This window comes from Erithacus rubecula, assembly GCF_903797595.1.
Source record: "Erithacus rubecula genome assembly, chromosome: 6".
NCBI lineage: Eukaryota > Metazoa > Chordata > Aves > Passeriformes > Muscicapidae > Erithacus > Erithacus rubecula.
In genome coordinates this window covers 16,536,290-16,608,378 of record NC_136688.1, presented here as the reverse complement: position 1 = coordinate 16,608,378, position 72,089 = coordinate 16,536,290, and the positions used below count along the sequence as shown (strand labels likewise).

Sequence of the window (72,089 nt, the reverse complement as noted above, 5' to 3'; positions counted from 1 at the left end):
AGTATATTTTGCCAAGATTAGGATTAGACATGAAACACTTAGGTTATTCAATGTGAAATTAATTTTGAGCAGTGTGAAACTGATGCTTTTTACCTGATTGTTTACCTGATGCTGTATCACAAATAATAAAAGAATGCTGGTATTTGCCAAGTTGCAGAAAGGCTAATTCTGTTTATCTTTTGGTTTTACCTTCTACATTCCCTCTCCCCTCAACTGTGTTTTTAAAGCACCAATATTTATATTGAGTTTCAGGTTTCTGTTTGGCCAGAAATTCTCTGGAGCCCTTCAAGCCTCCAGTCTTCACAAAATCATTGTCCAAAAGCAGAGGGTAAGTTGAGACAAGTTGATTTTCAGTCTGTAATAACCACCTGGCTGGCAACTTAGAAATCCATTGGCAGTTCTGCCACTTCTGCAGTATTTTTTCTGTTTTAGCTATAGTCTTAAATAACTGATGAAGGTGTCCTTGTAAACCCATTTTAAGCATCAGTTTCTTTATATAAAATTACAGATTTTTTTTTTTCAGTAATGAGTTGTGATGAGTTCTCGAGTATATGTGGAATATTACCAATTTCACTGACTTCAAAAATTGTACAAGATCAGTAGGAACCTGAAATGGTCCAGACTGGAATTCCTTCACACTAGCTCAGATTTTTGGAATAGTGTTAACTCACGCCAAACATTGTAGGTTATGTTACTCAACAGAATAGCAGAAACCCTTTTCTCTGGTGGCCTTTAGACCTTCTGCTTACATTTTCTCCTATTATACACATGTATAATATACATCCCCTACACATATGAAGGGTGTTTCCCCCTTACATTGCACCGCTGAGGAATAGATGTCACTTTTTTTCTTTCAGCATCAGTGGCATGCAACAATTAGCTGCAGTTAGTTGCACCTCATTTCTAAACTTCTTTTTGATACTTCAGTGAAATTTAGGCTTAGCTGAAGAGCAGTTGGATTTCCAAATGTTTGAGGTGCTTTAGTGTTGGAGTTAAATTCAGATGTCATGCTCAGGCTCAAAATGTGGGCATTATTTTCTTGGCATCATGGTGACAAGTTTTTTATATTTATAGGTTTAATTGAAGGTTTTCTAGGAGGGATAACTGCTTGAATAAACTTGAATAAACAGATAGGAGGATGAATTAAAATAATATCACAGAATCATACTTGCTTATCAACACTGTTGCATGGGTTCTTTTTCTGGCTGTGACACAACAGAATTTGTAAATCTTGTTTGGGCACTTTGATACTACCTTGTCTTTATAAAATAATAAATTTGGCTGCTTTCCCACACAGTAGTTTCTTGGGACATGTGCTTTCTGAAGCTTTTTCTACTCTTTTTGATCACTTAGTGTAATCACTGGTGTAATTCAGGTACACAGTAGTAGAAATCAGTTTGTGGTAGAGGTTTAGCACCCAATATATTAATAGACCAAGGAAGAGAAAACCCAGTTATGTAAAAATTCACTGAGTGACCTCAAAATTAGTAACAGGCAATGTCAGCTTGTCAGATTGCATTATTAGAATGAGCTCACCTTATTAAGTGCATTTGAGTTCTACAAATGGTGATTCATCTCCCAGGTGGTGCAATGCCCACTTACTGGACCTCAGGAGAAATTTTCCTTGATAGAAATGAACTGCCAATGACTATTGCAGAAGCTCCAGGTTATTCACTTCTAGTCACAGCCTCTGTGTGGAGCTTTTGGAACATGGGATTGATTTTTCTTCTCTTTCCCACCTTTTCTTCCCTCCCTTTATTGCTAAGTCTAACCTGGAGTGAATCAGAATCTAAAAAGAACTGGGTTCAACAACATCTAGGAAAAGCAATATTGCTTTTACTGCCTTCTCTCCTTACCCATTTTTCCTCAATTTTTATGTGACTGAGGCATTTAAGGTAATATATTCCCTTCTGAACATGTAATTAAGTGTCCACTGCTGCTTAGCAGATCTTCAAGTGAGAGCTCCAAGTCAGCCTTAGATGCCTTGTTGCTTGAGCACGTCCTCAAAGAACCTTCTTCAGCCTTTTAAGGTTTTATTTTTAGCTAGTTTTCATTTGATTTTAGTAGAATTAAGCAGATGGACTCCAGAACCCCACACAAAGGAATTTCATCCATTTCACCATAATTTCTGATCTCTGAAAAGTTCATTTTTCACTGGAAGATGCACCTAAGGAATTTCTTGCTGATATTTTAAATAACAATCTATATTTGTCATCAAGTATACCCATGGTGTTTGTCAGTTCTCATATTGTAATTGCAGTGTCCAGGTATTAGAAGTTGTCCTCTTTTTTTAAGAAAAGAAATTAACTTTCTGTCTTTGATAGTGTGATGAGAGATCAGTTTGAAGCTTCAGCTGCTTTCTTGAACTCATATTTTTACTAACCTTTCATGCTGGCAGCACCTCCCCAACCTGAGGATAGACAGAACTTCCTTTTCTTGGAAAATTTTTCCATTAGCTCTTTTTATTGAATTGGTGATTGATCTTTGATCACCTAAGTTATGGAGCCTGTGGAAAATATCCCTTGGTTTAACAGTGCTGTGCAAAATAGAAACAAAATAAAAGATGTACTCAGAGATGAAGGGACCCCCTCTTCCTCTAGCAGATTGTAGCATCGGGTAATTAAGGAGAGGCAGCTCTTACACACCTTCCAGGTGATCTGCTCAAAATGAGATCAAAGAAAAAGAAAGGGCTGCTGGATTATGTTCTGAAATGCTGCTGTTTTCTCCTTAATCTGACCCACAGATTTCTGCCTGTCTTTATTTAAGTGCACAATGACTCAAAGACTTTGCAGTTGCTCCTCTAATGATCTTTCTAATTGACTTTGGAATCAGACATGGGGGAATATGTGGGGTATTTTTAATATAGCAGTGATAGCATTTCTTCACTTGACTGAAATTCATCATTAAACTTGGATAAGGTTTTAGTAAATGACATGCAGTCCACTTGAAATCCTCTGTTGACTTGGAAATTGTAAAATAAAGAAAAATGCATAAAAAAACCAACAAACACACACAAAGCCCAACTAAGCAACAAAACAAAAATCATAACATCATGGGTGTATTGAAAGGAAAGGACTTTTCTCACTGTCCTGGAAGCTGAATTATTAATTCAACTTGCAATTAATTTGGGAAAAGGCACAGGGGAGGTTAAGAGTGTTATCCATTTACTTTTACAAATAACTTTTTGCTTGTGTATTACAATGCAAGAGGATAATACCTCCTTGTTATTCATGTAAGACACATTTTCACAGGAAAAAAAAGCAATGCATATTGGTGTAAGTTATCTGGTAGGCTTTAGTCTTGCATGCTTTCTTTATATAGAGGAATCAAATTGGCTTCACTTTGTTTAATTTTTCAGCATTTGCTCCATCTTTCTAACAGCAACCCTACTTTTCTTGTCATTTTAGTGTTTTGAGGTTTGCTAAGGAGAACAACCTGGAAAGGAGTGTGTACTCCTGAATTTAATAACATATTGAATTTTTGTTGGGGAAAAAAAACCTAAGGTCACATATAAATCTGTAAAAGAGATTTATGTCTTAATGTCCTGTAAGCAGCTCATGTGGATTTTAGAGTGTATCTGTTATATAGGTGACTGCTTTTCTGTGCTTGTTTCAATATTTTACATGCATATAACTTCACAGGGGAATATGAATAATGTTATTGTGTGTCTTTAATGGCTGTCAGATGAATTAGTCTTTCAATTAATAACATATCATTGAGGATGTGAAAATAAATTTAGGCAGATGTAGTCTGATTAACTTGTATACCATTATGAGGATGTGGTAGGCTGTGAAAATTAGTACTGCTATGAAAATAGGCAAAATTTGGATCAAGAAATCTGTTAGTCCTCAATATAACTGCCTGATTATCATTTAAAGAATATTGATCTTTTAGTTGCATTAAAATTAATTTCCTTTTCAGACATCTGAAAGGTCTGATGTCTCAAAGCTCTTTTTTTGAAATAAGTAAACCCTTAATTCTGATTTGTTGCTAGTTTTCAGAGAGACAGTAACAAAACTAAAAAAAATGTAAATATCTCTCCATAAGGATCCTACCCCTCCCCAAAGAAAACATCAAATAGAAAGTTTTCTTCTTCCCCTTTTCCTTGCAGTGTTTATAAACCCATCCTAATTTTATTTTGGGAAATGAAATATTTAAATCGTTCAATGCGTTTTTCATTTCAGCTTTAGAGGATGATAAATAACAATTTACCAAAAAACATTATGGAGGGAGAAATGAGGCTTAAAAAAAAAAAAGGAGTTAATCATACCAAGGCAGCTCAATATGATGAGAGAACAAACGACCAGCCTCCCTTTGGCAAACAAAACTGAATCATAGTGAGGAAATGGGGTTGCCAAGGCAGTGAAAAACAGAGCTGGAAACTTCTCTTGGAAGTGGAGTCACAAGTGGTGAGGCATTCACAGCCTATGGGAAATGGGGGTCCACTGCACATCTCCCCTGACAGGCAGGGGACAGCCCCCCACATCTCCTGGCAAAGGGATTGTCCAGGTGTCCCCCTGCACAAAGGGATTCTCCTGGTGTCCCCTGCACAAAGGGATTGTCCTGGTGTCCCCTGCACAAAGGGATTGTTCTGGTGTCCTCTGCACAAAGGGATTCTCCTGGTGTCCCCCTGCACAAAGGGATTGTCCTGGTGTCCCCTGCAAAAAGGGATTCTCCTAGTGTCCCCCTGCACAAAGGGATTGTCCTGGTATCCCCCTGCACAAAGGGATTGTCCAGGTGTCCCCTGCACAAAGGGATTGTCCTGGTATCCCCCTGCACAAAGGGATTGTCCAGGTGTCCCCTGCACAAAGGGATTCTCCTGGTGTCCCCTGCACAAAGGGATTCTCCTGGTGTCCCTGCACCAAGGGATTGTCCTGGTGTCCCCCTGCACAAAGGGATTGTCCAGGTGTTCCCTGCACAAAGGGATTGTTCTGGTGTCCCCTCTCAAAGGGATTTCTCCTGGTGTCCTCTGCACAAAGGGATTCTCCTGGTGTCCCCCTGCACAAAGGGATTGTCCTGGTATCCCCCTGCACAAAGGGATTGTCCTGGTGTCCCCTGCACAAAGGGATTCTCCTGGTGTCCCCTGCACAAAGGGATTGTCCAGGTGTCCCCTGCACAAAGGGATTGTCCAGGTGTCCCCCTGCACAAAGGGATTGTCCTGGTGTCCCCCTGCACAAAGGGATTGTCCAGGTGTTCCCTGCACAAAGGGATTCTCCTGGTGTCCCCTGCACAAAGGGATTGTCCTGGTGTCCCCTCTCAAAGGGGTTGTCCAGGTGTCCCCTGCACAAAGGGATTGTCCAGGTGTCCCCCTGCACAAAGGGATTGTCCTGGTGTCCCCCTGCAAAAAGGGATTGTCCAGGTGTCCCCTGCACAAAGGGATTCTCCTGGTGTCCCCTGCACCAAGGGATTGTCCTGGTGTCCCCCTGCACAAAGGGATTGTCCAGGTGTTCCCTGCACAAAGGGATTGTTCTGGTGTCCCCTCTCAAAGGGATTCTCCTGGTGTCCCCTGCACAAAGGGATTGTCCAGGTGTCCCCTGCACAAAGGGATTGTCCAGGTGTCCCCCTGCACAAAGGGATTGTCCTGGTGTCCCCCTGCACAAAGGGATTGTCCAGGTGTTCCCTGCACAAAGGGATTCTCCTGGTGTCCCCTGCACAAAGGGATTGTCCTGGTGTCCCCTCTCAAAGGGGTTGTCCAGGTGTCCCCCTGCACAAAGGGATTGTCCAGGTGTTCCCCTGCACCAAGGGATTGTCCTGGTGTTCCCTGCACCAAGGGATTGTCCTGGTGTCCCCCTGCACCAAGGGATTGTCCTGGTGTTCCCTGCACCAAGGGATTGTCCTGGTGTCCCCCTGCACCAAGGGATTGTCCTGGTGTTCCCTGCACAAAGGGATTGTTCTGGTGTCCCCTCACAAAGGGATTGTTCTGGTGTCCCCTCTCAAAGGGATTGTCCTGGTGTCCCCTGCACAAAGGGATTGTCCTGGTGTTCCCTGCACAAAGGGATTCTCCTGGTGTTCCCTGCACACAGGGATTGTCCTGGTGTCCCCTGTACAAAGAACAGGCTGTGCCCTCCCTCCACAGGCTCTCCCAGCAGTGGCTGAGGTGCATGGAATTTTGGCTAACAGCAGGGGCTGTTTTGTGGCTCTGGGGAGGGTTTCCATCCCTTGGGATGTTAAACCTGCCCCTGTGTAAGGGTGGCAGCTGGTTGGAGTGATGCAATGCTGTGCACACAAAATACCTGATTTGAAGATCATGAAATTAGCAGAATACACCATGTTGATGATTTGCTCTGTTGTACCTTCTGCTTTCCATCTCTCTGAGATGTAGATTCTGTTAAAAAACCTGCCCTATTTTTTATTCCACTGTATTTCAGACTCCAACTATGATCTTTTCCAGGGCTTGAGGGAGTGAATGAGGGCTCTGCTATTGACTGTACCACTGACCTTGAGGAGAGCCTGATTGTGGCAAGGTGCTCTCTCAGCTTCCCTGCTTGCAGGACAGGATTGATAAATAATAGTTTTATAAAAATTGCAAGGGCTTTAATGAATAACAGCTGCTGTGTAAATATTTGGTGGCCAGACATTTGCTTGTAAATTTTTTACAAAGTCAGAGGTAGGAGAGAAAAGATTGTTTAGTTGATATACCCAAAAGGAAACTCAAATTTCTTTCAGAACTCAGTCAAATGCCCCACCACTGCAGAAAAAAAATGCATCAATAAATGTGCCAACCTTTTTTTGAGCTGTACAAATTACTTCTGTGTTAAGCATCTCTTTAAAACTCTCAGTGAGTTCTGTAAGGAAAATAATTCCCCACACTTCTCCCTGGAGGAGTTCTGATTCTTTAACACCTCCTGTTTTTGGGATGGGGACACTGCCAAGCTCTGTGTCCTGTGGCTGGCCCTGCCTCCACTTCCCCAGGAGCTGCCAGTGCACTGGCAGAGTTCACAGAGGGGTCTGCAGCTGGCTTTAGTAGATATTTGCACTGCTTCCCCCTTCCATGCAGGGCTGCCTTTCTGAATCTTCCCTCAACAAGGGAATTTCATTCTGGAGGTAGAAGGTAATTGCTTTTTGGACACCACTGGAGTGTACCAGCCCTTATTTCCTGACTTTTCTCACTGCTGTCTCTGATGGTGACACAAGACCTGTGGTCACTGCTGCTCTGTGTTCCTTTCTCAAAGTGAGGTGAGATATTCACTCTAAAGAAAGGCAGCAGTGGTGGAAAAGGTTAAAGTTAGGGATAGACTGCCAGGAAGGGAGTGGGGAGAGAGCAATGGTTAACTAAAGCTGTTAAATGCCTCCCTGGATCTGTGTGCAGAATTGTGTCTGCTTCACTCATAATCACCTAAACTAGCAAAGCCTCAGACTGAAAGTCATTATTTGGATAAATAAAGCTGATTTTAGATGAGATGGAGCACAGAGCTGGTCCCAGGAGGAGGTGTGCTGCTGACCTGGGGGTGGGTACCTCTCACCCTGCCCTCCCCAGGGCAGGCAGGAGTGTTTAGGTGTGCTTAACCTTTCCTGCCACAGCTACTTCTGGAAAAAGGTGTTAGGAGAGGTTAGATGCTGGAGATAACACTGGCAAGCCTGGACTGCCCACTAGGACACCTGCTGATGGACCAGAGCTCAGCAGCACCAGGGTGAAACATCCCAGCCATAATCTTGCATTAATAAGGAAATGGGGCCCAAAGAGAAGGGTATCAATTTAACACAACTCTTGGAGTTAAATAGGCTTGACTGAAATAATTTTCTTAATTATTACTCAATTTCATTCTTTTAGGAGGAAAAACTAAAAACTTTAAATGCAGGAAATTCAAAACGCTTATATGGAAGACAAAGAATTTTTTTTTCTCTATTTTATGTTTCCTCTTGCTTCTGGAATGCTTTTTGCTGTAAAAATTTGTTGGTACTTTGATTTTCTTTCAACTTTCATACTTTTAAAAATTATTTTATGTGGGCTGAATATGTCTTTATTGGTTTAAATAAGTGTGTTCCTAAGCATTAAAAGACAGCATGTCCAACATGACCCTGAGTGCCTATAACTTGTTGGCAGAAACTGTGACAATATATATTGCCTGAGGAGACACTCTCATGAACAATTTGTTTTTCTTTCTTGCAAATAGATAAAATTTTTGGAAATCCAATTAGATTTGATGCTTTTTTTTTTTTCCTTCCCAATTAATTTTGTAACCGATATAAACCAAAATGAATGACGACTTCCTCAAAACCCCACAGTTTTACAAAGTTAAAATAGGCTTCAAGAACAAATTAGTGCAGGGCAAAAATTAATACATGCAAAGCAATGTAAGCACATGGCACTTTTAATTTTTCAGTGGCCTGGGGGTACTGTTATCTGGTCTTTTCTGGGAAATCACTCATCATGTTGCTATCGGGGAAGGAGAGAGCGGCAGCCCCCTTTCTGGGAGCAATCCAGTGCAGTATGGATATTAATTAAATTTATTAAACAAATAACACAGCGACTCAGGGAGGCAGGGGTCCATCTGCCAGCTCTGCAGATTGATCTCTGCAGAGACTCGAGCTGAATGGTAGTTAAAGCTAAGTTGCAGAGCTCAGCAGATGGGCTCTTGTCTCTAGTGGGGGGAGATTTGGTGGCGGTCCAACAGCTTTTTTCCCCCTCCAGGTTTTTGTTCCCTGCAACTGTGGCTGAAGAAGCACTTCTCTGCCTTTTCTCAGCCTTGCCCTCCCCCCCCCCCCCCCCCCCCCCTTTTTTGTTTATCTGAGCAATGTTTAAGTCTGAGTGATTTGTTAGAGAGGCAAGTCCCGGCTGATCTCATTTTGTGTATGTGATGTAAACCTCAAGCAGAAAATAATTAGGAAAATGTAATCCCATTGACTTTACACCCCACTTGTGTACACTGCTGCATCTCTGCCTGGTGCCTTGGAAAAAGAAAAGTCTAGTAGCAGCACTGCTCTTACTATTCAAAATCACTGCCCTTCATGCAAATATTGTTAAGAAAACCTTTGCTGGAAGGCTTTGTACAGAGTATGAAATTATTTCTGCCTGTAGGTCTAGGCTGTGGTGGTATTCTTTTGATTTCACTTTATTTTATTTCTTCCTGTTGTGTTCTCCGGTTCTTGAAAATATGCATCTTTCAAATGAATCCCTCTGCAATCTCCTGTAAACTGGCATCAAGCAAATGATGATCTAATGAATAGTTTGCTTTACGTGGGCTACCTAAAACCTATAGTGTTGTCTATTGTGGATTAAAAGCCCTTGTAATTAATTATGCAATTAAGCTCTTTATTTATTGTATATTTGCAGGTGGGTAGGTCTTTAATCAAGCCTTGAGAGTGACGGGTAATATCTGCTGTCGGGGACCAGTCATAATGCCACTTACATCCTTGGCAAAAATCCCACAGACTGTAGTGGGAGCAAGGCTGGCCTTAATGCTGCAGGGAATCCTGCTGGCTGTGGTTCAGCAAACCTTCTGAGAAGGTTTTGTAATGTCTAATCAGAGTCTGACTATTCCTCAGTGAGTGCTTGCAGTGGGAAAAGCACGGCCGGGCAGAAGTCACTGATCTCTCCCTGGCAATAACAGAGAGACCACCAGCTACAGGAGAGGGCTCTGCTGTGTGCCACTGAAAGATTGCAGTTGTCTTTCCTGGAGGAGGAAAAAACAGGCAAAATAGCTTCTGAACTTGGTGGAAACTTGGACAAAAACAAGGCCTATGGGATTTGGCTCTGTGCTTTGCAGAGTAGACAATGGAGAAATCTTCTCTGGATGATAGTTGATGCTTTTGTAGTGCTCATTTGTTCCTCCAAATTGATTCTTTCTTATTATTATTGTTTTTATTTTCTTGGACTGGTCTTGATTGAAAGAACAATATTGATGTTTAACTTCAGGCATGAATATTACACAGGCTTTATATAGAGAAAAAAATTGATTTTCCTCCTGTCAGTTTACTATGTTTTGCTATAGATATGTTTTCACTTTTAGTGAAAACTTTTAGATCATGCTGACATTATTAACATGAATGTTTCTTTTACTATGGTAAAGGCCAGAATTAGTTGACTTTTTATCAACTCTGCCAAACAGTGTTCTGAACTCTAGAAAAGACATTAGTGGTCTGTGGTGCTCATGGTATTTTAAACTGACCCCATTTGTACAGAGAGGAAAATATTATTTTCTGAGAGGTTCTCATCACTGATTTGTAATAGGTGATTCAGTAATTTATCTATCTGGCTTGTTGGAATTAAGACTCCTCAGGGTTATGCAGCCTGTATTTGAATGTATAGACTGTTGTTTTATACTGGTGCTAATTTTACACTGTAATTTGAATAGCTGTGTTAATACTTAAGAGAAGACTGCCTGTTGTTCATGAAAAAGTTCTGTGTGAGATTGTCTGGAATAAAAACTTGTGTTTAATTGGAGTTACTTTTGGAGTAAGGTAGTGATCTCAGTGCTTCATGTAGGGTAGAAATAGATGGTTGAAATAAAATTTAATGAATTTCCACACACTAGAAGGGAAGGGGCAGTTAAGGGAGCTGCACAAACTGTTTGTCATGTTTAACAACATGTTGCTTGAAATCACATGGCTTTGAAATGAGTCCTGCATGTTTTAGGACCAACACAGGGGTATATAGTAGGGGTTGTGGTAAATTAATATCATTTACCTGAAGTATTTATGTTATTTCATTTACTAGGGGTGCTTAACTGCAGTATTCTTAAATGACTGAAGCTCCACCATGTTTCTGAGCCTTCTCTGACAGAGACCAAAGTACCAGCTATATGTTTAATTTTGCTCTCAGTATATTGAGGTGCTGTTAATTTAGAAGGAGTTATAGAGGTAGAAGCAAAAGTAATCAGGGGTTTTGCTTATACCATGGGGACAATGCTTGTGGTTTTATCAAAATGTTCTTCAGGCTTAGAATGTATTTCTAGGTTCTCTCCTGCTTCCATTTCTGCATTATTTCCTTCCCACCATGAATCCTGTGTATTTACACTGAGGGAGGCAAATACCCTCTCATAGTTACTTGGCAGAAGCTTTCCTAGGAATCTCTCAGTGTTTCCTAAAAAAACCTACAATAATTTGGAAACTTATAGCACCTTAACAATAGTGCAAGAAGCTGGCATTTACAGGTGTTGTATGATTTCTGCTTTGGAAGCTTTACCTGGACACAGCTGGTTTGCAGTGGATAGCAAGTGTATGGATTTGCTACAGCTCTCTCTTTGCCCTGCTTGAAACACTGTTGATTCATGTATGTAATTACCAGTAAATCTGGGAGAAATTGAGGAGCTCCTGAGCCTGGAAGTAGCCTAGACATGCCTTGTAAAATATATTAAGAATGATGATTTTTGCACTAATGTGAATAGTCTCTAATAGCATGATGTATCTTTAAAGAGGGCTTTGGCTTTATAATGCCAAGTGAAGTACACTTAGCTCTTTAATAGCACTTTCCAGTTGCAGGCTTTTAATGTTGACAGCTATATTTAGTACATTTGATATTCCATAGGGTGTTCTTGGAATAAATGAACACATCTGATGGAACAAACCATGTTCAATTAGCAACAATACTGCTCAGTGGAGGTTAGAACAGATAGTGGTTTCTGGGAATATGTGTATCAGTGCTTGGGGACAGCTGATCATTCCACTTAACTTTGAACTATCTGACTTTTACTAGTAGCTGTCTTTTAATATTAATAGGACATTCCATTTTGGCTTTGTATATTTCAGAAAAGATAAAGAATTTCAGTCTTTAACTTGAAACTAATAAAGGTATTAGACATATAATTGTTGTAGCAGATAAATTACTGAGTATGTGGCTTAAGTCTATTCAGGTAATTAATATTTTAGTGTAGGTATTATCATTTTGGAAACGTTTGCTGCTAATATTTAAACAAGGACTTATGAAAAACATGTGGGCCACTGGCAGCCATATCCTTGGAAATCACCTGTGCTCTTAGTTGTTCCTGATTTCACAACACTAGGTTTCCACTAGATGCACTAAACTTAGCAAAATAAATGATTAATATCTATTTGGATTTGCATTGCCATTTATCAGAACTATAAACTTTTTTGTGTGTGTGGCACTGTTCATCCCTGGAATCTCAGTTTCTCTTTTCAAGCCACTTTGGTCTGTCAGAAGCACAAGGATCTAACCCCTGGGGGATTGCTCACAGCTGAACATTTGGCACCTCAGGGATTGCTCCCAGCTACTCAGAGGGTCCCTGTGTGCTCTGAGGCAGGGATGAAGTTCCCCTGGGCTCTGCAAGCTCCCTGTTTTTCCTGGCAGCTTGCAGTGCAGCTCTCCTCAGGTCCTCTGTGGACTGCCAGGCTGTGCTCTGCAGCTCTGAGGCTCCCAAAGCACAAAGGGAAGGTCACTCCCAATGCCCCCTCCCTCCCCATGGAAACATTCCATCCTGAATTTACCACTTGATCTCTGCAACAAATAGATTTAAAATAAACTTTACTCTCTCTCACTACAGCAAGGCTCACTGCAGTGATGTTGACACTTGTATTTTGAAGTTGTTTCACTCAGTTTCACTCAGCCACCTTATATTCTTTGAGCAGATCTAGAGAAGCCTTTCACTGGTTGTGCTGGGTGTGCTGAGCTTGGCTCCTGCTCAATGCAAATTAAATCCTAATAACTCATGATGCCTCATTGTTAGTTTATTATCCTCTAGCCAACTGGAAATGGCAGTGGCATCTATGGAGAATGATATCTGAGACACTGTTGGCATCCTGAATCAAAAGTGATACTGCACAGCTCAGTTTTAAAGCACTTTAACCAACAGTGTGAATGCACCTCTGGTGAAGAACACTTGAATAAAGGAGCTCTGAACTGCTCAGCACATTTTCCTTAGCCTTCTCTTGGTTCAGTTTCACCTTATCTGAGGAAGCAAAGTAGGTAAATTTTTCTGAAAAATATTTTGATTTGAGACAGGCATCAATTTTGTGAGCCAGATTCACCCTTCTCAAGTTCTGGGATCTTGCCAATCTCTGCAGTTTCATTAATCAAATATATTGTTTATTCAAGGGTGCAAAACATGTAGGCTGCTGATTTTTGGGTATAGAGTAAGAAGACCACAACCAACACTCAGGCAGCATTTCCTCACATTTGTGTGCTCTATATTCTCACACAAATTTTCTCTGTGTGTGTGTGTATACACATACAGACATTTACATGTATGTAAACATGCCACCTATGTACATATACACATATATATACATGGGGGTGTGTGGATATGTGTGTATAATTACATATTTGCAAATATATGTGTACACACACACAGAGACTTGATTTTCTGTGAGATTTGGGTGGGAGTAGAAATCAGATCTGGTTGTCTTGGTGGCCAAAACCACCTTCAAGACTGAAGATGTAGAAAGAGTGATAGCAACCAACAGATTGGTGTAGAAAAGTTCCCCACCAAATTTATTTATGTATGTGCTTCAATTAGACATTTTGCTGTTAGATATTGGGGGAGGGTTAAGAATTTTGAAAGAATATTCACACAGCCATAGTTGATAATAGTTTTATCAATTCAACAATCTGTTATCCCCAAACCCTTTAATTTTACTGCAACTTCTCCAGTGTCTCAAACAGACTGAGTAGACAACCTTAGAAAGACCAAGACTCACTTAGGCTAATAGAGATCATGATTTTGGATTATTTTAAAATCACTTTTTCTATTTCCTTTTTGTGACTTTGCACTCATTTGTATGGCACATGTTGGCTGAATGGAATCTTCCCACCTAGTGCAGGGCTGTTCCACTGCCTTTAAGTGACTGCAATGTACACTGTGAAGTTGCTAAAATCATTAGAGTTTTATTCCTGAACTGCCACTGTTCTACTTCTAGAATGAGGTCTTCAGTACCAATTCTTTTTTCTCTTATTTCCTTTATTTAACAGAGCATTACCTTTGGGGGGAAAATCCATCTGCCACAATTTTTGAGTGATTTTCATACATCATTTAGTTTAAGAAAATGGGAAATATTACAATAGTTGTTCCTGAAATGCAGACATGCAGGCCCTATTCTAACCTCAGTTTATGTGTTGCCCAAATTTTTTTGAAAAATATAAATGCTGTAAAGTGAATAATTCAAACCAGATTTGCATGTTAATCTGTTTTTAAATTAGTTTTTTTTCATGTAATAGATCTATGCATAATTCTCTAGAGGTTTCAAGCAAGACTGAACTGGGTCAGATTGGCTTGTATATTTTCTCTAAATAGGATGGAAATAAAATCTAATAGTGGATTGCTGATATTAATCATATGACTGCTGAATTGGAGCCTTTATTGGGCTCTTGAAGGCCTGTAAATTAATTTATAGATTTCCACAGGATCAGCCATGCTAGTGTACCCACTCAAAGGCATTAATGTACAGTATTTAAGTCCTTCACAGCCTCTTTTGCTTTATGCAAGGTATGTAGCACTTGTATTCATGTACTTGGAGAAAAGTGGGAAAATGCATCTTAAAAATGAAATAAGCCATGCATATGAGTACCTGGAATATCTTTATGCCTAAAATTTATTATTCTTCACACTGCCTGCAGTAGTATATTTGAGCCTATACACTTTGTATTCACTATGTTTAAGTAGAAAGGTTAAATGAAGTTAAATGGACTTGGTAGCTTCATGGGAAGTCTTGGCTGCCACTTTTGAATGTTTATTGTGGTTAACCTGGGGTTACTACTCTTTTGAAAACTGCATTTTTTTCCCACTGGGAAGACAAATGTACAGATGTGTTGGCTACTCCCCAGCCTGGCAGTGTCCTGAGTGTTTTGGACAGATCCTCCTCCTCTTTGCTTTTTCTCACCACTTTAATATTTCGACTGAGCGGAGCTGAAGGTCTGAGCCTTATCAGTTGCTAAGATGGATGTTTAACAGCACACAATTTTATCTGACTTAAAGCCTGGGATACTTGGAGGACTGCTGACAAGTTCCTGAAATTGTACACCCAGAGAAGTTTTTAAGCCTTAATATCCAACATAACTGTAAATTACTTATATTTGTCATCATGAAAATTGATCAGCTTCTATCTGGCTGTGAAACTCAATCAAAATGGATGGGGTAAAACTGAGTTGAAGGTTTATTTATGTGATTGTGAGTTGGTTCTCAGGAATACTGTATTTTCCTTGGCAAAAGGAATACTTTGTGTAAGAAACTTTGCTTTGGTTTTCTGTTTTGAATCACTGCAGTGTGATTAACACAATTCTCAGTTAAATCTACATAAGTACATCTTTCTTTTCAGTTTATGACAGAATAATGCTTAATTATCACCTATCAACAAGATGAATACTTTTTCATTAAATCAAATAAAACATTTTTTTAATGCACTAGTTCAGCATGTGAATAAATTTATCAAAACAAATAAAGATTTTCAGCTTCCTCCTTCTTTCTGTTTGTAGAAGTAGAACACAATTCTCACAGGAAGGCAGAAAGCAAAGCCATGGGTCTGTTTCCCAGCCTCTATTCTAGGTTCTTGAGGGCTGTGTTTTTTACCTCTAATGGAATGAAAAAGATCAAACTGTGCTAGCATGCAGTGCTGCTGTCCAACTGCTTCTGCCAGCTTCTTTTTTGAGCTACTTTTTATTAAGCAGCCCCATTGCCCTTGCAGCACTTGTCTGTCAAAGCTGCCTACCACTCCTCAGACACATGCAGCTTTTCTTTCTTTAGTGCAGTGATGTGTCCACATGGGTGGACATTAGTGTGTATGAAACCTGTGAGATGGATGCAAATTGCTTTAAAATGGTGATGGTAAATATGCTAATTTTTAAATATTGCCTCTTTTAAAATCCCACCTGGTGTCCTAATCTACTTTAAGTGATGAAGAATGAAGTGGAAGTTCTCTCTTGCAGATGGATTTCATTACTTGTGAATTCTGTACAGAAAAAAACCCCATGAGGAGGCACTGGAGTTACCAGGGAATGCAAGGTACTGATGTAGAGCTGAACTCCTTCAAGATTTGGGGACATTTGGTTCTAAACTTAATCTCTTCTCCCCTCAAATCTTGTAAACTCCCTTTTATCCCTCAGTTTTGTTGGATTTAGTGAATATAATAGCCTTTGCCTATCTGAAATTTCTCAGTGCAGGGGAAAACTTCAATTATATTTGCCAGAGCCCAGGTTATAATTTACATTTATACTGATGACCTGGTTTGTATGAGTTAGAGGGTTTTTGTTTGTGTTATTTGTGCGGTTTTGTTTGTTTGTTTGTTTTTAAACCTGCATCAAGTGAGCCCTGTGCTCACCTCCAAGGGCGATTCACAAAAGGTAGATGTGCCAGACAAAGGAATTTCTGCCCTGGAGCATGTCAGCCTCTGCTGAGGCAGGAGCAGTGGCACAGAACAATTGCAGCATGGCCAACAGGCATTGCATCTGCAGTGCTCCGTGGAGCAGATGTGGTTCTCAGGTTTCTTTTTTGTTTGTTTGTTTGTTTGGATGAGGCTTTCTGTTTTTAGTAGAGGAGGAGGTGGAAGTTGAGACACTGCCTTGAACAGTATGCTTAAACTCTCTGGAATCAGAGGTTGTATGGGAGATAGCAGCATGTGAAGAATACAAAAATAAAATATTAATGGCCAGAAAACACAAATAGAAAACAAAAAGGCTGGGTATGAAAGAAGAAATATAAGGTCATATCTTTTCTGTGTATATAACTGTACTTTGGATATTGTGTACAAGAGTTAGGCACATGAGGTGTGAGCAGTAATGGATGACAGAACAAATCTTGTCCCTCCTCAGCCAGAATGAGAGCAGGGGTGAACAGTGCCAGAACAAAGTCAATGAGTGTATGGAGGAGGGAGAAGAGAGCAGTGAAAAATGTTTTGCATGTGAGTCAATAGGTGTTAGAGACATTTTTGTTCAGAAAGCAAAGCCTGCTGAAGAACCTCAGTGATTCTGCATAATTAATAGTACAGTGCTGATCTTCCATCCTCAGATGCCTCTCTGCCCTGAAACTACTGCAAAGATCAGGGTCTTAGATGAGAAAATGTGAGTGATTTTTAAAATTTATTTTATTTTTAATTAATTAATGTAAAGTCCTTAACCGGAATGTCTGCTGAAAAGGTAAGCTGTGGCTGTCTTTTTCCCTTCCTCCCCACCACCTCCTCTTCTTTCTCCTGCCCTGGTCAATGTTTATCTCCCTTCACAAGGTTATTATAACTTCTCTCTGTATTTCAGCACCTTTGCTGTATCAGTCCTGAGGTTAGGGGCCTGTGGTTCTAAGTGATGAGACACAATGCTGAAATGGAATAATTCATCAGCCCTGATAACCTTTCTCTTTCCAAGCACAGAATTTCCACCTGCTGTAAGATCAGGATGAAGAGCGAGGTCACATCGTTTTTCTGAGTGAAAATTCATCAGAAAACCTGAAGGAAATTATTGTGTATCCTGCATGAGTCACTTTAGGCTAAAGATCTACCCTCTCCTTCTGTGTTCTTGCTGAGAGAAGCTAACTGTGCAAATTTTCACTTGTTGGGGAATGGCAGGTGAATTTGCACAGAGTAATAAAGTCAAGTCCTTGCTGTGTACCAGTAACATATATTCTGTTTCCTCTGTGCATAAAGTAGAATTTGGTTTTGGTTTTGATTGTCTATACTTCAGCAGACTGCTGGAGAAACTGTAACTCCAACAGCATAATTGAGTTTTGAACTCCCAGATTTAACACAACATCAAAATTCACATAATGGCAAAAAATCTGAGGCTTAGCAGAAGCAATTCATTAAAATTTATTTATAAGAGTTGTCAGTTTGTTCAGACCACATCTTTAATCCTTCTGTGGAAATGTTATCTGGAAATCACTTTTGATACATGTTGGGTTTTTTATTATTCAGTTTAATGCTCTCAAAATTCAAATCTTGGAGAGATAATAAAATAATCACTTAATATTTTTCCTCTATTAATTGCTTTCCACCACTGGAAGTGCAACTCTAGTTTCCTTCAGATTAATTTTACCTCATCAAAGCTTAAAATGTTAAAAATTTTTTCTAAAACTTTTTTTTGTACTTCTGAAAGGAGACCTTGCAAAGGAAATTTTATCATGCACTGTGTTGATGGAATAACAAGTTACAGTTCTATTGACATCACTGATGATACTGAATCCTAGACAAGGACAAAAATGAAGATTTTTTGGGGGAAGAAACACAGAAAAACTGTGTTTGTTATAGGAAAAATCTGTTCAAGTGGGTAGCACTCAATACCCTTCATTTAGCTACATCTGTGGAATGACTCATTTGTCCACAAGTGTAAAAAGAGTGATTAGAAAATAAGAGAAGAGGTGTGGAGGAAATTAAGCTCTTCATGAGTTCTCTTGAATTAATTCAATTGAAAACTATTGAATTCTTAAACTAATTTTTCCAAAGGGCTCATTATTTGGAGCACCTCATCAGTGGTAGGTGTTTGTTTTACTGCACAGACAGATGATACAGTTTTTCTCTATATCTTTATCCAGGGAAGTGTAATATGTTGCTAAAGAAGTTTGGAGCAAAGAGATCAACAGTGATTATTTTGAAGAAATCCCTTATCATTATCTGAGGCTAGCTGAAATAAAGGGCTAGATTTGTATACAAGCTTTTAAATAAAAATTGAAAGTGCTCATCAATTTCCAAAAGATGTTAATTACCTTTGTTGATCTAGTAGATAATTTTTAGACCATTTTAGTTTCACACCTCTGACTTTATTTCTTTATGAGAACCCAAGCCAATACATGTTTGACCTAATATGTACTTTAATGGGTTATGCAACATGGTTAGTGCACATTTATCAATTTTTATTACTCACATTGCATGAATCACAGAACACCCAGCCTCTCTTGTCAGCTGAGGTTTTTTATTGATCCTTTCAAATTAAGAAGTCCCAGATATCAGAAGATTTTTATTTTTAAATAGATTGGTGTTGTTCAGATCCAATCTATCTCTTTTTTGTATGGAAACACGAAAATATCCCTGCAAGGAGAGATTTAGGGCTCTTGTATATCCCTTCCCAACCCCAAATAGTTTTGTCTGGGTGCATACAGGAAATCACAGTGCTGGCCAGAAGGGAGCACAAGAGCAGGAGTGATGGAGAAAGTTAATTATTAGGGTCACTAAAGTTAATTATTAGGGTCTCTACCTTCTGGGATCAGAACTGCTGGAAGTGTTTGGTATCCCATCCAGTGACTCTTTCAAGCACTTGCATCCCACTCTTGAAGCAGGTCCTGGCAGTTTAGGAAGGAGCAGAGGCTCTGTGTTGCCCAGCTTTGATAAGATCAGAGGAATTGAGAGCATCCTTGGGAAAACTAAACAGGCACCAGGGAGCTGTAGGTGCCTCAGGCATGGGTGGCAGTTGCTGTGGAATTTTTGAGATGGTAATTTTAGGCTTAGCTGCAATTCTGCCTAAATGGAGCCAGTCTTGAATTCTGTAGTGTGCTGGCAGTTTTAACTTGTTTTTAAATTAGATTTTTTTTAAATGAATCAATAATTCACCTTTCCACTTACAGTGCTTTCTTAAAATTGGAGATTCCTAACCTTTCATACTGACTGTAGCCTGCTCTTAAACTAAAAAGATATATTTGAAGTTCCAATCATTTTGACATGTGTAAGGGGTTAAGTCATTCTTGAACAGTTTATCGCTCATCAATTGTAATTAAATATGTTTATATTAAATTATGTTCTGTAATTAATGTAAAATCTTTTAGCCTGTGCTGTTATTAGAACCAGATGCTGAAGTATCAACAATATTTCAACATGACTGTGCTGCCTTGCCAGCTGTCTAACTGTAATTACTTTAATCTCAGCTTGTTATCTAATTATCACCTTTGTAAAGGGAAAAGTACTCTCTAATGCGTACTGATTGTTTCAGATGATGGTGAAGAGCATGAAACAGCTGTCAGATATCTTAGCCCTGCTTATCTGGATTAGAAAACTTATTGGGAGGCCTACTTTGCTTCAAACCTTCCTGACAGAAAATGGGACAATGGCAAAGGGGGTTGGTTTTTTTTCACCTTGTTTACCCTAGAAATATGATTCCAGTGATCACTGGAGACAATGGAGGAAACAAGCAATACAATTGCTGTTCCTAGGAAAAAATAGCAATACCATGATAAGGCACAAAGTGTGGATGATGCATGAATTTTTTTTCGGTGTATTTATTTTTTTAAACTTTTACTTTCATTGCAATTTTGGAGAGTTGCTCTTGATTTAGTTACGTGGGCCCTGCTGAAATGTGGTAGCAAAGTTTGTTGTGGTAGTTAATGAGTTTTATACAACACATCAATATAGATAACCTCTTCCTGGAAGATGTTGAGTGTTTTAAGCACTGAACAAATTGCATTGAGAATTGTATGATTTGCAATTCTTTTTGGAGACTTCACTCATGACAATGCTGAAGTAATTTTACAGAGTATTTTAATACTGTGTAGTGCTTAAAGCCAAGATCAAAACCCTGCAATTAAATAAAATTCAGTGGGGAAAAAAGGGTAGAATACTAAAATAAAATACTTAGTAGATTACTTCATTGTAACACTTTAGTGAGTTTTGCCAACAATGTTGTTGTTTTCTTTTTCCCTTTCCCTTCTGTTTGTCCCCCACCTCCAAACAGACAGTGATGCTTCTTCAAGACTTTTCCTGAAACAGTCTGGATTTTTTTAGCTGAAGTATTTTATTTGGTGGCAGTAATAAAATGGGTAAGAAATAAACCAATCTTATCATAGTTATCTTATCTTACATAAACATAATGTCTTCATAGCAGCTGTAGCTTTTGAAAATGGAGCTCTAGCAAGGCTCCTTATAATTAAAGTGTAGCATTGTTAATGCTGGCATGGTTTCTATCTTGCTGAAATATGTGAAAGTAGATGTGCCTTCTCTTTCCTTGATACTTTCTATACTATACCATAGAAATTTGTGGCTCTAGTAATTGGTCTAAGAATAAAGGGGCTTTTATTATTATTATTTTTCTAAAGGGGAGATATTTTTTGTGTGCTCTTTCTCAGTTTGATATCAGGGCACAACTTAGTAGTTACATACACACACACACACAAAAAAAAAATAAAGGATAATTTTCTGGTATTGGTTTAACTTCAGGAGTTTAATTTAAGGGGTTTTCCTTCTTATCCTTGTAAACCTACCTTGACTAGTACATAAAACAGCTCAGTCCAGCAGAAGGCTAAGTGAATAAAACTGAGCTGTAACTTGGTGCTGTCTTATCTTTCTGGATAAATAACTGAGCATCAGGTTACCACAGAGATTCTCATTCTTGATTTCTCTTAAAAGCACAAGAAATGAAGTTCTGACAGGGTTGAAAAGATTCAGGACAGAGGCAAATTGAGGCAGCAGAGTTTTGCTGAAGGGCTCTTGTCTGGAGGAGAGGAATATCTTGCCAGGACTTTGGGGCAGTTGTTTCTGCACACAGCTGACCATAAACACAATTTCCATGTTGTGTAAATCAGCATCCAATGCTCAAATGAAATATACTCCTTAATAGTTGGAATTTTTGAAAATTAAATATTTGAAGTAGCAATGTGTCAGTAGCACCCTCTGAGATGCCAGGGTGCACAGTGAAGGAGAGTCAGTGATATTCTATCAGTGAAAACATCCAGAGTACAGATGACTCCTGAGTTGTCTTGACTTGATGGCAGATGCAGAAATGGAGCAGAATCCAGTATTGTCCTAAATACACCAATATAATAATAATGTATTTGCTCTTGATTTTTCCTTCCAAGTTTTTATGATTTAATGTAAAATCGATTTACTTTAGAAAGTATTTTCTATTTGGGGCAATCACTTGATGCAAGATTATTTGCAAATGTTGTAAAGAGTTAATTTGTTTTCATTTATTTTGACCAAGAATAATAATTTGGGAAGTTTGGAGGTACACATCTGAGGAAGATGCTAAAAAATATTATATTATATTATTTTAAAACTATTTTTGTCTGACACTTTCATTGAAAATGTATTTGAAATTAAGTTGTCATTTCTAGTATATAACTTTTTACTTCTTGTGTAAGAGCTCCATATTGGCCTGTTAAACTATAATGGGTTGTTTATTTTATAATGTCAAGGAGCCCTGAACTCAGGAGTCTCCTAAACAGGCCCTGACAAGACCATGACTTCTGCAAAACTGTATTTCAGGGCAGTGACTTTCCAACTAGAAATTCCCAACACAGTTGCAAGTTCAAGGCTTGGTGAAAAATGCAGAATACAAATTACCATTACTGAAAAATGACTATGTGAGAGCCTGAGTGAAATAAAGCTTGAAGTGGGAGCTTATTCTGGATTTATTCCCACCACCAATGAGCTTAAAATATGGATATACACACAGGTAGCTGTAATATGTAGCAGTTCATTGGGCTTTGATATTTTAAAATGACATAGGTCTTTTTAAAAGGTGCTAATTGCAGAATAATTTCTTGAAAATAATTACCCCTGTATGAACTCTATTGATTTAAGTGTTGAGGTGCACTACAGATCATATATTTTCATCTGTGCTCAAGTGCAAATGTTGAGGTTTTGTTTTCATTAAATTATGCTTTGTTACACTGAAATAGAAAAAATACTAATGTGTTTCTGTGCATATATACATGCACATACTAAACGGATGTCCACAGAGACACAAAATACATATTTGATAGATACACAGTACATATATTTGGCTCTGTGTATTGATTATTTGTGTGTAATGTAGAGCTCTTGGTGAAAATGTGATGGGTTTGAAGTTAGTGGGAACTCTAAATTCACTGCACACAGGAAGTTATTGTCTCTGGAAAAGAGACTTTCAGTCCAGGTTCTTGCTTGAACTGTTGATGTCAGTCTGGGATAAAGAAAGCTCATATAATTTATTTGCTGTCTTTAAATCAAATATTGGGACACTAAAACCAAATAATGTGACACAGCAGTGTTTTCCTCAGTTGGTAAAGCCTTTTCTATTTCTATTAGCTCTTAGGATTAAAACCTGAGCTGTTGAGGTTGAAGAGGTTTGCTAATCACAGGGAAACAATTTCAAAGGTCTGTGGGTGAGGGCATTTGGTGTTTGGGGGTATCAGAGCTGGAAAAGCCAAGGATCAGCAGAGGAATGTGCAAGCACAGGGACAGTGCTGCAGGAGGGGCTTGGTCACAGCACTGAGGCTCAGCCCACACTTCACTGAAGGAAAAAGGATTCTGCTGTTTGCTGAGAGGTGGATTGTGAGCCAGGGTGGTGCTGCACAGACCTGGGAAAGGAGTGTGTCTGTTTTCAGAGAGCAGAGACGTGGAAAGGAGTGATCTGGGACATAAATGCCAATGAAGAAATCCTTAGGAAAGTGTATTTTCTTTTTAATACTTAGGCAAGTGTAGGTGTTGATCAAGTGAATGTAGAATATATTTGATGTTGCCCTGGAAGGCACAGTCTAAAATCAAGAATTTCGATGCATGCTTTGTATGGCAGATAAATAAGAGGGCTGTATTCTCAACTGGTGAATGATGGCCCGAATTATCTTCCTGCAATTCAAATAAAAAATTACAGTTTCCCTTAATAATGGGATTTTGGGTGGAAGAGCCTCATTCAGAGTTGCTGTCTGTAGCACATACATCTGCACAAGTGGTGAGGAGCCAGTGCAGCAGGGCTTGGAAGTAAGGCTGTCAGCTTAATACATTGTGTGAAAATTGGGGCCGGAGGTCACCAATCTCCTGGTACACAAATCTCCCTCTGAGAATCTCATTTCATTCAGACTATCAGTTAGATTAGAAATACCCTAATTATCCCACTGAAATTAAATTACTTTATGTAAGGGTGATATAATGAACAACCATAAAGAAGCTATACAACCAATCATCCTATTAGTCACAGCAAGACTAGACTATACACTAAATGGCTCTGGTTTGATTATTGCAGGCTGGTCTGTGCCACATAAACTGGGGGGGAAGGGAAGGACCTAGGGGAAGATTAGTTTTGATTTCCCTTTCTAGTTTACTGGAAGGAAGAAAGTCACATTTTAATTCCCAGTGCAAGCTTTTTGGGTGGAAAAGGTGTCTGTCAGAGAAGCCACAGCACAGATTGTGGATTATGAAGAGGTGGTTGGGATCTTCCTTAGCCCATGGGGAATTTTGTTGTTACAGAGAGCAGGAGGAGATCTGTAGGAATGCAGGTAGACTGCTCCAACACCTCAGCTAGACTTTGTCACAGGGTCATCCTTTTCTAGCTACATCTGCAATCACTTGCAGCCATCACTGCAAGGTTTAGCTGGTCCTGGGCTTGAAGACTTCACTGGCTGGAGAAGATCAGCTGTTGGGAATAAGCTGAAAAAGCTGCATGTTTAATTTTTACTTAGCCTAAGATGAAAAAAACCACTCTGTTTTAGCTGGTGTTGAAGTGTCCTGGCAGACCCAGTGGGTCATTGGCCAGCCCATTGTGGGTGTGTATTTCTGTCAGAAAAGCCACTAGTGTGATGAGTTGTGATTTTCACTTAGAGGGACAAAAAGGTGCAGAGAGAAAGCAAACCAGCTGCTTGTTTCTGCTGGTTGAATTTCTCAGCCAGAGTTTCAGAGCTGTTTGCTGAGAAACCATTTTGAAGAACCAAGGGATGCTGCTGCATGAGCATCCCCAAACCAACTGGTATATTAAAGGGGGGATTTATATCTGGAATAAATTCAGGTGTAAATGTTAAATGACTATTTTAAAAGATGGACATGAAAGAAACCCAGGCCTAGAGAAGTATCCTAGAAAATGGAAGAAAAGCAGGGGTGTCTTGCTACCTTGTTCATCTTGCAGTTTGTGTTTATTGGATTTATTTTATGCAGTGCTACAGGGCAGCACTACTTTGCTCAAATTCAGTCCTGCTCAAATGCAGACTGGGCATTGAAAGCATTCTGCCTTTTTTTCTGAGTAGGGCTTTAAGTTATTTGTCATAATATATCTATAATCAAAAATATTCTTTTCTGTGAAGGAACATGATAATTTTAAATTCTGTTTTCTTCTCTTAACCTTTTGTCATCAGTCAATAGTGTAAAATATACTATGAGGCAGTGCTGGCCCAGTTGCATTTCCCTGAGTTTTTATCTTCCCTTCTGAAGAAAATTGGAAAAACTAATTAAAATACACTATGTGTTATTCAGGGTTTATTTTCTAACAGTCACACAATAGAATCATGCTTTGGAAAAGGAGAAAGCCATCTAAATACTCCAAATACCACAGAAAATATTTCTTCAAAATTCTGGGATGCTTCTTTCTTTTATTCAATTAGATGCTGTTAAATGCCTTATTTGAATGAGAACAGAAGGAAAGTATGAAATATATAATTTCTGCTGATCAGAATTGCAAAGTATAATTTGTGATGAGCCATATATCTCAACTGCTGATACAAGTCTTGGTTTTTTAACTCAATAAGTAATGTGCACTTACACATTAGAAATTAAAATCACTTTTCTCCTCTCAGACAATTCCTAAGGAGTAAAATATTTCAGTTATGAGATGGGAATGAAAGAAGAACATATTCAATGAAAAGAGTAAAATAAAAAATATCCAAGTAAATCAGTATTGATGCCAAGAGAGAGTGACTTGACTTGTGTGGAACCTCTGAGGGAATATTAAGCCTGATGTAACTGAAGATATGAGACTTCTATTCAAGTCTCTGGATAGGCAGGGACAATGGCACTTCACAAAAAAAAAAAAAAAATTAAATGAAACTTTGTTACATCAGAGTTTTCAATTTAAGAAAAATTGACTTAGCTGGAACTAATATGCAATGTGTTAATCATGGTGCCTGGAGGTAGCAGAATTTCCCCATTGCTTTGAGCAGAAATTCATGCTGTTTCCATAAATTACTCCCTGAACACCCATTGAATTCTTCCATTTTTGCTTTATTCTCTTCAGCCTATCCTCTAATTTTCATATGTGATTGGAAGAGAGGGGGATGAGAAATAAGTATTGAGCCAGCTGGTGAATGGAAATGCCTTCAAATGAAGGTGCTTTTGAAATTAAAATAGTACTGACAATAAAGAATATCAGTTGGGGTTTTCTTAAAAAATAATATTATTATGGGCTAGCACAGTCAGCAACCTGTTGTGTGAGGCTTAGTAAGATCCTATGGAATAACCATGATTTGATAGTTGAACAGCTGGAGAGAACCACCAGGATTGTGAGGGGCCTTCAGTAAATGTCATTATGGTCACTGAAATGGATCCCCTGCCCTGGAGGCAGTTTAATGCTCTGATTTATACCTCAAGGAATTTTCTTCATGCCTGGATCTCCCAGAGGCACTATTTGGATTGCCACAGAGCCTCAATATGCCTGAGCTTGTGTGGTAAACTGATATTCTGTTTACTGGACAGGGTCAGAGTTCCTTTAAGATCTCAGTATTTGTGTTTTTTCCTATTTGTGTGAAATTTCCTGTAAAAATATATTTTGTGTAGGTGCCCTGTGTGACCCTTTGGAGAGGGCAGTGCCTGGAACAGGGTGTGCAGTACACCCAAGCACAATTTATCACAGTGTGGTGAAGCCAGATCAAGCAACAGAGTACAATAATTAAATGATTGATAAGCAACAATTGAGTGGATGAGATATTTAGAAAAACAGAAGTATTTAATGGTGCAGCCTAAAATTTTTCATAAGTGTGTAAGTTTATGTAATAATCTATTTTAGCATTAAAAAAGTTTTATTCTGGACTTACGGGAGATGCATTAACCCATCAACTGTGCAAAAAAATAAGAAGAATATCTTGTAAGGAATGTGTACAGAAAAGCAGGCAGGAATGGTGAGCAGTTTTCCCAGTTCACAGTGTCAAACCTATGCTATATCAAAATTAGTTGCACTCACAGAGAGCTTGAGATGGGTGTAGAAGTTCAACCTTTCAAAGTGGCACTTTGGTTATCAAATTTAAGCAAAATTGAACTTTGTATTTGTCTTATGCCATGTTTAGGATGGCCTGTGTAAATGGCTTTTCTGTAAGATTAAATCATATCAGCTTTCCTGTGCAGACCACTCTTGAAAAGAGCAGGTTGTATTTAAACAAGGTGTAATTATTCCATGTGTCTGTGGCAATGTCTTGCTGCAGGGTGGTGGGAGCATGAATTCCTTTACACTTCAGCATCCAAGCAGAGATTCCAATTCATGTGCTACAATTTTTTGATTGTGAAGAAACCAATGACATTACTCCACATGCTTTTCAAGACTAAAATTTTCTGTTTCATTTCATGTTGCTTCTTGTTTTATATTTTGCCTATGGTTTATTTCAGAATGGTATCTAATTTTTAGGCATTGAATTTTTAAAAAGAAGTGTTTAACCTGCATTTTTGACTTGCATTTGCTGAATGAATTCTCCTCATCATAGAGGTTTTTGGCAGCCATGTGCTTTGATGTGCATTAAGTGATGTGCAACCCTTTTTCAAACAAAGTAGCAGCTAATCCTGATTTGACCCAAGGAAGGATTTTGGTTTTGGATCTCAAAGGCAACAATTCTGTGGCTAATTCTTGAAATGTCCATCTTCATCAGATCTACATTGCAGAATGTTAGAAAAGGGGATTAATCCAAATCTGAAAAATTATGCTTACAGAAATTGGACATATAAAATTCACATAGAAGTGTGTTGCAAGAAGTAGTTGTAACAAAAAAGAGAAACATTCCCAAAGGACTTTAATGTGAAGATACAACACGTGTGTATATATATATATATATAAAATATAACTAATACACCTGATTTTAATATGTGAAAGAAAATTTGTCAGTGCTAGACATTAAAAAATATCACAGAAAGGGTTCACTCTTGCATCATCTCCATTTACCTTCTACTCATAAGAACCTATCTAAACACTTTTTTTTCTCCTTGCTTTTTTTTTGAAATGTCACATCATTTTCATGTCATATAACTCAAGCTAGTTTATCATGAGTGCTAAATAAGTCTGTGGTAAACATGGGACATTTCAAATCCCTGCATGTAAGGAAATAGTATTATCTTGGATTTCAGCTAAAACTTTTTGACTGTTTGGGCAAGATGTTTGCTTCTGATGGCAAGAATTTTTCTTTTTTTCTTTTTTTTCCCTTTCTTCTTCCTCTCCTTTTGAACTTCTGTGATTTACACTGAGCTTTAGGAGCAACTATCTCTTGTTTCTACTCTTCAGTGACAGAAGAGCAGGGAAAGTGTTCTTTCCTGCATAAAGAGCAGGATATTATGCCAACAACTTGTTGGCATAATATGAGAATTTTGTTGGCATAACATGAGAATTTTAAACAAATCAGAAGACAAGCATACAGAGCATGTATTAACACTGTGGGTAGTAAAACTCAGAAATCAATTGCTACAGAAATTTGCAGAAACACAGTATCTGCAGATTCAAGGAAGGAGTAGTCAAACTGGTGGATAACAGGTTTGTAAAGAGACTCTGAGAGGATTAAGTAGAATTCTGCCTAGAAATAGGCCAAGACAATGTTTTTGGGTGCTGGGAGATGCATGGAAAACAAACCACAGAAAATGGTCAAGGTTACCCACTCTTATGAGGGACCATCCCCTATTTCCTGTGGGATGGTCCCCAGGAGGGACCAAATGTTGTCTGTGCCCAGAAAAGAAGCTGAAATGATGCTGACCTGCAGAGCTTTGTCTTTGCTCTTTGGTCCTTGGCACTGGTTGAGTCAGTGCTTTGTTCCTCTGTCCTTCTGCACCTTTGGCAGAGAGAGCATCAAGTGACTTCCTCACTTTGTGCACACGAACTTGAACTTTCCCTTCTGAAGCAGAACCTCCAGAGGACATGGAAACTGATCCCCTTGTTTTATCTGGGCTTTCTGGAGTGAACCTGAAGGGATGAACATGCCCTAGCTTTGCAAAAAGAGGAGGAATGGTAGCTACATGAAGTTTATCACGCCCCATCAAGTCTGCCAAGTTCAATCTGCCATTACAGAGAGAGAGAGCTGCCTGTGAAATGGTTAGGATTGAGTGACAACACTTAACTAACCACTGAGAATGATTTTGTCTTTGTAGTACATTCTTGTCTCTCCATCATGTCTGTGTGTGTAGTGTTTTTAAATGAGTTTAATTATGGGTGAAGAAGAGTAGCTCTATGGATGTGCTTTCCTCTGTAACACTGCTAACTGATTGCTGTTCATCTGGACTTGTCACCAGTATTCACCAGTGTCCCAGCTCTGCACTTACCTTCTCTAGTTAAACTACTGGGGCTGTGAGGGGAAGTTGGGTTATTGTTTTGTCCTGATTTGGGCTTTGATTTTTTTTTTTTGTTGCTGTTTGTTTGTTTAAGTTTTGAGTTTTGTTTTGTGATTACCCAGGAATATTTCTGGTTGACTAAATGTGAGTCAGTGCCCTTGTTTTCATTTGTGATTTCTCAAAGTAGATACACATTTAATTTCTAGTCTCTTGGGTGCTTCTCATACTGAAGGAAAATGCAAAAGGCATAATTTTGTCTGCTGAGAACTCCTTTTGCTGATATTTGTGAAGTGGTTGCTCTATGCTTGTGGTACAGAATTACATCAGGTATCTTCCTAGGACATGAGAAATTGAGATCATGAAGTTTCCTGCTTGAAGCAAAACTTGATCTCCATTTCAGGAGAAACAAACTTATTTTCCATTTACTGGTCTAATTATATTTCCCTTGACAGCTTTTAGATTGTGAAAAGCAGCATCAATAGGAAGAAGAGTAAAATATTCTGTTGCAAAAAATATAAAAAGTTAAGCAGTACAATAAGTGACTGCTATTACTGTATTACTGCACTGTCATGTGTTGTTATATTCTTTATGTGCTCAAAAGAAAGTGACGACTCCTTTTCCCTCCAGTGTGCACATGTTGGCATTTGCTTGCCTTTGATTTCATTCCTGATGCTAATTTTATACTGAAGCTGGGGTGACCTTTATGTGTACCACTTTTCCAGGTGTTGCCTGCTTTCACCCACACAGTAACCACTGTTTGCATTTCTATGAGGTAAAACTAACTTCTGGCACCTTCTCTGCTGAGCTTTACTTTGATAATTATGCTCATCTAAAAGGAAACACATTTGTTGGAAACTTTTGAAATTAGTACAATCAACTTCAGACCAATTCAACTTCTTGAACTGGCTCAAAAGTTTATTAGGAGGAGGGAGATGGATTGTGGGCTTGGAGTCCATGGCAAATGTCTGAGATTTTTCTCTCTTTATACCACTGCTGACACTGAATAATTTCTGCCATTTCAGAGTTTCTCTCCAGTTGAAGTAGTGTGTGTAGGAAAGACACCTTAATACATCTTGCAGATGTGGAGAAATTTTACTTGAGATGCAGGCCTGCTGCTCTGCTCAGCCAGGTGAGTAAGACATGATCATTGTCAATTCATGAATGTAAGATATCTGAGTTAGATTTTTTGTTGCTGGGAAGGATTTTTCTAAAACTGCTAGTCAAAAATCAGTAATTGTAGAGGAAGTTTAATTGAGTGCAGCTGGGACAAGTTGACATGCACTGACACAAGGGCACAAGTTGTAATTTTGGTATGGCCATGCCCTGCACTCCATCTAGCAAGCACTGTCCTAACAACACCTGTGGTCTTCACTGAGGGAGGAAAGGTAGGAGATGTATTAATAGCCATAATAATTCCTTTGTCTTGATCATTTTAGTGAAATGCTTAAGTCCATTTGTTACATTGGTGGTGTTGCCTGCTTCTTTTTTGTGCACAAAACTGCTCATTTTAGCTGTTCAAGATGGTGCAGGCCAAAAGGAGAATCACAGACATTTCCAGCCCAATTCTAAGTGTGGACATCTGCACAGAGTTTGTGAGGCCTTGGTGCACAGGCCAAAGTGCCAAACTCCTCTTTATGTCCTGTTCTCACAGATTTGTTTTGGCATGTGTTTCATTCCTTTAGAGTTGCTAAAAGTCTGTGTCAGATAGTTACAGGAGGCATCATAAGGGTTTGAGTCTAATTGGTGTTTGAGTTAAAAGCCAAGGCATCACACCTTTTTTATTTTAAATACAGCTGTAGTTTGCAATCCTCAATGACAGTAGATGAGCTCTAAAAAAAAAAAAAAAACAAACCAACAACAACAAACCAACCAGAAACAAGAACAACACAAAAAAGACATTTTTGTTTCTAGCCTTGTCCATTCATCAATCCTCATCCATCCTTCTGTTCCCTTCCCATATCAGCAACGTCCCCTCCCTGCCCACCTGGCACCAGATGTGCTGTGTGTCCCCAGCCCTCGGAGTGGCAGAATGCAGAATCTCAGGTGACATTCACCTGGACGCTCTCAGCCCCAGCAGCTGCAGCCCCCTGATTGCCTGCCCGCCTCGGCGCCGCCGTATCAATCGCCTGTCAATTCGGCTTAGCCCCGGCTTTGACTGACTGCAACGAGGGGAGTGGGAGTGGGCTGGAGGGGAATGGGGAAAATTAATTGCTACATAAGAAAAAATTGAAAGATAATTATTCCTGCTTTCCTGTCAGCGCTCGAGGGTAGATGACCTCATTAACTTGCAGCTTGTACACAATTCAATTACTAGGAGATGGAAAATACATTTTTAATTACCTCGGTGGCTTGTGCTCCATTCATCTCCATTTGCATGGCTTTTTTTACTGTTGTGTTCTGAAGAAGTAGCATGGTCTTACTAAAGCTGCCCTAAGACCTTGCTTCTTGCTACAATTATTCTTGTTTCAGGTAGGATATTAAATGTGTGGGATTAACCCTGTGGTGCCAAGTGAGTCGGGAGGTCCTGTGATGGCACTAAGGTGGTTTTTGTTCCTTTGGCATGTCAGGATTTTGAAACTTATCCTGTCAAATAATTACAGAGGGTAACTTTGTTCCTTTGTGCATATCGTTGCTACATAATTCAAGAAAGAATTAAATTAGTGAATAATAAGCAGATCACCTAGTTAGACAAATATCATATCGATGTATGTCATGGGAAAGGATTCTTTTGTAATTTCTAAAAGCCTATTATGGCATTTACTGAATTAATGACTTAATTGTTTAAATACATAGCTAGGCAATTATTTTAATGCGTCAGTTTTAAAAACTGTCAGTAGTGTGTTGAAGTGCACAATACATGTGGAAAGAATATTTGTTCATCACCAGTGATTTCAGTTAAAACTATTGCAGTATTGAAAGGCTTGGAGCTAAGAATTGAGGAACCTGTGACTTAGTGCACAGGGTTTTTTGGGATTTTTTCAGGAAAGACCTGTCAAGGATTGTACAGAACTGATCTGGAGTGTTTCATGGTGTGGCACAGACTAATTCCCTGCTCTGATGGTGTACACTGTGTGGATGGGGAAACAGGAAATAAAGTACAAGGCACAGAGAAGCTGTTGATTGTTAGATCACAAGAAAGTGTTGAGGGAAGTTGTGAGGTACAAGTTGTGATATTTAGTGGTGGGAACTGGATATGTTTTATATGATCTATGTTCGGTCACTACTGTTCTCCCTGAAAAAAATAATGCAGGCATTCTTGCACCATTCATGTAAACTTCATTGTGAGTGTATTAGTCCTACTTAATTCTTCTCTAATGAGCATTAAAGCAGGATAAGGTGCTTTAAAGGCTCGCTGTCAGAGAGCCTTTAATGCTGTTCTAAGAATGTAAACTCAGAGTCTATGGCATGTTCTCAGCTGTGACCTGCTAGGGAGCATCCTTGTGGGAGACCTCTGAGAAAGTGATGGTGATGATTTGGACACTCCTCCTTCCTTTCACTGGCCCAGTGGGATCCAAGAGATAATGAAATACAATCTTCTTGCTATAAAGGAACATTTGGGGTGTTTACTCTGAAAAACTGCTGTTCAACCATAGAATGGTTGGACCACTACCTAACTTCTCAGTCTAGCAAATTTATGATGATGTTTTTCTTCAAGGATATCTGCTAAAGGAACATCCACATGAGCATTCCTTCACTGAGCACTCTTTCAGAAGCCTGTATGTGAGCAATTTTAAAGTGAAAGGCTGTAAATATTTTAAATCATCTAGGTTGGATATTTTATATTTTCTTTAACATTTCCAATATTTCTTAAGCCAGGAAGACATCTAAATAACCAACCCTAACCAACGTTTCTGGGTTTGTGCTGTTTTAGTATGGGACATATGAAATGCCACATTTAAGGAATCAGATGCTTGCAGGCCTGGAGAGAAATTATGTTGTATTTTGCTTATATATTATGAAATACAGCTACAATTTCTCATGGATGTTTTTTGGTATGAGGGTTTTATTGGTAATTTTTAACGATTTACAGTTAGGTTTGGTGATTCTAGTGTCAGCAAAGTATCAAGTGCAGACAAAATTCATGGCATTTGCATGAGGTGTAATGTCTGTTACAAGCTGCACAACTTTTATTTTGACATACAGCACATTTCCACTGTTCTTCCAAAGATAAACAGCACTATAGCTCTGAACTTTTTTGTTTTTTGTAGATGTAACACAAAGTATAAAAGCATTTTAAGAATATAGATACATGAAAGCAAATAACAGTTGGAGGAAATCCACACAAGCATGGTTTGCTTGGAATACACTCTTCTCCTCTGTCTCCACTGATTATTATTACATGTATATGTTGATCAAAAAAATTTAGGCCATCTGAAATACAACAAGGCTTCTGCAGCTGTCTGGCCTGTCAAGTCTTTGAAATGTATGTGACCCCAGCAGAATAATTTATTGTGCTATACCAGTGCTCCATTTAGGGAAAATTAATATAAATGGTAAGATAATAATTGGAAACTGACTTATATGTGACATTCAGGCCAACATCAGGATTCTGCAGTGTTAATATATTTTCAGATGACACATGGGGATAAGACATTAAGGATCTAAGGAGGGAGGCTGATTCAACTTGAATTTCTTTGTGGACTTTTTTGTATTGAGTATCACCACTGAGCAGCAGGCTTTTAAAATTTTATTTCTGTCTACTATCACCTGTAGACCAATGGCATCTGTACAATTTGTAAAGGATGAATCCTTTCATTACTTTTAGGTCTGGATTTTTCTTCACTCTAGAAATATCCCAAGCCTGTGTCTGGGTTTGCCCCAGCTCAGGTGCAGGACCTTGCACTTGTTACCTGTCCTTGTTCCCACCATCTCTAGGCTTCCTTTTTGAGTTTGAGTTTGCTCAGGAGCTCCTTGTTCACCCATGCAGGCCTTTTGTCTTTTTTGCCTGTTGGGATGCATCACTCCTGAGCTTGGAGGAGATGATCCTTGAAGATCAACCAACTGAAGAATCAGACACAAATTCCTAGCTAAATGCAGAATGTATGAGGGGTTCTAGCAGGGTTCTGGAAATGTTCCCAGCCTTGGCACATAGGGCTGTGCCGGCACAAACCTAAAGGGGCTCACCTTTTGCTATGGAAAACCCAGGCAAGGAAGTGGAGTGCATTCTTCATTTTAGAATGGAAAAGGAAAGAGAATTTCAAGAGAGACAGCACCTCAGGACTGTTGGAAAGCATATTCTTAAGAAGATGTCACAGAAGACATTTAATATTTAATGATCTGTTTATATGCTCACACAGTAGTAGTAACTTGTAGTTGACTTGTATGAAAAAAAGAGTAACTTGATTTCTTGCAGAAATCCATGTTGATCTAGTCTGTTGGCTCTTTTCCAAAAGAGATTTGCACATGCTGACTATTAAAGGCTTTCTTTTAATCCTCTTCTGCCCTCCTGCTTGAAGAATTCTTGAAGGTATTTTCTTTTTTTTTTTTTTCCTTTCCCTCCTTCATTTGCAACCAATAATATTCCACTTACTGCCAAAGTAGTGCAGGATTCAGTCATAACATCAAATACACAATGTTCTCCAATTATTGTGTTTGGTTATAATAAGGATATTGCAGTCCCACAAAATGTGGTTTATGGCTCTCAAAATCTTTAGTAAGTCTAAACTGATGTAACACATTGTTTAAATTACCAAGCCCAGATATCTTTTATAAATGCAGAATTAGAAATATTTTTTTCAAAAAAAAAAGTCATATAAAGAAAAGGAATGGGCTCATTACAAAATATTTCACACATAATCTAACTAATTAACATAATAAATTGCAGGGAACCATATTGGATTATCATATAATTAACTAAATTCCATATGGGCCACATAAGTTAATGTTTTCTTTTTGGAAAATTGTATGCCTTGGCAAATAAAATATTCAGAGGATTAACTATAAAGAAAAAAAAGGCTTTGTGTAATTATTGTCTCTTGTAATTTGAATTAGACATAATTACATTTCCTAAATATGAAGAGAAAATAAGTGTGATCTATAGAGAACAGACAACCCCACTGAGACAAGTCTGTCTTTGTTTCCTGACCCATTAAGTGACAATTATGATACTTGTGTTAAACATCTTAGAAGTGGTATGAACTTGCCATAACTCTTCACTTATTCTGCATGAAAAGATCATAATAGAAAACGCTTTTGCTCTTCTACTTTTAAATGGACACCATCACTTGTGCAATACAAAAAGTTCATGGAGAAATGCATCAAGTGCTAATTCCACCACATACATCAAATCAAGGATTGCTGTTGTTGCACCTCCAAAGCCATGTAGCCCTCTAGAAGGTATTGCTGCAAACCTCTGTAAAATTTGTGTGTCCTTAGGTGCTGTCATACACCACTGGTCAGTTGAATTGCTGATGCTTGTTGTTAATTTACTTAGTTTCTCCAGGGTTGCTTGGGTTTTTCTTTCCCTCACCATTTATTTATTTAAAGTAAAGCAACTGATAGACAGCATAAGATCTGAAATTAATTCAGTAGAGGTTTTATAACATATTTTATACCAGTTAGCAAAAAATGCTTCAGAACTTTTGGCATACTTGTGGAGAGTTGTATTACCTGAACACATATATATTTCATGTATTGGTGCATATCCAGTTTAGACCATTGTGTGAGCTTGAGTTTACAAACTTTGTTTACTACTTGTGTTGATCAGTCTGTCCTAGATTAAATAATTTATATTACTGAAAGCAGATCTGCTCATATATTCTTAGATGGGAATCACACATTTTGGCCTTTGCATGGAATTTATCTGTGAATTGCCTACTTATGGTTTATTCTGTTGTGACAAAAGCAAACTATAGGGATGATATATAATTAAGTGGTTTAACTAAGTATTTGAGGTTACTTCAGCATTATTTATCATTTACTTTTTGATAGGAAGTAGTCATATAAATAAAGTAAACACTTTTTAAAAATTCTTTATGAGAGATACTTCTCGGAATGGATCTGTTGCTCTATTATGATTGATTTTTATTTTTTGCTTCTATGTATGTGATAAAAGTAACTTTTGATTGTTTGCTAAATGTGTTAATGTTTTCTAGGCAGATTTTTGAATAAATCTTTCTCTTTTTTATGTAAATTATTGGTTTATGTGCAAGATGTACTGTTATATCCTACATGCTGGACTCCAGTGTGTTCTGCTATTACACTCTGATTTCTCCTTGGAAATTTAATCTCATTGATTCTGAGAAAGGCTAGTGGAAAATCCTCTTGCTGCATGTGTGCCACCTCCTGTAATTTACAGAATTTTGCTGATAATCATCCCATTTCTCCTAATTTCTTTCCATGAAAAAAAATTTCCATCCATAGAAGTTTGTGGCATCTTTTCATTTGCAGCAGCCAAAGCTAAAGATAAAAAGGGCAATTGATGTAATAGCAGTTTTATTTCTTGCTTACCTGGAGGGCCACGTGTACTGGCACCCCTTTTGGTTATATAATTGACACATTTTCCTGGGCTGTTCACTGAGCCTTACTCTGGCTTCAGGTTGGACAATGACCTCGAGGATTATCTGGAACCCTCTAAATACTAGAATATCATTGTAAGCTCTCCACCAAACCTTCTTTTTTTTCAAGGCTGAACAAACCTATTTCTCTGAGCCTTTTCTCATATGCCAGCCTTCCCTGTCCTTATGTCCTTGTCCAAGCCATCCACAACTCTTTATATAGCTGGGAACAAAACTCAACAGAGTTCCAGGTGTGGCCTGACAAGCACTTTAGTTTTGACAGTAGCTTAAATACTGCCTGCTCTCAACACCCATCCTGACGTGTTTAGAGTCAATTTAGATTATTTCATTAGCAGATCCTTACCTGACACTTGGATCAAAAGGCTTTGCAAGACTTTTACTGCCTAAATAATAACGATGGGTGCTTGGTTTGGCAGGTTTGACAATTCCTGTGAGTAGGGCAGGAGAGTTTTGCTCCTCTTCCCAGATACTCTACTTGTTTATCTTCACTGGGAGAACAGCTGATGCATTTCTGTTTGGCTCCATAGTGATGTAAAGAAGACTCAGATTCTCAGCTCCTTCTCTCTGCTGCTTTGCCCTGCTCAATTGACAGAACACATCTAGATGCCTGTTTCATAGACTTAGTGAAATGCCCTGCCATGCACAATTTCCATGCCAATCCATAACATCTGTCTGTTAAGCTGGTTTTAAGTATGATCATCCTTTGGCCTTCCCTGTTCCTTTAAAAAGTATACCCAAATTCAAGCAAAATTTCCTTTAATAACTGCATAGTCTATTTCTCTTGGAAATCTTTGACAGCCTTGTCTGATCCTAATTCTTAATGAAAATTCACTGAAAACAATCAATTTTTTTTCTTTAGGAGTATTTTACTGTATGCGAATATGTTTTTGAGCAGACCATGCCCCCAGTACCTGTGAAATAATGAGATTCTTCTGTGCTAATGCCAGTTAAGAGAAATATTTTTATGTCTCTGTAGTCTCTTTATTCTCCTTTTCTATTTATGTATTGCTGGTTAAACAGCTTAAGTAATGAAGTCTTCTGAAACTTAGTTATCCTCCTTGCTTCTCTAGCTTTGGCTGTCCTGCAAAATTCCTCTTTTGTTTTCCCTGTAACATCACAATCCTAAGTTTATATCTTGCTTTCCTGTTCTTCAGATTTGGTTTTATTACCACCACTTTAATTTTTACTTTTTTGGAGTTTCCCATTATGAGCTGTTTCTGTCTTCCATTTTTGCAAGAAATGCAAAATTTCCTTTCCTTAAAGCATTATGTGGATTACTACTACATGTCACATTGTAGAGGGAGGTGAACCTTAATTATAATCACTGCTGAACTGTTTATTCTCTCACAGTCCTTCTTCCACTGTTTGATTAAGGGCTCAGTCCAAGATCACTCTCAACTTTCCATTTTTATGTGCTTCACCCTAGTTCTTGCAAAAATCAGCTGGTGATGAAACTTTAGTTTCCTAACCTGTGCTCTCATGAGACATTCAGCCAATTGTGCCCATCTTCTCCTGCTCCACTACCCCAAATACTTTGCTTTTACCTGTTTTCTGATCTACAGACACCAGATGCCTTTCTAATTCTTTGGTCTTTAAAATTTTCTATCTGCACCACTTCTCTAATCTCTAATATCAGGAGCCACTCCACTGGTATGCTTGATGTATGGAATACAATAGTGCAGGTGAGAAGGGATCTCTGGAAGTTATCTAATCCAATTTCTTGTTGAAGGCTCAACTAATGTAAAAGTTGCACCAGGTTCCACTTGCCTCTGTGCAGTTGAGTTTTGAGAAAAATTTACATGTATGGAGACGGCACAGTCTTTTTGGGCACCTGTTGTGTCCTGGTTATCTGGTGAAAGTTCACCAATTCCAGCTCCATCCCATGGCTGTGGCTTTTGCTGGTACCCACAGGCATTGTAGCTGTAGCTTCTCTTGCACCATAGAGTTGAGAGGTGGGAGCTGAGGTGTGGCAGCTCAAACACAGTAAATGTAGTGTGAGATTCCTAACCAGCTGCATTTATGATAAGAGAAATCCCCATATTTTTGTCTTTACTTCATAAAACATTTAATACATTAAACCTAGGAAGCCACAGGACCATTTGCCAGTCACCTTTGTTATTTGACAGTTAATCTATCCTTGTGTACACCTTGGTCAGATAATTCAGGTAAGAGGTAGAAGGGATCTGCTTTTACACTAAATGGTTGGTCTGAACCCCCTAAGATATTGTGTGGAGCTTTTTTAACCTGTTGAACCCAAGAGGCACATGGATAGTTTAGTGGTGCAAGAAAGCAGATATTTGCTTCTCTCTTTGGTGCTGACTTTTATGTGTGACTGGTAACTCTGCTGGTGCCCTCCTGTATTGGAAATGATGATCTGCCCTGTAGGATGTGTGGGACACCCTGCTGAAGTCACTGAGGGTTTCTTATTTTCCTTCATTACTACTTAAGCCAGGTCCTCCAGGCAGTCACTTTCGTTTGGCATGCCAGTGGTAAATTTTTAAAATATTGTTTCTTCTATTCACCTTCACTTTGTTTGGCTCCCTTCCTAATCCTCTTATTTCTGGCAGGTACAACATTTTGAGGCAGGCACAGGAAGAAGCTTTGAGCTGTTTGTTCTCTTACTAAAACAAATGACACAATGGAAAAAAAATAACATCGGGGCATGAAAGGGAAGGAGGGGAGGAGGAGAGGGAAGAGTCCCCGGGGAGGATTTTGGGGTTCTGTGGGATGTGGGAGGCACGATGGCTGCTCCAGCCCTGCCCTCTGCTCCTCTCTGCCCTCTTGGCTCAGGATGGTTCCCGTCTCCTCTACATTTCAAAGCTTTGCGGTAAATAATCAATTCAAACCAGCACCCAGCCTCTCCTTCTGTAATTCTGAAAAACCCATTAAATTATATTGTTGGGGGAAAACAATAGTTGTGCTAATCACGCTCTGTGCATGTGCATCTTAATTTCCCCAGAGACCTGAATATGAATTTTTACTAACATGTTAATTTTGTGTGTTAATCAGTAGCTGTAGGCCGAATGAATGGATTGACTATGTAAAACTGTTTGATATTGAAACAACTCCTTTTGACCCCCTCAAATTGGCTTCATTCCACTGAAGACGGTTAAAGTTAATTAAGCACTCAATAGGTTTATGGTGTTTAAATTAAAATATATCACTGCTCATTGTGTAGTCATCAAGCGGAGACGGCGCTCGCCCCGCTCCCCTCAGCCGGCCCCGCGCCCCGCAGCGCCGCCAGGGGGCGCCATGGCGCCGCGCTCGCCGGGCCCTGAGGGAGCGGGAGAGCGGCGGGACCGCAGCGCCCGGCCCGGCCTGCCCGCCCTGCAGCCTTTCCTGATTCCTACAGCCTGCTCTCCTACAGCCTTTCTTCCGTACACCCTGCCCTCCGTACAGCCTGCCCTGCTTCCTACAGCCTGCCCTGCTTCCTACAGCCTGCCCGCCCTGCAGCCTTTCCTGCTTCCTACAGCCTGCCCTCCGTACAGCCTGCCCTGCTTCCTACAGCCTGCCCTGCTTCCTACAGCCTTCCCTCCTTCCTACAGCCTGCCCTCCGTACAGCCTTTCCTGATTCCTACAGCCTGCCCGCCCTACAGCCTTGCTTCTTACAGCCTGCCCTTCTTACAGCCTTTCCATCTTCCTACACCCTTCCCTCGTTACAGCCTTCTCTCCTTACAGCCTGTCCTCCTTACACCCTTCCCTCCTTACAGCCTGCCCATCTTCCTACAGCCTTTCCTCCTTACAGCCTTTCCTCCTTCCCAGAATTTCCTCCTTCCCAGCATTTCCCATCTTCCCAGCATTTCTCACCTTCCCAACCCTTCCTTCCTTCCCAGCATTTCCCATCTCCCTACACCCTTCACTCCTTCCAGCCTTTCCCTCCTTCCTGGCCTTTCACACCTTCCAGCCTTTCTCTCCTTCCCAGCTTTTCCCTTCTTTCCAGCCTTTTCCACCTCCTGTGCCCCTTCCTTCCTTCCTTCCTTCCTTCCTTCCTTCCTTCCTTCCTTCCTTCCTTCCTCCTTCCTTCCTTCCTTCCTTCCTTCCTTCCTTCCTTCCTTCCTTCCTTCCTTTCCTTCCTTCCTTCCTTCCTTCCTTCCTTCCTTCCTTCCTTCCTTCCTTCCTTCCTTCCTTCCGTTCCTTCCTTCCTTCCTTCCTTCCTTCCTCCTTCCCTTCCTTTCCTTCCTTCCTTCCTTCACTTCCTTCCTTCCTTCCTTCCTTCCTCCTTTCCTTCCTCCTTCCTTCCTTCCTTCCTTCCCTTCCTTCCTTCCTTCCTTCCTTCCTTCCTTCCTTCCTTCCTTCCTTCCTTCCTTCCTTCCTTCCTTCCTTCCTTCCTTCCTTCCTTCTCCCTTCCCTCCCTTCCCTCCCTTCCCTCCCTTCCCTCCCTTCCCTCCCTTCCCTCCCTTCCCTCCCTTCCCTCCCTTCCCTCCCTTCCCTCCCTTCCCTCCCTTCCCTCCCTTCCCTCCCTTCCCTCCCTTCCCTCCCTTCCCTCCCTTCCCTCCCTTCCTTCCTCCCTCTTCAATTAAACTTCTGGGATGAAATGCCAGAGCCCAGGGATATATGTTTACTAAGAAATAACTGAAATTATGCATGGAAAAAAATAAAATAACACTTAACTCTTCCTTTAAAAAAGAAGAAAAAAGTCGTGTTGAAAGCTGTAACAATTGATGTGCTGGCTTTCCCCTCTGGGCCCTTTTAAAGGGCTGCTGGTGGCTGGGGGTTGTGGTTGCTGCTTTTCAGAAGCCGTGACAGTCACGTTAAGATCCCCGAAAAGAATTGTATAATAGGTAGAGAGTGCAAAAAAATGAGATAATGGTAATTCTCAAAGGAATACACGCTTTAAATTAAAAAGCCACAGTGCTGCTGATGTGAGCATTATATTAATGCTTGTATGACACAATCCTCAAAGCTCTTTCTTCTTCCTCAAGCTGTTTACTTCTCCCTTGAAAGTGAGGGCTACGTGGTGCCCTGGCACAGCCAGCACAGATTGTGGCTCAGGTTATGATTGCAGGTGCTTCACATTCTTGGAAAAAGTCAAGCTTTTGTGTGCACCTTTGATGAACAATCTATGCCAAAGAAAGGAGGTGTTGGAATGTGGGAAGGTTAAATGTGGTTGTGCCAGTGGTGGGTGAAGTCCTGGCCGTCCTTGTCAGTTTGCAAGTGATGGGATCTCATTTTTACCATGTGTAAAGTTCAGGTTGCAAACCTTCTCCATATCTGCTTTAACTGCTTGCAAATTGTGTGTAAACACCAGAGAACGACACACTGCTCTTATTATTACAGGAAGGCTGGTCAAAATCACCACAGGCAGGTGCCCACTGCAAGCATAAAGGATAAAAATTATTGCTTTCATACTGGCCTTCCTCACCTAGGAAATGTTTCTGCATTCTTCAAAACTAGAAATGCTCTAAGAGGGAAGAGGAGTGATGGAAAGAGGCTCAAAGAAGTATCAGACTAAATAAAATAATGTTATAAAATAAGTAGATTGTCCTGAAAGGGAAAACCTTGTTACTTGTGCTGGTCAAGTATAGTGCATGCTTTCAAAATTAATCCTGGCTGTCTAATAAGTATATCTTATTTTATAAACGTTAAAAAGGGGATAAAATCCCATTCACACACCTTTGTATTAATTCATGATTAATTTGTCATGTTCTTCTGTTTACCTTTCCAATACAGAGTTGATACTGTACCTTCTCTGCACCTTGGTGTGCATGAGTGAAATTTTCTTATCTTGGATTTCATAAGGTGATCAGGGTGGGTTGCTCTTGTGTGAGTTAGAGGCAAAATAAGTGATTTCCTCGATTCTCTCACCTGTGCAGAGCTGTGGAGGAGCACTGTGCTTGAGAGAATGTCAGAGCCTGCCTTTGCAAGCCACAGCTGACAAAGTACTGCCTCTATTGCAGCATATTTCTGCCTTTCTGCAGTAAACTGTTTCCTAGTGTTTTTAAAATGTATTTCATGTTTCTCCATCTGTGCCAGCCAGATCTGCTGGATCTACTGCCGGGCAGGTGAGTCAGAGCAGGGCTACTGCAACTGCATCCTCTGCAGTGAGAGCTGAGGGATGACTTCTTGCCTTCTGAGCCCTTTTGCTCAGTCCTCTCCAGTAACACAGCTCACATTTGTGCTGGCTGCTGACAGGAGAGGAGGAGGTCTGGCTGTGCTATCAGTGCTGCTTCCTGTTCAGGCTCGTAGTTCACATTTATAGCTGTCACCACAAAAGGCAAATGACATTTTTACATGGAAAGCTTTCACAGGAGCACTCAGAGGGCTGATAAACGTGCTTTGCAATTCTGGATGAGTTTAGACTGACTGAAGGAGAGATCTAATGCAGTGGACCAGCTAAGTGTTTTTATTTCCTAAATATCTTCAGATGTGATTGTATCTGCAGTGGGGATTTTATCCAACAGGGTAGCTGTGCAAATGATGCACATACCTAATAAGTAGGCATAAATATTAATATACAATGTGATTTTCTTTCTTCCCCTTACTGAAGTGCCTTTTGAAATCAGGGCTATGGCACTGGCAGAGATGAAGTACACAGATGCTCAAGGATTTGGTGTTCTGCAGCTCTGCCCACCATAACCAAATTGGGAGATCAAAATTTTGCAGCGATTTTCTTCCTTTGTACATCTCTTTGACAGCACTAGCCCAGCCACAAAAATCCACTTGTTCTGTGAGCCTATATTCAGTATCATGTTTTGCACACAGTGACAGTTCATCCAGATATCTGCAAATCTACTTTTCAGCAACACAATCTGCTTACCAAATTAAATAAGTGAAATCAGAGGATTTCAGTAATCCCTTGAGAGCAGCTTTGTAATGTAAATGAGTTTGATTGCCACTGATAGCCATTTGCCAGAAGAGCTTGAGGATTTTGAAGATGCCACCTAAATAATCCCTAGAGGTCTGGCTGGGTGCAGAACTGTGCCTGTGCTGGTTTTCTCATGCTGAGGGACAGTTCTTTCGGGGATATCTGTGGCTGCTCCAGCACTTTTGGCTGACTGGAGCCAACATGGCTCAGCATGGGCAGGAGATGTCACCTGCTGCTTCCTGCCTGCAGTTAGTCAAGGTGACTAACTAACTCTTTACAGGGGTGAGGTGGTCTCAGAGAAATGGTTTAATAATGCCCTTATGAGCACTAACCTGTTGGAACAGAAAAACAGTTTGAGGGTTTTTTTAGTATTAAATTCTTTCAGTGGATCAAAGTGTATAAAAGGAAATGGAGGATTAAGCCTAAGTGTTTTCTCTTTTTTCATCTCCTTACTTTGAGTTTTTGTGTCTAAGTTGATAAAGCACTGTCCAATGAAGAGCTGGAGTTTCACATGAAAATTTAATTAAGGCATAATGTAGAAACCTACTTTGCAGAGCTTGCTCTAGAGCAGCTGACTTGGATTTGCTCAGCAAACCTACCTCTTTGTTTGCAAATAAGAATGAATATACATTTCTTCAAACGTGTAAGATGTGATAGTGTATTGCGTTGATGTGACCAGCAATGTGTATTCTGTCACCATCTGTTGAGCTGAGTGGGGCAGTGCCCCTGATCTCCTGGCACATATTCTCTGCTAATGGGCCATCTTTAAACCAGCTGGGCAATCATCTTTATTTTCCCACAGCCCATCCTCCCTCCAGGAGATATCTCCTGTTCATGGCCACTGAGTCCCAGGGCATGACTGATAAAATTCCATCATCCCACTGGGAGATGCTCCAGCCAGGGGAGGAGCCAAGCCTTTCCTACCTAGATAAAAACTGAGATTTTGGACACCAAGGGACCTTCTTTCCACTGGATTCCAGAGGAAAACCAGACCCTTCCACATCATCCCTGGAGCTTCAGAGGAAACTGCACCTTCTCCAGGAGCACTGCTCCAGCTGAGCCACATCTGCCCCTGCAGGAGGATGCAGCACCATGGAATGGGACTGTGCCACCACCCTGACTGACTGACTGTGCCAGCTTGGATCATGACTCTGGCAGGGTTTGGGATTGTTCTTTGTAATCTGCATTTCTATTTTAATTTTCCCTGTAAAGAACTGTTATTTCTAATTCCCATCTCTTTGCCTGAGAGCCCATTAATTTCAAAATTATAATAATAATTAGGAGGAAGTGGGGTTTACATTCTCCATTTCAAAGAGAAGCTTCTGCCTTTATTGGCAGACACCTGTCCTCCAAACCAGGACAGATAGCAGGACCTTGTCTGCTTCAGGAGTCAAACATGTAAAAATTGTAATAGCTGTGTCTATTCTTTTTATCTTTGGCTAGTTCATATGGAGAAAAAAAGTATTTTCTTAGCACATGTAATGTGTTTTGGGAGGGGTGCCAAACATGATCTCATTTCTACTTTTTTTTTTTTTTTTGTGCAAAGGTGTTTTAAATGAGAATAATCAGTTACACAGAGGATATGACAGTAGCCCTCTATTTTCTGCCTAAGAATTTTTGAATGGCTTTCCCTCAGAGATATGGGATTATGTTACTGAACTCTGGCATCTGGCCTTAAAAATATTTCTTGATGCTCACCCACAGGTCTTTAACTACTACCATTTCAACCAAGTCTACAAACTTGTTTTAATGCATGAGGTACTTTCCAGATTTGGACTGTTCTGCGGCCTCACTCTGTATTTTCACACATTTGTCAAGGAACAATAATATATTTGATGGATGTTGGGTGTTAACACATGCTGAGGGAAACTTTCCTCCAGCCAGAGCCCTTTGAATCCAGTTGTCATCGTTGTGTTCCTTCTGGATTGATGTTAATTTTCTGTGATGTTGCTGGGGCTAGAAGTGGACTCAACAACTTTCACTTTATATGTTCTTCCACGCAGCAAGTGAAGGAAACAGCCTTTCTTAATTCAAGAAGTTGTTCTGCCATATCATTCCACATGGATACCAACAATCCTAGGAATTCAACACTTGTTAACTTTTATTTTCCATCTTATTTGGGTAATCGTTTAAACTGTTGAGAAAGAGCAGAAGATGATTGGCATCCCCCAAGGGTAAGGAGGCATGTGTAATCCAATAGCAGATGAATTTTTATTTTTTCCTGGTTTATTGTATAACCTGTCCGTGAGAACTTTTAGGCCCGTTGGGTTTTGTATGTTTTGCTGCTGGCTCACAGCTTGTTCGTGTCCTCTGGCTTACTCTGTTCTGATAAAACATGACTTGTAATTTAGAGGAAAATTATGTAAATTAAGATGTTAAGTTCTTACCAGGGCATTGTAAACTTCAGTTTTAAAGGTCAGCTTAAAGAAAACATAATCTTTTTGATGTTGTACTTTTTGGGTCATTTTAATTGACAGAATGAGCAAGGGGGCACCCTGATGATGATGATGATATCTAACAGATAGCAGCATGAGCTGTGCTGACTAAAACTGGGCAATAAAATCTTTGATTGCCACTAGTTTCTCCTCTGAAATTTTAATCTCAGAATAAACCAATTTATCATGGTGCAAAACTGATCAGATTAGTACCTGTTTTTATAGTTCTATTACTATATCTACTCTTTGACACAGAATGTTGTAGTCTGCTCAGCAAGGAGGATGTGATACAGTTCTTGAAGATCAATCTGGTGCTTCTTTTGATACCTCCAGAGAGGGGGAAAATACATTGGTGTGGGGTTGTCTCTTTCTGTTGTGTCTCTGCTGGTGGCACCCAGGCACTAATCTGTATTGATACACCTTTGTTTCTAATAATTCTAGATGTTAAATACTTATTTACTTAAAGGTCAGATAATTCTTTGCTATGACATTAAGGGTTTTTCAGGTAGCGGGTTCTCACTTGAAAGCTGTGTGGAGCTGTGATTTTTTGGATTAAATTGCCTTGAAAGATTGTTTCCAACACCACTCTTTGCTGCCTGCCATCTGCTCCAAGGGCTGTTTCTTTTTTCAGCTGTGAAACGCAGCCAATTTGGCCCTTGCTCCTCAGGGCATTGGGAGGAAAAACTTCTCTCCAGCTGCTGCCAAGGGGAATTCCCTGCAACCCTTAAATGTCCCAGAAAGGGGAGAAAGCAGAATGAAGCCTGACAACGGGCAGTGCCAGGCAGAATTGTGCTCAGTGAACTCTGCTCAGCTCAGGTCATAATATCTGTCAGTTCTGGGCTCAGTACATGGCTGAGAAGTTGGTCCTGAGACTGTGTCAAAGGCAGACTTGGAGTTTTTGTGTGGCCAAGCAAGGTGTGTGATATAGAGAAGCCAGGAGTTGAGGTTTGGGTTAGATTTGAATGCTTGGATCTGGCTGTGGCCTTAATATTGTATGTGAATTATTTCAGGTCCATGCAAATAATGACAGCAAGACCTCCTAGATAAAGTATTCTTCTTTTCACTCACAGTGAAAATGTGTGTTGCATATGAAAATCTACAGCACCCCAAAATCCTAGACTTTATTTTTGGGCAGCTCCCCATAGTCATGATTGGAGAAATAAGGGATTTTTCCAGGTAGGAATGTTTTTATTTGGTTGTGTGTTGTTGTTTTTCTGGTTTTGTTTTGGTTTGTTTTTTTTTGTCTGGCAGAAAAATATTAGACTCTTAAAAAAAAAACCCTGTTATTTGCTGTGCTCCTATTAGCTTTCCATGCCTAGTTTTAGGTTCAGTGACCAAAATCAGCTAGCAGTTTTCCCTTTGTACAATGTTATCATGGAGGACATTCACACTTCTTCATTCTCTCCTGTGAATGCTCCCAGATGTTACTTGTAGTTCTGCTGGCAGTAGAAAATGCTACGATGTTTTAGATTTTTAAACTATATATACTTTGCATACATTTGTATTTTTGTACATTATCTAGAAATATATTTTTATATACAAATATAAAAAATGTTTCTATGTGAAGCCCAAAGCCAGGCACTCACTCATTCCCTCAAGGTAAGGTGGGGGCCAAACTCAGAAGAGCAGCAGTGAGAAAACTCAGGGATTGTGATAAAGCCCATTTAATAACCCAAACAAAGTGGAAGAAGGAATTAATTTCTCACTTCCCATTGCAGGCAGGTGCTCAGCCATCCCCAGGAAGGCAGGGCTCCATCATGCATAACGTGACTTGGGAGGAGTCCATCACTCCAAACATTCCTTTTCCCAGCTCCATGTGCCCAGATGGTCTGGGATACCCCTGGGGTCAGCTGGGGTCAGCTGTCCTGGCTCTGTCCCCTCCCAAATCCTCATCAGCACTGAAAACATCCCTGTTTGCAGCACAAACCCAAAATGCAGCCCACATCGGTCACTATGAGGAAAATTAACCCTACCTGTCTTGCATAGTGTTGATCTGTCTGTAATTTTCAATGTGAACATGTGAGAGTCCAAAAGCAAAATATTTTTATGGTCCTGATACATCTGAAAAAAAAATTGCAAAGAATTAGAGCACTAATCTTGCAAATTAATGTGGATATCTATCAATATATTATAAAGGCTAAATTCTTCTGCTGCAATCCCCCAAAAACAAAGCAAAAGGATTGGCGCTGGCAGGAAAAAACAAGAAAAATTCTCTTTGGTGCAAAACAAGAAAAATAGTATTTGGTGCAAAACATAGTATGCAACTGTTTTTTATCCTATAGCTTTGTACATCATAAAATTAAAATTACTTTGAATTGCACAAAAAAAAAAAAAAAAAGGAGAAAGGGAAGAACTTTAAATTATCAGTTTCCTAAAGTAAATTTATATTACTGTAGTAGAGCCAGAATTCTTTTTTGCTGTGTATTTTATCACAGAACGCAAGTAACAGTCAGTCAGCCTTGTCATGCACTGTTCATTTTGCACTTCAGGTTGCCTTTTCTCTCCCTTTGTTGTTTTTTTCAATTAAAAAAAGCTCTTATATTGTGCAAGATAAGATATTCCTGATGTTGATACTGTGTGCACATGAACTGCTATAGCAGGCCTGACTGGGCTTTTTGGATGCTACAGCTTCCAAATGATTCATACCAATGCTGCTGGGAGATTATTAGAGCAAAGGCAGCAGCAGATCCTGGAGAGAAGAGCAGTATTGGCATCCAGGAATTCCTGAGCTTTGGGCTCAGACTGGCTACCAGCCCTCCTCAAGTAAATTGCTCCACATTGCTGTTCTTATCCTCATGACTTAGAGGAAATAATACTTTCCTAGCATAGTGTAAGATGGCAATGGATAATAAAGAATCTCTGTAAGGCTTTAAAGGGCAGAAACTGCTGTTAAGCAGGTTTTTTACTCTCATGCACATCTTTAAGTCTTATTTTGAGGGGAAAAAAAAGCCACATTACTTAAGAAATTTTGTACCACTACCAACCTGGGTATGGTGCATTTCAACAAATATAAACATTGTTCTTTAGCAAAGAACTTCCACATACAGTTTCTAATTAGATGGTTTTAATAATTCCAATTCAATCAACCTACATAAACAACAAATATCAAAAAGGAATCTCTGCTCCTGTAGTCCTTTGCCTCCACAGAATGGTTCTGAGCAATATAAATGATGTTTGTTCTCCTGTTACTGCATCTCCACATAATGAGCAGTTTTATTATAGTTGAAGCATTATCCCAGCATGTATTTGCAAGAAGTATATGACAATGAAATAGTAATTTTTCATTATTTTTCTTAATATCTTTAGACTATCTATGCCTCTGATAAATATTTATACTCAGCTTTGTACAGAAATATGTTCCTCTTTTCTAAATTACCCTCAATTGCAGTTGCTTTATAAGACTTTTTTTTTTCTCTTTTTCTCTATTATAAAGCTGTTTTTAAGGTCATCTCAGGATTTTGCATGAATGCTTTTTCTTCTCTATGTTTGTTAGGAATGTGTGCTGTGGACAAAGGAAACATTATTTATCCAGGGTAGTTTTCAGTTTTACTTTAGCTCTATTGCAGACTGCTGCAAAGCATTTTGTTTTCTTTTAATCTGTATCTTAGTGATGAAATTATAATGACACTTTTAGAAGCATTACTTACTGATCTTGCTTTCAAGTAGACTGTGTCATAAATAGGGTGTCATGAGATATTCAGAAGGATTCTATTTCTTACAAGATTTTTATTTGAATCTCCCACTATCACACGAGGTTCATTACAACTAATTATTTTGCTTATACTTGGATTTATGGTTTAGTTCCCAAAAGAAAAAAAAAAAACCCTCTACTTTATTGTATTGTTTTCTTCAAAGAGGAAGTTTGGCTGATCTGAGGCAGTGATTGCACCAAAATACTTCCTGTAAAATAATTATGTCTTCATCATTTTCAGGGGTAAGAAAATGAGAATGAGAGAGCTGAGTGCCAGAGGGATGTGTGTCTCCTGTTTCTCCTTCCTTTTTGAGCTATATTCTCTTTCACAGCAAGAAAAAAAAAAAAAAAAAAAAAAAAAAGAGAAAATGGAGAATCTAAAAATAGAGAATCTATATCAGAAGAGTGTAATAGAAGATAATGAGGTGATACATAGAAAGGAAACACCAAGCAGTAAGAGAAAGACCAGAAAAAAAAAAAATCCATATAGCATTTACCACTAATTTTGAGGAAATTAAGACATTGCCCTCCCAAATCTTGAGAGTTAAAATCCAGCTGTTTGTTGCTGCATCCTAATCCTTTTTGCTCTATAGGTTTCTGGAATGATGGAATTTAAATTTAGTGGGGTTTTAGTGAGTTTATTTTCAGAATTGTGAATCTCCCTGCCACAAATCTCATCAGCAGAGATTAAATGTGAGGGACATTGCCTTAGTGACCAGAACAGGCTGCCCCTTGTCCCACACAAGGAAAGAGGGACTGGAAATCTGGGCAGTATAGAAAATGTACATGTGATGGATCTGTTTTCTTCCTAATTTAAGAAAGTTAAGACATGTGGCTGCATTGCAGATCTTTTCAGGCAATTTAAAGTTTAAATGCAAGATATACATATCTCATGCCTACTTGTTAGTTTTCCATAATTTTTATTAATATATTGTTAATGTTTAGATAATTCCCAAGCATTTATTATATTTTCTCCCAAGTGCATTTTAAATGTGGCCTTGCACAAATCTTGATACATTAAATGTGATTGGCAGCATTATTGATATTTACAGGTATGCACTGTTTCAAAGGATTGCATTATAATGAGAAATTCTTCACTTAATCCTCCTTTTTCCTCTGCCAGTGTAGACTAAGTCCACCAATCACAAAATGAGAATTTGAACCTGTATATTTTATTGCCAGTGATGTCAGAATTCATATGAAAGAATTAATATTAAGCCTTTAATATACCTAGTGGAAAAACACAGTGCAGTGAAAGGCACCTGTTTACATGGTAGTCTTGGTATTGAGGAAAATCTGTTCTGCTTCACAATTCCTTATTGTATTCTATAGGACCCAGGAGAGTTTGATGCCATTAGCAAGCCTAGGAATGAATGCAGAAATGTTTCAACAGATGTCAGAACTGTGCATTGTTTTGTGTTTCTGCTGTTTTCAAATATTTTTTCATTTAACAACACCTTTGTCCCGCCAGGAGGAGCTCTGTTTTCAAACAGACCATAACATTTGCTTAACTAATTACAGAAGAAAAATCAGTAGTTACTAAATAGGAAGAAAGTTTTGTGTGGCAACTGTAAGTGAAGAATGGAAATCATGTTGAAGGATGGCAGAGTAACCTGTGTATGGGGTATATTGTGAGCCTTGCATGTGGCATGTAAAGCATTTTAAAAAATCAATAATTTCCACATTTCCCAAAGCACATACTTTCAGTTTGCTTCAGTCTACATTAAAATAATGAAAGTGTCATAATAGTTGTTATTTTGTTTAATTTGAAATGATGGCTGTTAGCAGAATTACCTTAAATCAGAAGTTTGGAGATGTTGAACTGATGTTTTTACAGTCATGAACCTGATTTTCTTTTTTACAAGGAGGAAGAGATTCCATATCAGAAGAGTGTAATAGAAGATAATGAGATGATATGTAGAGAGGAAATACCAAGCAGCAAGAGAAGCTTTATTTTTTTAAATCACCTAATTATAAGTTGATGTTTTCATGAAGTTGTATTTTGTCTATAAATTAATGTTACAAAAAGTTATTTCCTATATGCCTTAAAGAGAGATTATTGGATTCTTTTGAGAGTGCTTTCATTTTTCCTTTTGTGCTTAGAGTTGAAAATAGTTTGGCTTATGAAGTGTATTTTTTTAAATTTTGTTACAGGTCTGGCTGGCTTTTGTCTGTGCTGATTAACAGAACAAGTCAAGGTTTGCATTCATCCAGAAGTATCATTATAGGATATAATCTTATAGACTGCAAAATTTTAAGTAAGGATATAGAAATGATTGAATAGTTTGATGGTGATGTGGTAGCATTGACTAATATTATCTCCCTTTTCTCTTGCTGTGTGTTTTTTGGCTCTTTCAGGCCAATGCCTCTGGCTCCAGAGTAAAGGCTTAAACTCTGAAATGAATTCCAATGATCAATATTTCTTTCTTCCCTCAATAATTCTTACAGAACTTAGAAAAAACTGACTCCCAAAGGCGATTGAAACTTGTAATTTCGTTTTGCTCGACGTGAAGTTATATAATCCTTCAGCACATTACATGGTTCTCCCATGGCATTAGGGTATTAGTACTAATGGAAAGACATAGTTATTACAAACAATTCCAAATTTCACGGTGTGTATCTTAATAGCAGAAAGGGATTTTCTCATGATTAAAAAGAAAAATGGGTGGCAAAATAAGGAAGGAATGCTTGTTACATAGGATGATCCCCTGGAGGCTTAATTACTGAAAAAAAAAATAGGAGGTAAATGTTCAAGATGTTTACAGGTTAAACATTGCATGAGTATCTTTTAAATAAGAGTATCTGCAACCTTGGAGCAGCTAATTGCTCAAGAATCACAGCCATTTGTGCTGCCTCATTTTCCCCTGGGATCGACACTCACAACAGGATAATTCTTACCCTGATATAAGTGTCACAGTAGGGACTCGGTGTAATTTGCTGATATGATATCAAAAATAGCATTAGGGTAATTACATTTTGCACTTGTACTGTTTCACAGGCAATAATATAACTGAAAATCTCTTTTTTTTTTTTTTTTTTTTTTTTTTTTTTTTGCTTATAGTAACCTGGCCTTTCCCCACCAGAACCACAATTCTCTTTTTCTTTCTAAGGTTGAGGAGTGAAGTTACTCCAAAGTTTTGGGACTTTTTTTAGCATCTTCAACACAAAATTGTATCCAATCATCAGGGGTGAAGAAATTAAAGTAAGTATTACACTATTGGACTTGGGAGATGTTTTGTAAACTAAGCTGATCCATTGTGTGATCTGTCTTCAATACTGTTCTACTGCAGTTTAAATGGAACTCTTTGTTCCTCTCATTGCCTGGAGAAAAGTAAAATGAGTGGATAGTTTTGTTGTTGTCACTTGGATGTATTTCAGTTGATAAAATTAAACTTTTGTGTGGAAAAATTTAATTCCCTGTAACACCAACCTTAACTTGTGAATTGTGAAACCTATGCAAGGAAAATCAGTATTTGCAGCCCTTGGAATTTCCTGGTGATACAGCTGTTCTAACAGTCCAGTGGAAAAGTGACTACAGCAAGAAAACCAGACCTTAGTTTGTTGGAAATTGCCATAGAGATTTGGATTTAAATTGAGCTCCTCCTGAATTTGCATCAGGTGACAGAATGACACAAGTGCTTCTCTCTTGGGTCACCAGGGACAAAGGCAATGGATTTAATTATGATTTAGACTCAGCTCAACCAGAGATTTTGCAAAGTTCTATAATAAGCAAAGCTCTTTTTTGAAGTCTTGTACCAGTTTCTGGGAAATGCCCAAGTCCTAGGAAGCACTTTCTCATTTTCATGTGATACTTTATTTAGGTGGTACCCATCATCTTATTTAGACATTTCAGATTAGATTTGCAGCTTTGGTATTAACAAGGGATGATTGCTGATTAAATCCTGGTCCAAACAAACAAAGTTATCCCATAGATGACAAACATGGAGAATGAGGGTTTAAGCTTTTGTGACTACAAAATACAGGCAAGTTTTAAAACTGATGGCAGCTCTCAAACCAGCTGGTGTATCTGGAGTGGAGGTTGGCCCAAAAAGCCTCCAGGAGCTGTCCCATGGAAAGCTGCTCTGGAGCCAGCTCCACTGAGTTCTTGCAGGGAAAAAAAAAAAAAAAAATTGTCTACCCGGTTTGGGGGGCTCCCTGACCATGCTGCCCATGGATAATTTGTCTTTGCAGTTGCTATAATTTTAATATACAGAAACAACCCTTTAAAGAGAGATTGTTCTTCAATAAAAAGGGCACTCTGAGCATCTCAGAATTAAAGGCTAGAAATGAAGGTGAATTGAGATGATGTATTTGAGGGCTCTCCTGCAATGGGCTAAACCACACAGGGCAAAAAAAGAGAAAGGCACATTTGAATATAATTTTGTTTTGCCACTGAACAGTGCTAGGGACCCTTTTTGTAGATAGACAAATGCTTGTCATTACTTTGTGCTCAAAGGCAACATTGAAAGTGACCTGGAACAGGCAGGAACTGACTTTTTTCTACTAATATGATATGAAAGTTTTATCGTATTAGGAATTTTCTGTCATGGTGGATTAGTATCAGGTCATATTAATGTTGGTTTTTACTAACTTACAATGAAATGTGCTAACGTGACTACACTTCACTATCACATGAGAAAAAAAGCAGAATGGTTTCATATTAATGTGATACCATAGAAAGATTTCAATACCTCTGTCCCATGGCAAGTAGGAAGAAGTTAAAAATAAAATAAAATATAATGGTTTGGGACAAGGAGTTTGTGTTGGTTTTTTTTCCCAGGGATGAAACTCCTTCCTTCACCCTCCCTGCCCCCAACATCATGTCTATATTTGTTTAATGGTTTCTGGATTTTTGAAGTGATTAATTTTGAAGCAGTTTGGGCTTGATTTCATAATTATGGTTGCTCTCCTGTTTCTAACTAAAAGTCATTGGGAGCAGCAAATACTGAATACCTATATAAAACAACCCAGAATGTTCCAGGCTGATTATCCCTTTACTTTCAACAAATCAAGTGTTGACTTCTCAAAATGTTGATCTAGAAGCCAAATTAAAAAAAAAAAAAATAGAAAAGGTGGGGGGAAAAATAAGGGGGAGGAGGGAAAAATGGGAAAAGAAAAACCATCATATTGTGTCCATGCTCCATTTTGCACAGAATACTGTGGCCAGAAATAATTAACAGGCACAAAGGGTGGCAGTTAGTCATTTGGCTGTATGATTGTACCTGCAAGGTTTCTTTCATCTGGAGCCAAAATCTGATAAAAATGGATAATGTTTGAAATGTTGAAATTATGACCAGAAAAAGCCTGGGTTTAATCTTGGCTCCCAACTTTTACAGGACAAAGCAGATGAGTTTGGCTCCTAGGCTGAAATTCAAGTCTGAATTCAAGTCTGTAGAAAAATGTTGTATTAGAGAGGAGAAACTCTGGAGTTTTTATGTCAGTATATTAAAACCAGGTTTGTTAATAATGTGTAGTCATTTGAAAGTTCCTGCAGGTTAGAGAACCTGGGCTCCTCATCAGTGCTGTCCCTGAGAGGTTTAGAATCTTCTCCTCAGAATGGCCTCAATTAAAACAGCAGCACCTCTATCTGTAGATTACTGCTTTCCATCATTTATATTGTGTTATCTCTCTCTTCAGACTGGTTTTTAATTTTTACATTTGCAATTATAAGTGATTTATAGGAGAATTCATTGCAGGACCTGTCCAGAGTCATTAAATTCACCTAGGTTGAATAACCCGATCCTCACCTGGAAATAACCACATCAGTGACATTATCTCACTGAATTTTCAGCTAACTTAGAAGTATAGCACTTATCTTTTCTGCCCTCTCAAGTGTAGTGGTGGGGGAGGGGGGAACATTTTTAATTGATAAGAGCTAATTAGCCAAGTCTGGAAGGTGTGCACTAATTACGGTGCCGTACGTCTTGCGTGGCTGATTGCAGCGCAGGTCTCTGAATTGTGGGTATGATTTTTTTTTTTTCCCAAACACTGTTGAGTAATTTGAAATGTTATTAGGGGATTAACTTTCCATATGAAAAGCTAAACTAATACTTATTATACAGATTATAACAGCAAGTGGCCTAGGAAGCTGTTGGGGCCATTATTTTGCAGGCTGCCATCACTGCCAAGGAATGAGGAGAGTGCTGGATAACCATCCCAGCCAGGGGAATATGCAGGGCAGCATCCTCTGCTGTTCCTCATCCTTCCCACTCCTGCCAGCACCAGGCAAGCTGATGGGCTCCATTTGGGAACATGACTCTGAAATGAAGAGGCAGAGGAGAAAAGGTGTGGGGATTGTTTTGTGCTGTATTGTTCTGCTGTGGTTGCAAATCGGTCAAATTATGCTGATTTTCTTGAGTTATTTACAAGATAATATTTGGGAGAAGGCTATTATATGTTTACTATTTTGAGAAAATTGACCAGTACATCTTTAAGTATCTATTTCAGCTTGCTGGACACAGGGTAAAGTTAATTTCTGCATCAATATTTTTAAACCCCATTGAACAGCTTCTTTTGATTTACCATTTATGGTGGTAGGTACGAGCTGTTGCTAATTCTTCCCTCCTCCCAGTCTTTATGCTCTTATAGGGTCACATATTCTCTCTTTGTGTGACCTCTGATATTTGTCCAACACATTGGAAATCTAACTGGATTCCTCCAAGCCAAAAGCATGAAGCTGTGGCTAAAATCTTGTAGCTCCAGTGGAAACCTCCCATTCCCTAAGAACAAGGCAACAGCAAATGCAGACCTACTTTTAAATGGAGGCCATGCAGCTGTGGCCATGGAGAATGGATGTGGGAGGATGTGGAGCAGGAGAAGGAAGCTCTTAGATTTATTTCTCTGCTGAATAAGTCAGCACTTAAGTGTAGGGCTCACACTGGGGCTGTAAAATGCACACTAATCAGTGGATGGAAAATACCTGTGTACAGTTAGTGCTTCTAGGGGAAATGTAACATTTTTTTGGAAAAAAAGTTTGCTTATCTTTCTAAATCTGTGCCCTGGTTTAATGTTAAATTCCAACATCCCCTTCACCACCAGCATTAATCCCCCCACAATCCACCAAAAAAGAAAACAACCCTGCCACTGTTTTAAAAAGAAATTGTTTTTATGTAAAAATTCACTAATTGCATAATATTATTTACACTTAGTTGTATTCTTTATTTTGGAAAGTACTTGATCAATTCTTCATTAATAATTTAAAACAGATTTCATTATGACTTTTTTCTCTGCCTTTTTGTCTTAATTTTGCATCCTTTCATAGATCAACCAGCAGAGTTCTTCCTAAAAGGACTTGCATCTTCTCTTTAACAAATGTCCCATTTATTTATTGAAAAGCAAATTATCTGTTCTTACATCTGCATACCTAATTAATCAATGCTTCCATTGCTTTGCTTTTCAGTGCTCTTTCTGTTGGTAAAATTGTAGCTTCAGCCCCTCTGCTTGTGCTGATACATGATTGAATAGCTTATTGAATGCACTTTGTCCACATTTCTGGAATAAATTTGCTGCTCTAAATTTTTTAATGCATTTAGCTTCCAATATGAAACTTGGGGAAGTGGTTCTGAACATCTCCCCATCAGGTTCCCCTTGTGTCCCTTTGTCTATCCTAGCAGTAATATCCTCTGAGATTTCTCCTGCAGGCATCTCTGAAACCCTTAATTGAACCACTGGTGTGCTTGTTTAAAGTGTTTCCCTCACTTGGCTTTCTAAAATGATTTTTAAGCTTTCCCTGCACAGGTTTCCAGTTTCCCCAGCCTTTCCCTTAACTAATGGCATTATGATGGTCTCCTGCCTTCAGGGATCTCTCTTGAACTACATGAACTTGTAAAGTGTCAGTGAAGACTTCTCTCAGTTTCTGTTCCCACTTTCATTTCTCTCTTGGATGTCTGGTGTCTGGTCTGTGGGTTTCCTTGGGGGTGCTGTGAGTAGCTGTGGATGCTTTTGCAAGAGAAAAAAGGGGTGTAATCATTGCCTTGCTCCCTGGCATGGGCTGCCACTGAGCCAAACCAAGGGAAAATTTGGCACTGATGCCATTAACAGTGGATCAGGCAGTGAGTTCTTTTAACAGTTTATAGCAGGATATACAAATATGGTAATTGCATCCTCAGCTGTCTGACCAAAGTAAGAAAACTCAGTGCCAGTGAAGCTTGCAGGTTATAGCTCTGCTTTACACGTAAAGATTTGGGAAACATTGTAGGAAAGATTAAGGAAGATCTATAGAACACCCACTATGGTGGTAATTTTAAATTGTGTCTCCTAGCAGTTTATTATGATTTAGAAAAACCAAGCAAAACCCAATTCCATCACAGGTTTTTTACCTACCATGAAACCCAATTTGCCTGAGCCCTGCTTGGGGAGGGCTGGTCAGTGCATGACTTGCATTAATACAAGAAAGTAATAAAGGTTTAAAAGCTGTTTATAGGAGTATTCAGGTAGGAGGCATCAGACACAGTTACATCTTGGAACAGTTAAATTAAGGCATATTAAATATTTCAAGTAGTAATTGCATTTTAGTTTGATGCTTTTCGCTCTCACTCTGGAAAGTGAATTCTTAAATCTTCGGGTTTGACCCAATTTAAAAGAAAAATATTTTAAAAAATCAAAGCAGGGAAAAAAACCTCACACTGAGAGATTTTGACTGTCTGATTCACTTTTGGTTTTGTTTCATTTGGTTTAGCCTTTTTCTTTTAATACCTGATCAAATCTTTCACTTCCAATATTCTATGGATGGGTTCAAAAGCAGTTTTGTTTGCCTTACATATTGTTCCATATATCTGTCTTGAGCTATGCTGGCTTCTCTTGTCATTTTGACACTGATTTACTGGAATGAACTTACATTTTAAACTCTGCTACTGTTCTTTAAATGCCTCCCATTCCACATTAACATTTCCCAACAACAGTTAGTTCTAATTAGCTTTTTTCCAGCCTGTTTGCAAATGTAGCACAATATCTTTTGAAAAAAACCTACTGAAGAATATCAGAAGAAAATAAGTGGTCAATAAGTGACTTTCATTCAGTGCTTTTTTTTTTTTTTTATGGAGCACTGTTTGCAGACAAATTGATTTTAAATTTATTTTACACTGTGGGTGTAAATGAGAATAGGTACATTGAAAGAGAGAGAGAAAATATGATTTTTAGAACAATTAGTACAAGCTGAGGGTTGATGCATTCATGGTGTGCCATTCTGATCCCTGTGATTATTTTCTCTCTCCCTTGTATGCTATTTCTTCATGGTTTGGTGCTCTTGAAGTATGAATTTTAGTCAGATAAAGATAAGACTGTGGTTGCTTTATTACTTGTATTACTGTAATTCTTAGGAGTCCAAGTCATAATTTCACTGCAGCAGTGCTGAACCAGAAGAGGTTGCTGAGGAAATTAGAAAAAGGAAAGCACAGGGGTGGAGGCAAAGGGAGGGATGCACAGCCTGAGCTCAACACCCTGCATGGGACTGGTGGGAATCTTAGGAAGTTTGTCCACTCTCTGCTACATCAATTGCTCTATTAGATCTTCATTTCTTCCTCTCTTTAGTCTTGCTGACAGAAGAGACATAATTAATGTGCTTTTTGGCAGTTACATTCTCCAAAGACGTGGCTGAGGAGAGCAGAAAACCCTCTGAAATATGAGGAGCAGCATGGGAGCAAATGCACATTTTTTGGTTTCTTTAAAAAAGTAACTTAGGTGAACAACAGCAATAAAACTTTCAGCAGAGGGTGAGAGATCAGCCCTGCTGGGAACTGTGAGGATTTTTGAAAGTGAGGATGAGCCCCATGGAATTGGATGGACAGAGGGGAGTGGATTATTGCTCTGCTTTGCAGTGTTGCTTGGAGCTGTGCATCCAGGAAAAAAACCAACACTGCAGTAATAAAGTTATAAGTAGTGAGAGATTGCCTGGCTAAAAGGCTTAGCTGTGTGCATGGACAGGAGAAGTCTTGTATGAAAAGAACCTGCAAGACCCCAGAGATTGCATTCCAGAAACTGCCTTTGGATGGATGTTTAAGAGAAGTGCAAGTGCAGCTTGATGAAAGCAAACAGTTAGACCTTGTCTGAGCAAACATTTATGGTAAATTTTGATTTTAATGTTACTCAGACTTTTAAGGAGAGCAAAGCACATAAAGCAAAGCAGATTTCACCTGTGCTTGATTTCCAGGATTGATTGGAAAATTCCTCTCCCCTCCCAATACTATTGCTGTCTACCCATCCTCATCTTTGTGCCTGCTTCTTCTACCCTAAGCTTTAATGCCAATTTCATAACACTTAGATGACCTCCTAACTCTGGTCTTTGGCTTGTTTGGCATCTTTCCTATACCCCAGCAGCTCAGTGAGATCCAAGGGTGACACATGAATGAGCAAAACCCTTGAGAAAAAAAAGATTTTTGGAAAAAGAGGAAGCTCAGCTCTGGGAATCTCCAGGCAGAAAAAAAAATAAAAAAAAAATAAAAAATAAAAAAAAAAAGAAAAAAAGAAAAAAAGAAAATAAAAGGTATAACAGGGAAGGGATGAGTGTGGTTCTGGTGGTGCAGGGCTGGCTTTTATCTGGGATGGTGCAGAAATGAAGAGAGTACAGGAAATGTGAGGCTCCACAAGCCTGTCACAGTTGGCAATGATTCGTCCCTTTGACTTAAAAATTTGCTCACAGTGTGTGTAATCTTTTCCCATTACACATAATTTTTAATTTCATTTTAAAATACGTGTTTGGAGATATGTAGCCCTGTCTACAAAGCACATCTGAAATTTCAGCATGCAAGTGAGTGTAAAACATTTGATTTGATGCTGTTCAAGCCAATGCTTGTTAACAGCATGGTGTACAGGTAGGGAAAGTATAAAAATATGGTGTAATGCAGTGGAATGAAAAAGTATCTTTCCAGTTCTATTCTGAGAATGCAGCAAAAATAGCCCAATGTCAAATGCTATTTGAAAATCATTTCTTAATGTGTCTGATACACTTATTCTTTATGTGAGCCTGCTGCTATCTTGCTTATGCTGCAAAAATTCAAAAATACCTATATTAAACTTACATTTCTTTTGCCTATAGGTGTACCAAATTAGTCTTGGTTTCATTCTCAACTTCTCATGGCTTTTCAATTGACTAATTAATGGCATTCCTACCTTCATGTTGTAGAAGAGAATTTGAACTTAACATCTTAGCTGTTTACAAAATCTCATCTCTCTGCAGGGGAATGAATCCATGCAGCTTTATTTTTGCCAAACTGAGAGAAGCTGGCTGCAAGGAATTGTTGCACTGGGATGTCTGCTCTGACAGCAGAGAAGCTTCTCTGCAAACCCTGGCAGACTCAGCAGAGGTAAGGGTGGTCCTATGAGAGGTTGGATTTTACTGTCCACTATCAATGAGGGGCAGCAGTAAAGCAATGGGAGAACACTAAACATAGCACAGCTATTAAAATTAAGCAGCATTTGTGGCTGGGTGAGCTGATCTGTACACCCTAGCAGGACTGGCTTGCTGTGCTGCCCCTAATCTCCAGCCAGAGCTGGGATTGCAGGCTGGGGTTCTCTGCTGACAGTGACCACCCTGCCTCACTGACTCACTGAGACAGTTCATGTCTGGCTACTTTCAGTCATTTGCCAAACTGACATTTCCCTTTAGTGAACCTGAAACTCCTTTCTGCTGTGTTGCCCAGGTATTTTGAACATAGCAGGCAGCAATGGAAAAAATGCTCCTGGATATGGGGAGGGGTCTTACAGCAAATACAAGGGGTGAAAGGAGCTGGAATAAAAACAACAGGGCCCCAGATTAACACAGCTCTGGTCAGAGGCTTATTTCTATTAATTTGTCATGCTATAAATGCCACACTACTGTTCTGTTCCATAGCAGATAGTCTTCTGATCTTACAGTATTTTCTTTCCTTATGGTAAAGTGTATTAGATTGAGCCAATTTATACTGACAGCTTTCCTAAGTTAACTTCTCTGTGAATTCCCAGCTCATTTAATATATTTTCCTCATGTTTCCCACATTTGAGTTACCTTTGTTCTGTGTCTGAAGGATAGGAAGCTGATAGTTATTTTATATTTATATTTCAAGGCTGCTTAATGTTTAATGAGGCTGAATATGTTGTAAAAAGCTTCAGAACACTCAGGCTGGTGAATATTTCATGTCGATCTACAGAGACAACTATATTGATCTTTTAAGCATCTGCTAAACAAGACAAGGAATAAATTAGATTTTGGTCAGTTTGATTTGGCTGGTGAGTTAAATAGCTTTTAGAGCATTATCACCTTTTAAAATGTTTTGTTTCCAGTTGAATAAAGTAGATTTTATAGGCAGTATTTCATGTCATTTCTCATTGCTCTTCATCTTGCTTGTTTCATTTCAGCTGTGTTTGTGTATGTTACGAAAGGATGCAGAAATATAAAGAGGGGATGTTTGCACTGTCTGTTTCATGCACCCATGATTAGTTAAACCTTTTGAAGCCCTACTTGTCCCTGTTGACTGCATTTTGGACACAGGCTCCCACTATTAAACTAATGTTTATTTACATGTCTAGAAAATCCTCTGCAAAGCTGGACCATGAATACAGTCTGATTCAGGGGAAAACCAACTTTATTCCCAAGTCCCTTATACCAGAGAACCTATTTGAACATCTTGTATGCAAGTTTATTTTTTACCAGCTTTGGGGTAACAAGTGCAGAAAATTAATTTCCTTGCAAAAAGAGGAAAAAATTAATTATCTTCCATTCAGATGTCTATAAACCTACTGCAAGTAGATAACAAGGCTGAATAAATCTGCTTCAGGTTAGATATATTGATAATATATGGGAATAATGGAGTAATGTTTTTTTAGTCCCTTGCATGTGTGGAGTTTTTTTGATTGTTTAACTATACTTTGCTGTATCCAGTTTGGAGGACCTGTAATAGCTGTGGAAACTTCATTTCTTTGGCAGAAAACAATTAACTGAAGTTAAAACTTAAGGACAAAGAAAAAAGGCAGAGGAATTGATCTAAAATCTGCAAAACTAAAAGCAAGAATTGAAGAAAATATTTTGGTTTTGTTGCAGTCTAGAATATCTCTCCAGCACTGTTTTTGTTTCATTCCTGCTGCCCATGGAATTTCCTTGTGAATTCACCCTCTGAAAAAGATGCCCCCTATGATTTAAAAATGTCTCACCTCCATGTTACCATTTACAGATTTCAGGAAGTTTATGCCATCTGCAATCTGTTGCATTTGCCATTTGGTGGGTTCTGGCATTCCTTCCTTTAGTGTCCTTTAGGCCCTGTATGATGCAGTGAAAGCCATATTTAAATTTTTAAATTCAAAGCTGGAGGGGAGCACTGGGAGTAATTTGGGGGGATGTCTGACCCATCCATCTCATCATTACTGTGTTCTGTATCTCTGTGTTATCTTACAGTTGATCTAAATGATAAAAGCTCCTCCTCACTTTTATTTCTTCCTGAAACATTAAATTCACTGACTTTTATCCAAACAGAAAGTATGTCCTGAGAACCTCAGGCTCTTGGGGGTTCAGTAAGTACAGCAATTACTTCAAGGTGTGTTTTCAAAAGCTATACTAATTTTTCATCTTTAGTGCCATATGAAGAAAATATTTCCTATGCATTTTGATGCATATCTAAATTCTTGTTGATATGATGGAACATGGTAACTTCTAACATATGTGTCACCCTTAATTAGGACTCAGATTAGAGATCATGCCATGAACTGTTCTATACAGTTGTTCTGGAATTTCAGGGATGTGGCAGTTTCAGACTACAAACATGGCCAACTAAGAAGTATTTAAAAATGCTGAAACTTCAAAAGTTAGTCAACACATTTGGACCCTTTATGATGATGAAATAAATTCTTCCACAGGCAAAACAACTAACATGAAATATATGAAGCTGAGCTCTGTTTTCTCTGAGCCAACACTTGTGCTGAGGATGGCCACCCCTTACCTATCAATAGGAATAGAAATGCACACCCAGGATAATTGCATTCCTGTCACTGCCAGAGTGAGGAAATGCTCCCATCTGTTGGAGATATTTTCCTTTATCCTGTGGAGAGGCAGAATGCAGGTGTGAAATCACCTGTTGTGTCACGTGCCCCTTGTTCAGTGTTTCACACTGGGGAAAGCTGGTAACTTGTTCTGAGGTTGCTTTGACATTCATCCTGACTGGGATAATCTCTACAGCACCTGAATATCAGGGATATCAGCCTTACTGGTGCCCTGAAGCTGCAGTGGGAAATAATCCTCAATTCTCCCTTGGAAATCAGGGAATATGGTTAGTATGTGCTTGCTGGATGTGCTGAATGGAACACAGCACACACTAAACTGGAGTGATGAAAAAAAAACTTCAAGTGCTTGACTATAGACCAAGTCAGGTTTTGCAAAATGTTTAGCTATGAAATATGTTTTATAGATCCATCTGTCACTCTGCAAAACTCACTTCATTTGCTCAGAGTGATGCAACCATGACTCAATAAAATGCCTCAGGCTCCCTGAACAGACCACTAAGACTTTACACATTGCCTTCCATGAACTAGATTTGCCCCTAACTACCCCACAGGAGTATGAATCAGTCTAGTTCCTAAATGTTAGTGCTCAGTAGGAGTAGGGAGATCAGGATCTGATGCTCCTATGGTTATTTCTGACCCCCAGTCCCACCACCCCATTGCTCTGCCTGCTTTTGGGTGGCCAAGACCTTAGACTCGACCTTAGAGTAGTTCTTACATTCCTTAGGAGTTCATGATAACTTCACTGGGATCAAGATCAACTTCTGCACAGCAAATAGTAAAACATTATGCAACTATTTTAAGGTACTTGTGTAAGGAGAGCAGGATGGGCTGTGATCTGCTTTCTTTAGGGAGTTATGTACAGTTCCTTTCATTGGAATAGGAGACAGATTCAACCTGATTGAATCATTAAATGGGATTATAAGACAATGAACATTAGCCACTTAGCTCATTTCATAAATCCCAATAATTAAAATTGCATGGGCAATAATAATGGCTATTCCAGATACCTAAGTAAGAAAAATGCACCTTTGATGTATTGTGGCAACACTGAGTTAATGGAGGATCTGTGTAATAAGTTACAATACAGAACCTGCAGTTGGAAATATATAAACACGCTTCCCCAACAGAATTTCACTGTGTCACAATTGATTAAGAAAATTGGCAATAACTGACAAGATAGGCACAAAATGGATTTTCATGTTGCTGGGATGAAGTATGGCTCCCAGCAATTAATGGTTTTAGTCATATTAAGCAGATAAATAATGCTATCTGACATTACAGTATTTCACATTACACTAAAATTTTGTAACGTTTGCTCATAATGTGAGTTGAAATATGTTACCTAGGAAAAAAAATGTTATCTCTGCAACAGTCAAACCCCATTAGAAACCATAGGCTTGAAAAATCACAATGTTAACAGTTATATCCCCTAGCAAAGGTTTGCTTTCCTTAAATAGTGTTAAATTTAAACCCAGAAGCTCTAGTCTCTCTTGGAGTTACTCTTCCATAGTGCATTGAGCTTGAAAGGGAAATTTAGTGCATGGAATGTACTGTGCCATTACTGAATGTTGGTAAGAGAAACACCAGGAAGAACTGCAGAAACAGGGGAGCCTTTAAAATGAAATCACATGAGGGATACTTAAAAACAGTTCTCTAAAATTTTCTACATTCTGCTTTATTTAAAAAGCTCCTAACCTTAATACGACCCCATTACCCACTATTGATAATTTGATTATTTTAAACCTCATTCTAATTGGCATGTTTGCCTTTTCCCTAGCTGGATATATGCTGAGTACCATTCTTTTGGGAAAAAAAGAAAACCTTTATATGGATCTAAATTTTCAATTAATGTTTGCACGAAAATCTCTGATTTCAACTTTCTTCCTCTCATAAGTGTAGTTTTATCCTGGAAAATACCAACATGTTCAAAGGAATCAAGAACAAATATGGGAACACAATTTTTCTCTTGCATGCTGCTAATTCTGCTCCAAATTCATTTAGTAATGTGGAAGAAAATGTGATTGCTTGTCAAAGCACAGATGTGGTTTTTTTTGTTGGGACAGTGTCATGTTTAGCTGAGGGCAACAATGCTTAGTGTCTCAGCACCCAGCTCCCACTGAATTTCAACAAGAGTGAGCAAACAACCTTCCCCTGGGCTCCAGTGAAAATCCTTGGCTTAGGATCCAGTCTGAGCTGCAGTTTCACTTGCAGGAAACAAGAGGTTTTTGAGGTCTTTTAAGGTATTGTTTCCTGAAACAGCAGAAGATAATCTGAGTACATAGAGAGTACTGAAAATCTGTTAGCAAAATATGTTAGTTTGATAAAGATTGTCAGGATTATTGAGTACAATAAACCTTTCCAAATCCAAGCCATAAACAAAATATATAATCATTTACATGTGCCAAGATACAATTTTATTGCTTCCCAGATAACACTGCATTTAGGTTTTTATTTAACTTGAGGGTACTGTAAAAGCAAAACCAGTTCACTTTTATGACATCTGCCCTCCTGTATGTGAGGGGGAGAGGCAGGGATTTTTCAGAGACATTGCGGGCAATGTCATAAGAAGTACACCCCAAAAGCTCAGTAGTGGTGCCAGCAAACACATGTAATCTCTGTCAGACTCAGCAATCTAGATTTAATTATCTTGAACTGCAAGATGCAAAATATTCCACCACGGTCCTTCTATGACCTTATAAAAATGACACTGTTTACAGAGGTCCCAGTGCACTGTCTCCTGATGATTTTCACAAATGTGTTGAACTGCAGAAGTGTCTCACATCCTGGTAGTCCCAAAGCTCCCTCTGCATGGTTATGGGACCAGGGTGTGATGTTTTACACCAAACCTTCCAGGAACCTCCCACAAAATGCTGATGTGGAGACCTGATCTCCCAGTATTAGTGTCCAGAATAAATTCTAGTCACAGCAATTATGCATACTGCACTTCTTTTTTGCTTTTTTTATTTAATGAAGCAACAAAGAACAGTTGGTGCTGCATGTCCAGATGCTTTTAGAAATGACCACCCCAGTGCTTTGGGAACTACTGGCTTTAGAGGATTGGTTTGTGTTTTTACATCACCTCTCTGCTGATCTGTGTAACTGTTATTGCACCTTCACAGTATCAAAAAGAAGTATTGGTTTTATTGTGCTTATTTTAAAACCAGTACATTTAAAAACAACCAAACTTAGATATATAAAAATATACATGTAACAACTCACATTGTACAGTAAAAAAGAAAGCACCTGTGTGGAAAGCTTTCCCCCCTTTTTGGAAGGAGAGCTGTCTTTAGAGTTGCTTCAGTAACATGTACTTGTAAGTATATACACACAAACCCAGAAGTTCAGCCACACAAATCTGTCCTCTTCTGTGGCAGAGGAGACAGAAGGCCCAGAGGGGTGATGTGTCTCATTCTTTCTCCATCACAGAACTGCTGCCATTCACACTGTGTGAACAAGAGCAGGGCTCGGGTGAAGTGTGAAAAGAGGGAGATAAATCATGCTCCACGTGGCACAATCCCTCCCAGGAGCAGCAAAGCCAAGGGCCCACAAACACTTGTAGGTGTCCCTGTTGTCAGAAGGAGCAGCTGCCACTCTGGACTCTGCATCCTGGCTGGGAATGCCAGGGTCAGGGACAAGGGCCACCTGCACATCCTGTACATTATATCAGGAGCCAGGGGGCTGCTGGACTCTCCTGCAGCACCACTGACCCAGCTGGGACACAGAAACTGTGTGGAGACAAAGCTGGTATCAAACCCTTCTCTGGGCAGGAGGCTCACAGGGTTACCTCTAAATTCTTACATGCTATTAGCAAAGACAACTAAATAACTTAATGTTTGAACATTAGGGTTCTAATCCTAGGTGCATTTCACTATGGTAAAAGTGGGTATTTGAAGAAAATACTTGACTATTAAACATCTTTGCAATGTTTTTTTTTTAAGTGCCTTTTCCATGTCAGGCTCTAACCTATTCAGAAAAGTTACTTTCTTATTTTTTCAAAAATAAAACTGTAGTAATTATATATTGTATTTAATCACGTGAAAGGAGTAAGAAAGCTATTTCTATGTGGTTTCTGAGGTAAGAAGCTGGCATGTTAAAAATAATATTAATGCAAGTCATTCCCTTGTGAGTGTCCCTTGCCCATCTTCCCTCTAAGAGGGGATGGACAGGGTGATTTCAGTAAAGTGGACAAAAGATGTGTGGCACACCAGTTGGAACACTGCATCATAGTTCATCGTGGTTTCTTGTCAGGTCCTCCCCATAATTAGTAGCTTGACTTCCAACAAACATATTCCAGTTGTCTAGAACTTCCTCTTTTGTTAGTTTTTGATCCTGGTAGGAGGAAAACAAAACTTCTGTAAGAATATTTGCAAAACTAAGTCAAAGACACAGCAGCACAGACTTGTAAGAGCCCTGGGAAACAGTTCTTCATAGCAATCATTTGTAGCTGTCACAGTGAGTGAAATTTGGACCCCAGTGGAAGACAGAAGTCTCACAGGCTTCAATTCAGGCTTCAAATTGCTAATTGAAACTTCTTGGTAACAAACTCACTGCCAAGCAGTAGGAACAGTGGGTTAACAGTGGATTTCCTGGTACAGAGTTTTGCCCTTTGGTGGTTTGGTTCATCTTCCTGACAGTAAAAATGAAAATCCTCTGGAGCACTTAGTGGGAAATGGTTGCTTACATTAGAAATTTACACTTTCTGTGTCAGAGTATTTTGGCTTTCAGGTTCCAAGTTTGCTTGCATTACACTTCCGAAGATCACTATCTGGAATATATTGTTCCTCATCAGAGCCAGTGTTTAGGTGAAAGGTATGTGCTTTAATAGAGAACTGAGACTGGTTTTGCTACCCCTACATTTGAGTACAAGGGGTATCTAAATGTAGCTTTATTTTCCTCTTTTAGTTGATATCAACATATAAAAGTCATGACCACTCTTAAAGGAAAAAGAGGATTTTTGCTGGGTTAAAATGTCCAGGTTAAGATGACAATTTCTCATCTCACCTAATGACAGCAGGAGCATGTCTAGAGCTGATAAACTGCATTTTAATACTTTGTAATTCTTAACACTACAACTGAAACTGGCACTGAAACAAGAATCCACTAGCAATTCTAGCCTCTAAAGAAAAGTTATTAGGAATAAATTCTTGCAAGCTGGTATTTAAAAAAAATAGAAAACATCTTATATAACTTCTTTAAAAACAACACTGGAACACTACATACCTTGTCCACATCAGATTCATAGACTAAGTGCCTGGCTTCAGCTAGTGCATGATCATAGTCCTGGGGCAGGATCCAGTGCTGGATCTCATCTTTGTCCATCTTTCCATCCTTGTTGAGATCACGAAAATCTGAAAACTGCTCACGCTCTGTGATCACCCAGTCAGGCTCTGGTCCACCCTCCTCATTTGCAAACATATCAGCTGGAGAGGAAATAAGGGTCTTACTTGAGTCCTATTTACTTTGCAAATTAAGTACAAACTAAAGATATTTTCACAGAGACTGAACCTTTCACTCTTTGCACAGAAAATGAAATGTGGGGTGTAACAGAGCAGCTGTATCTTCTCTCAGGCCTATTTCTTCACTGGGTGATTCTGCCCATTTCACACTACCCTGTATCACACCTGTGCACTGCTGTGGGGCTAACAGGAGAGGTGAATGTTCAAAGGCCATTGCCTGAATTACAGAATGAACAAAATCCTCTAAGGATCTTTGGCTGAGTAGCAGTCATAAGCTTTAGTGCTAGGCTTGGTCACATGGGGAGAAAGCCATTTTATCTTGTCCCTGCCAGCAAATGTCTTTGTGGATAAGATCAGATTCCAGCCAGCAGAATGATCACAGGAAAAAAAAAAGGCACAGGGGAAATTTAGGCAAACAAAAATTGCTAAATGGAACTTGCAAGCATTTGTACTGCTTTTAGAGAAGTCTGTGTAGGAGACATTCAGCTGAGCAGATCAGTTCTCTTTAAACCATGCATTTTGGAAGCAGTTTGGACCACACCACAGTGGCAGCTGCATAACACAGGAGAGTGGCAGTGATTACTGAAACCAACTGACTTCTAAATGCTCTTTACATCACAGGGCTTTCCAAATCATGAGTCCCTGTCCTTCCTCTGGTCCCTGTGGCCAATCCTCTCCTGCTCATCAGGACTGCTCATTCCTCAAGCCTTAGAATTAAAGCCTGCTTTGTGATATTATTCCTCCCCAGAGCCTTTTGGTTCTCAAGGATGTACCCACATGGATGGTGGGAGGCTCAGAGGCTGGCTGGTATCTGTGGGAAATATAAATGCTGCATCCAAAGGCAGGAATAACCCCCCTGGCCCTGCAGTGTGAGGTTCACTGTCACTGCCCCCAGTGTCCCTGAAATACTCTGCATATAGAGAATTTGGTTCTCTCTGCTCAACGTTTTCATAGGTGTTTTGCTCCACTGCTTGTGTAAATCTAACCCAAATTTTTGGACTTCTTTTTGTTGCTCCTCATAAACTAGCAAAGAAGATATTTAGTTTTCTGTTGGTTTCTTAATCCCAACTTCATCAAAATTTTAAAAAATTACATCTGAGAAAGGAAAGCAGGAATATTTTAGGCATAGTTTTCTCAACTCATGAAGAAAACTTCAGACAACACATTCACTTTCTTTTTTCATTTTTTAAAGTGCAAATTATATTGTTTATTTGAAGCAAGTGACATGTCCTGTCAATTTGATTTTTATCATCCTTGCCAATGTGGGGTGATCGTGACTAGAACATTCTATGTTCCTATCTATAGAAGACAAGAAAAACCAGCATTCACATGGTAACAAATGTTGACAATTACCTTATAATTATATGTAGGTAATGTCACTGAATGAACTGAAATTACTGTGGAAATTATGCAGCTCTGTTATTTCAGTCATAGATGAATAGCATTCACTTTCTGGGCTAAATATAATTTACAAGGAACAGAACCCCCTGCCATTAATTAGTGTGTGTGTGTATATTGTTCCTGATTCTATGTGAAGTGATCTTTATAGCACCACTAGAAACAGAAAGGTTCACCCAACTTTGCACTAATGCCTTCTTAGTGCTACTTTCTGGATTTAAAACTCACCAGAATATAGTGTTATCATCACCACAGAAGTATGGGCTTTACTTACTAATTAAACTTGGAAAAAAGGTAGGGACAAGGTGAATTTTCTCTTTTTGCAATGGTTGCTTGCCAGGTGTTTTGGATATTTGGGAACCATCCAAACTTGGGAAAAGACAAATTCATTTTCCTATCCTCCTGCATTCCTAAACAATGCCTTCAAACAGCAGCTAACATGGTGTAATATACAAAGAATATTACCAAAAAATATGCCATAAAAATATTATTCCAGATTCTCTTTTGTTCTCATGTAACTCTTAGCTGAGTCAAATGAGAAAAAGAGGAGAATTTTCTGCTGTGACACATGAGGAACTTTTCCTGGTCATGTTGCTATCTCCCTAAAATGAAATTAAACTTTCTGAGCTGGACAGTTGGTGTAAAATATTTGAACTTAAACACAGAACTGTTCACTCTGGGTTGTTAATGTTGATTTGAGAGAAGATGGATAAATGGACTGGAGATTGTATAAGAAACAAGTAACAACACTTACCAATGTACTCATCTTGATCCACAAAACCATCCTCGTTTTTGTCTATGTCTTCTAAGGTTTCCTGGAAAACAATTTTGCATTAAAGTAATCAAGAAAAAACTGAGAGCTTTGACAACCTGCCTTTGATCATTTGATGTTCTGAGGCCCTGACCTGCCCCTGCACACAGTGAATGTACTCTCACTAAATCCAGTGTGACTATTGTTTACACAACAAATATACAAATATCCTTTCATGTTGAAAAAATTCCCTGTATGAAGGAACTGCTTATTTAGAGGCAGATACCAGCTTGCAGGAAACACTCAGCTGCTGCATATCAGCACACCCTGCTTTTACTTTGGTTTAAGTCTGTGCCCCAAGACTCTTTCTTGATTCCATTTAGGAGCCAAGTGCACTTTAAAAGTCTTTCTTATATTGAGACTTCTAAACCAAATGAGTATCATGAAAAGCACCCCTTTCTTTAGCTATTATGTGTGTCTCTTTCTAAACCCTGCCTGGAAAGGTTAGAGAAGCCTTTAAAGTTCATCCATAAAAGCAGAAACAGTGGCATTGGTTTTGCTTTGCTTACTAAGACAACAATGTTTTTCATGTGCTCAAACTCCTCTGGGTGAAGGAAAGCAGTGAACTCTTCACGAGTGGCAGCCAAGTCTCCATCCAGATCTGCAGCTTTGAATCGTCTTTCATCTCTGGGCAGCATTTTCTTAAAACTGTGCTGATCAGTTGCATCTTGGAATTCTTCTGGATTTTCTGCAAATGAATCAAGATCATCTCAGAAGTGTTTTCCATTAAAACATACTAGCAAAACAAAGCTGTTTGAGTCTAGAAATAAAAAGGTTTATTGCCAGAATAGCTAAATGGAAATTCTCTTCCCCATGAGGTTTTAAATTCAGGGGTCAAATACTTGGTTTGATTTTTAAAGTGACAGTTTAGAGGTAAATATCTAAGCAAGCCCTCTGTTGCAATCCAGAATCATGGATTTTGCAGTATTGTGTATTACCCCTCACAGATTTTTTTTTTT

General features: G+C 39.1%; 1 protein-coding gene and 1 long non-coding RNA gene across 3 annotated transcripts in view; one reads left to right on the top strand and one right to left on the bottom strand.

Annotated features, from left to right (window-relative positions):
• Positions 1-20,529: 20,529 nt before the first annotated feature.
• Positions 20,530-53,373, top strand: LOC306802984. Of its 2 annotated transcripts, none has more exons than XR_013774532.1 (3): positions 20,530-20,615; positions 51,655-51,758; positions 52,562-53,373. It is a non-coding gene; the product is annotated as an uncharacterized lncRNA (long non-coding RNA). The 2 variants fall into 2 exon arrangements; XR_013774533.1 differs by lacking the exon at positions 20,530-20,615 and adding an exon at positions 46,887-46,985.
• A 13,213-nt stretch (positions 53,374-66,586) lies between these two features.
• The window catches only part of RCN1 (reticulocalbin 1), a 9,996-nt gene continuing 4,493 nt past the window's right edge, over positions 66,587-72,089 (bottom strand). Inside the window, exons 3-6 of the mRNA XM_079309804.1 lie at positions 71,640-71,818; positions 71,074-71,134; positions 68,686-68,885; positions 66,587-67,794 (exon numbers count right to left, since the gene is read on the bottom strand). Coding sequence (XP_079165930.1) covers positions 67,687-67,794; positions 68,686-68,885; positions 71,074-71,134; positions 71,640-71,818 — 548 coding nt within the window. The 3' untranslated portion in view covers positions 66,587-67,686. The remainder of the gene's footprint in view (positions 67,795-68,685; positions 68,886-71,073; positions 71,135-71,639; positions 71,819-72,089) is intronic.